This window comes from Plecotus auritus (genome assembly GCF_963455305.1).
Source record: "Plecotus auritus genome assembly, chromosome: 5".
NCBI lineage: Eukaryota > Metazoa > Chordata > Mammalia > Chiroptera > Vespertilionidae > Plecotus > Plecotus auritus.
The window spans coordinates 61,078,532-61,150,620 of NC_137776.1; the positions used below are offsets into that span (position 1 = coordinate 61,078,532).

Sequence of the window (72,089 nt, forward strand, 5' to 3'; positions counted from 1 at the left end):
TAAGTATTTTCTGCATTAGCTTTGGTTAGTGTTCCTTTTCTTGTTGCAAGACATTTTGGCTTGTAGGAATTGTTGAGTAACCTATGCAAAAGTTGTTGCAAAAACACTATGGTGGCAACACATAGAAGTAAAAATTACAAGTCTCGGTTTATGCTTTAAATTAAAGGACTCCTCAATTTTTCACTTCCCATCTTTGTTCAAATCTGTCAGCTTTGATTAATGCTTAGGGGAAGAAAGAATTGGTAATATTCAAAGAGAAGCAATCTCTCTATAGCCACTTCTCCCTCGCATATTTATTCCAGAAAATGGAAAAGAATGTGTCCAACATGAAGTCAAGGAAATAGACCACAGCAAAGCATGTGGGGATGGCTATCCTTAAGCTACACTTCAGTTAACAGAAGGGATGCAACTTCTATTTCCTGTCTGTAGAGCACCCCAGAGTGAAAACAAAGAGGTTTGATTCCACAACCAAAGGATTTTAACTGAGCTCCACTGAGCTGACTGCCTACTTAAAAAAAGAAAAGAAAAATCATAGTAACATGGCATAATGAAAGAGACTCTTTCTTTCCTCCTCCTCCTCCTCCTCCTCCTCCTCCTCCTCCTCCTCCTCCTCCTCCTCCTCCTCCTCCTCCTCCTCCTCCTCTTCTTCTTCTTCCTCTTCTTCTTCTTCTTCTTCATTTTGAGCCACATAGGATAAAAATTGGGTTTTTAGCTCTTACAGTGGGATGACATTAGACAATCCCTCTCAGCCATCCTCTGTCTGCATAATGAGGAGAATGAGACCTACCTCTCTGAGTTGTGCACAACAGTGAGCTGTGCCTAGCACATAGTGGGTAGTCAAAGATAATGTGTTTTCATTTTTCCCCCCATTTACTCCTTGTCATTTCCTTGTTTTTATCCAAGGTATTGGGGCCTTCATCTGAGGCATAATTTATTTCCTGTGTTTGCATGTGGAAGTTAAATTAAAGGTGTTAAAACAAATAAAGTTGGTACTATTTGGTGCATCTCAACCCCAGTGTCTTGCATGAGAGCCTTCTTAAGATCACTGTAAGCTATTCATGAAATCAAGGTTGCCTGGGGAAATGGAATTCCTATACTCTAACTATATTTTTGCCCCTTTATAATCCCTAAAGCCATACTAGAAACAAGGTGTTTTAAAAGCTCAGAGAATATTTCCAAATTAGTGTGGAGAAGTCAACAATGCATTGTGATCATGATACATGATGGTTTTTGGCCCAGTGAGTGACAGCTAATTGAATGTCAGCAAGCAGAATTGAGGAAATTTGATGCTGGTGATAAAACATCATTGTACCAACAACAGCTGTGCCATCCTTTGGGGGGAGTAGGGTAGAAGCTTTGGGTAGCTGTTGAAAAAGAGAAAGAAATTGTGCAAACTGAAAAGCTCAGAAGCACCCAGATGAAGTTTGGTAAGTTAGTTTTTGGTCAAATAAGTCATGCAAAATATTATAAAAGCTACACTTGTGTTTAAGGTAATAGACATTTTTCTAAGAAGGGCAATAACTCAAGTCAATCAAGGAAAAACTGTGAAGTCCCCAATAACACAGTCCCTATAGAAAAATTCAGGGCTAATAAGGGTCCTACTGTGTCCCTTCCAAGGGTTTTTCATTAGAAGTATCAGAAAACCTTGTAGCACTTTTACCTTTATTACAGCCTTCTGAAAACACAATTTATAGGGCAATGCTTTAAAAAAAATGTTGGTAATAGATTTCACAATTAGCACTGGCAAGATCAGGCCTAGAAGATTCCTAACTAGTGATCAGTTATTTGTATCTTAGAGGAATTGAAAAAAATACATGCTAAACGTTGGTTTTAAAATTCTACCTAAGAACAAATATGTGATGTATGAAAACAATCTTTGGTTGTATTGACAATATAGATTCAAATATAGCTTCATATGATAAGTATGTCAAAGAAAGTTGGGAAGAGCATACACTGAACAGATTCAAAAGTTTTTTGAGAAAAACATTCAAATTTCTTCTGCTGTTATACCCGAAGTAGAGAGTGTGCAAACCATAATTACTCTTTTTCTGAGCAGAGTTGACATTTTTGATGGAATCTGTTTTTGAATAAAAATACAGTCTTTAGACCGGGGGAAAATAACTGTTCAAAATTTTTCAGTTACATGAAAAATCACATGAAGCACCTAGCATATTCAGTTTGGTCAGCCATTTAATTAGACATTTGGCAACCACCGTGTATTTTATTCCCCCACTTGGCTCTGTATTGAAAGCATTAGCTCATTTTCTAATCATTCTCTGATCTCATCTGCAATGTCAATATTTGAAAAAAGCATCCCAAATATGATGCAAATATGCAAAACTGTTTCCTCTTCTGCTCTTGTGGAATTAATTGGGAATTAAAAGTAAATTTTAAATATGTTTTTATTATTTTTGTGTGGAATTAATTGGGAATTAAAAGTAAATTTTAAATATGTTTTTATTAATTTTTTAGAGAGAGAGAAAGGGAAAGGGATAGAAAGACAGAAATATTGGTGAGAGAAAAACATCTCGATTGGCTGACTCCTGTAAGCCTGCTGTTGGGGATCAAGCCTGAAACCTGAGCAGGAATTGAACCAGGGTCCTCTTGGTTCATGCTCAACCACTGAACCACACTGGCCAGGCTAAAAATAAATTTTAAATAGGAAGTCATAACTAAAGACGCCCAGGTTTAGCCCTGGCCTGTGTGTCTCAGTTGGTTGGACCATTGTCCCATGCACCAAAAGGAGGTTCGATTCCTGGTCGGTTGCCTGAAGCAGGCAACTGATCAATGACGCTCTCTCTCCTCTCTTTCTCTCTTAAAAAAAAATTCCCTCACCTGAACAAAGTTTTTGTTTGTTTGTTTGTTTTTAAGTATTAACAAGCATATAACATGGTTATGGTTATCTTCCAGAGATCCACCCCCAGCAATATGGTTTCTCATTTCTTTTATAGAAATGCTGTGGAACAGGATGTGTAGGCCAGTGGCCTGGGGCAATAGAATGAGCCCTATCGCTGGAGATGCAAGTTCTAATCCTGATTCTCTCCTCTGAGATTTTCAGATGGGTCATGTGTCTTCTAGGTGTCAATTTTCTTACCAAAATGAACGCGGATTTCTAAGATCTTCTCTGATATGCCTAAGTATTGACATACCTAAGATTAGGGCTCAATATAAATCAAAGAAATATTACTTTTCCCCAGTGTTATCCTTAGGTCCACATCTAAGGCTTTATTATTTCTCCCCCCCCCCCCCCACCCCAATATAGGTGCCAGATCCCCTTTCTTTTTGGCCAAATCTAGGGCAATTTTTTCTTACCTCTCTTTCTAAAGATTGCTTTCCTCATTCTCTTCCCCTTTCATTGTTTCCTTCATTTTATTTCTACTTTAAAATATTTAGAGCCCATTTTAGCATACTTTATCCCCATGAATGCTGCTAAATCTAAGGCAGTATTTTATATAAAAGAACCTTAAGATTTTTCAAGGCTCTATTTCTGCTTTATTAGTTTCAACTCCTCATATATGTTCAGTGATTAAATGAATTTTGGGTTACTATAGTGTATTGTGATCAAGGTCTTTTACGTTGCCTTTTTGGTTTTTTAATATTCATGAGTCTAGGAAGTTACTAGCATAACCATTTTTTTAAGTGTAGTTTTAAAAGTACAAAATGAACTGAAACAATGTCCACATCTAGAATTGAACAAGCGTTTGACATCCTCAATTAAAAATGTTCCACTGACTCAGAATAGTAAAAAAGCATCATATAGTAATCTAGATCAAAATCCTGCCACCAAGGAATATCCTATATAATAAAAGCCTAATATGCAAATCGACTGAATGGCGGAAGGACTGGTGGAATGACCGGTCGCTATGACATGCACTGACCACCAGGGGGCAGACACTCAATGCAGTAGCTGCCCCCAGCCTGCAGACCCCAGGCCAGCCAGGGCGGGTGCCAGTGGGGACCCCCTGATTGCCCCACTGGTCACCGCACAGATTGGCCCTGATGGCTGGCCAGGCCTAGGGACCCTACCCATGAAATTTGGGCCTCTAGTTATATCAATACCATTCCAAATTGTAAGGTAAACATGAATGTAATCTGAAGGGATTTTGCCAAGGTGATAGCTGTGTGTTTATGAGTACTTCTAAGCCATAAAAACTCAAGTAAATTTTTTGATGAAAAAAATAGTAAATAAAGGACCAGGTTCTCACTACTTGTGGGCCAAAGAGCTGGTAATTATCCAACACATTCATAATGAATATCATCATACTTCCCCAAGTACTCTGTCTTTATTTCCGGGTGCCCGATAGGTTGTATGGGAAAATTTACAGGCTGAGTTTTAGCACAGAGCAGAAAGCAGGCAATTCAAAAGGACTTCTAGTGTTGAGGAAGGACTCCAATCCAATGTTGGACTGTTTCCCTGAGTTAACTTTTGGTATCTCAAATATTGTGATTTTAGAAAATCTTCTATTCAAGTGCTATTCATTTTAAAACTTTAAACGACCATGGAGAAATATAATCACCAAGTTCACTGTCATTTTCACAGTGTATAATGGGCTCACTAGATAAAAACATCAGTTCCTCTTCAGTCTTCAAAATAGTTTTCGAATTTCCACTTTTGATATGGCTTCTTTGGGTCACAAGCAGCAACTTTCAGGGTTTTCTGAGAAAAAATTCCTTCCAAGCATAACAACTGATGATAGTTTCCAAAAACAATGTGATTCACCTGGAGAGAAAGGCGATCTGAGAATGAGCCACAGTTAAGAAATGGAAACCAATTTAAAAAAAAAAAAAAAGATAGCTACTTACATTTTTTATTCTTTAGGGATTATCCTGAACTAAATTAATAATATAAACACAGGCTTTGGACAGTATTAAGTTTGTCTCTCTCTCTCAAACTAAGTTCTCATACTTCAAAGATGAATTTTCTGATCATATGGCTGATTACTATATTATTTAAAGAAAATAGTACCACGCCCTAACCGGTTTGGCTCAGTGGATAGAGTGTTGGCCTGCGGCAGATGGGTCCCAGGTTTGATTCCGGTCAAGGGCATGTACCTTGGTTGCGGGCACATTCCCAGTGGGAGGTGTGTAGGAGGCAGCTGATCGATGTTTCTCTCTCATCAGATGTTTCCAACTCTCTATCCCTCTCCCTTCCTCTCTGTAAAAAATCAATAAAATATATTAAAAAAAGAAAATAGTACCAGATGGCATTTCTATATTTGATGGATGATGGCTCCTCACTGATGGTAGAAAAGAAAAACACACACACACACACACAAACAACCCCACATACCATCACAGATAGTGAGTCAATTTCTTAATTAAGTCTATGCCTTAGAATGCAAATTTAGAATACAAAGTGCTAGGTAAATAATGTATTCTATTTATGAGCTCTCTACCATAATCTCTGAGTACATAATGCCTGATGTCCAGAAAATTTGGATGTAATTAGGAAAAAAGTCAAAGGCACTTCAGGGTTCTATTATTGCTTAATATGTATTAATATCCTAGAAATGGTTCATGGCTTACTTAGAACTTGCAACTATCAAGGACTATGACAAAGATGATCATATATATATATATATATATATATATATATATATATATATAGTTTTATAATACTTTAAAAAATTATTAAACACGGCTGACAATAATTTATTTTACAGATGTTCCTGCAAAACTATGTTAGAAAAAATAGACCTCTGGTAAAATCATTCTAAATGCTTTTATCTACTGAATCATTTGTAATGTAATTGAGATTTAACTTAGATGATCAAGTATGTCATTGGGTTAGACCTCTCCACTGAAACTATCATCAGCATCACCCAGGAGACAGTTAGACATGCTGACTCTCAGCATCGCCATAGACCTATGGAATCAGAATCTGCGTTGTAACAAACTCCCTTGTAGAACTTTGGCAATATGATGCTTGAGTATGCTCAAGGTTTTGTAAAGGAGTTGAACTTGAGCAACATTATTATTGACTACCTACAATGTTCTGCTGCGGATTGTAAAGAGGTAACTAAAAAACTTGTCCCCAGACCTGGCTGGTGTCCTCAGTGGTTAGAGCATTGGCCTGTACACTGAAGGATCTCAGGTTCGATTATGGTCAAGGGCTCCTACCTGGGTTTCAGGTGTGCTTCCCAAACCTAGTCAGGGCTTGTGTGGGAGGCAACCAGTCAATGTTTCTCTCTCTCCTCCTCTCCCATTCTTCCTTCCACTCTCTCTGAAGAAGCAATGGAAAAAGTATCCTCAGGTGGGGATTAACAACAACAACAACCCCCCCGCCACACACACACACACACACCAAAACCGTGTCCCCATCCTAAAGACACATGGGATACAGGGGTATTCCATTCCCCAAGTCCTAGAAGCCACTTATGAAAATATTTACCTTTAGGTGACCTCATTCCAGAGCATTTGGGGAAGGCTGACCTAGAGACCATCTTTTAAATGCTGATTTATAAACATATAACTTTAATAATTTATTGGTATCCAGGGTCAAGCTTACCATTACCCCTCCTCCTTCCATGAAGCTCCCAATTCCTAATGCTTTCTGAAAAGGGAGACATGCTCCTGCCATTCATAGTCTTATTTTCCATTTCTCCCTTTTCTTTTTAACTTTCATATCTTGGAGGACTTAGAAGGGTTAGTATGAAAACTACCAAAATACTGAAAAAAGAAAAAAGACCATTTTCAAGATACTCATTTCTATGACATCTAGCAGCATGAAAAGGGGAACTCGAGGCAGAAAGCAGCTATATATTGTGTTAAAGTCACAAACAAGGTGGGGTAAGGATTTTGTTCTCCTCATATTCTCTATTTTCTTTTTCTTTTTCTCTTCTCTCTCTCTCTCCCTATATCTACTTCTCTCCCTATCTCTACTTCTCTCCTGGGTCTAATCTAATTTATTTGATACATATTTATGGATTTTCCCAACACCATAAAACATAAAATTAGCAGTTTATGCACTAGTAATTTCTAATTTTTCAGAAACATTCAATAATAACCATTATTACTAAAGAGAAAAAACATGCCCCGAGGGAACAGAAATGTAACCGAGAAAATCTAAAGTGGGGAAGGCTGGAGAATGTGCGGCTCAGGCCCTGGTTTTGACACTGGGCAGAAAGAAAATTATCCTGAAAAGAATACTCACTGGCTGTGACATCAAAAGAAATGGAGGCACTCCAAGTAAAAAAGTGGGCTTACTTTGGGGCTATTCCTGAGCAAAATGACGGTCTCCATATACTCAGTGCATTTAGCGGATTTGGTGGCTACCTCCTGGTGAGCTAGTGGGAAATTTGAGAAGGCAGTCCTGACATTATTTCTGCCACTCCAAGATCCTACATCAATGCTTATGACTTTGTACCCTGTTGAAACAGAATTGGGAAAAGCTGAGAGGGCTTTGAGGGACCAGGGTATTGCAGGGATGTTCTGGTAAATATGAACGACCAGACCTCTGGAAAAACACCCCTGATTTGTAGCATGGATATAAATACACCTACCGTGGCTGGTTTGAATTTACCAAAGCAGGATCCCTGAAGGTGCAGTTGGCAAGAGTTGAACACGACCAGCTCCTGCAAGCTGGTGGGAGTTGGCTCCAGCACCCCAGCAGAGCCCAGGTCTCTGGAAACCAGAGGGCATGAGCAAATGCCCTTTGTGTGGAACTGGATGCAGAGTAAAATGCAGGGCTTGGAGGGAGCACACTGCTTCTTACTTTCCCCATACACTCTCCTTGTGAGCTTTTCTGGTAACCGATGCAATCTAATTCTAGCCTATAAGCCCAACTTTTGGCATTGTTAACTGACTAAACAACAACTTTAGAAACAGATGATGATAGCAATACAACCAACAAAACCTGGTGACTTCTATTTAAAATAATTGATAATTTACAAAAATATGCCTATCTCTCTGTAATAACTTTTTCACTGCCTCTGTTGTCACAAACACATTGAAATCTTCAGATTGATTAGCTGCCAGTGAGGGTATTCTGTCACATTTAGTGGGAAGTTGGATTTGTGGTAGAGAAGAGATACACATATTTCACTTACCAGTTCTGAGTGAAAGGCTGATGTTGATTTGTGTAGCCATTTCAGCCCTTTGTTTCTGTTATCACAAGGGTGCAGCCTCAAGGCTCCCTGATCAGGGATGGGAGCCAAGCACCATTCTTCATGTTTAATAAGTCTTAACCAGGTATAATTAAACTGTTGAAGCTGTGGATGAAATGAGTAAGAGAAAGGTCACCTCAGGTGGAAAACACAAGTAAGGGCTTTGTCAAACGTTTTTGCCAGCAAAGGTTAAGAATATAGGCACTCTCGTCAGATGTTTTGTATTTGAATCCTGGTACTGCCACTTTCAACACTGATAGTAGGAGCATAATATTAATCCTGTCTAATCTAATTTTTCTCCATTTTAAGTTGGGTAGCAACTTCAACATGTCTGTCTCAGAGGCTTGGGTAATGACTGTCAAGTGTTTAGCACACTTACGTAAGCCCTCAAAAAGTGTTAGTTGCAACAATACACCGTAGTCCAGTTAGTACATACCTGCAAATAAATGTCATTCCAGGAGTTTGGAATCCCAGACAACCTGGTGCTTGAAGTATTGGAACATCCAAACCACCATAGCCTTGAGCCAATGGGGCTCCAGGAGATCCAAGTCAGGGTCCTAAATTACCTTGTGGAAATTATTATGCTAGACAATTGGACCCCTAGAGGAAATGTTAAAAATCTTTCTTTGCTGATAATGTGAAGAACTGCTCTTGGACAATTCCAGTTTTGGGGAGTCACCAAGGTCTACAATAAATACCAATTCAGGTGATAGAACCATGTTTTCAATTTTTATATATTTTCTCCAGTTATTTACAACCTAGTACTATCTGCCTGGTTAATAAACTGTAAGGCTCTGAGTCTGTGGAAAATTTGTAAACGTATTAGGAAAAAAAAGGCTGCTGGTAAAATCTATCTAAATGCTTTTATCTAATGAATTATTGGTAATGTGATTGAGATTTCACTTAGATGATCAAGTATGGCATTGGGGTAGACCTCTCTGCTGAAAGGTCTTCTCCCTGGCATATGCCACTCTCTGGACCAGCATTAGGGACACCTACATCTAGTTGGAAATGCTGAGAATCAGTTCTGCCACGAACCTATTGAATCAGAATTCACATTTAACAAACTCCCCAGGTGATTTGTGTGCATATTAAAATTTGAGAATGTGGAATAAAAGGTGGCTCTATGGAAAGTAACCTCACTGGGGGATCTGATCACAAATTCCCAACAGGGCAGGTCATGGTGGGTGGTCATGCCCCAGGCATGTACATTCTTAGGCAAAAGGCTTACTTTGCCTTAAGCAAGCCCTGTCCATTGTTTCTATGCATCTAGGTCAGTGGTCGGCAAACTGCAGCTTCCAAGCCACATGTGCCACGGTTTGCCACTCTGTTGACTAATGAGTTTGCCGACCACTGACCTAGACTTCGATTCCAATAATTACAGGCTGTTGTTCTTTCTTGTGATTAAGTCCCTATCCCAGTGGTCGGCAAACTCATTAGTCAACAGAGTGGCAAACCGCGGCTCGCGAGCTGCATGTGGCTTGTGAGCTGCAGTTTGCCGACCACTGATCTAGGTTAACACATCTTTGAAACGTCCCCTTTTAAAGAACCCTCCTTCTAAAGTGTGACCACCCTTTCAGACCTGTTTCAAAAATGTTCGAGAGCACATAATCTGAACTACACACCTGTAATCCAATCCCTGCCTTGCTTTCTCCCACCTTCATGTACTTCCTAACATACCTTCCTTAATCTCAAATGCACACACATACACACACACAAAAAACAACAACAACAAAAAAAAACACAAACAAACAAACAAACAAACAAAAAACAACCCTGCAAAACTGTTATTCTCTAGAGCATTTGGGATCTTAATCCCTGGTATATGCCATCAGTTTGCCTCAAATAAACTCATTAAATTTTTCTATAGGTTTGGATGTTTCTTATGTTGACAAGAAGCATAGACATAATACAAAGAAGCTATGTAGCTATGAAGAGAAGCTAGATAATACCTTGCAAAGGGACATCTCAACTGACTGAGAAGTTAACTAAAGAGACTTTTTAGGTAAGGTGAAAGATAGGGCTTGATGGGTCAATCCTACAACCCTAGGGTTTTATTCCTTTTAAGCTTTTTTTTTTTTTAAATAAATGCTGTAGTCACTGGCTTGATGTTGTCTCATTATTTCTGGCAAAAATAAGTTCATTTCCACCAAGTTTCTTTACTTTTTATTACTCAAACAAGCCACAGGAAGCAGAAGCTGAAAAGGAGTAACAAGTCAAAGAGGGAGATGGGCATTTGTGGAGGTAGGGGTTGCACAAGTCATACCTTTCCCTCCTAGTCTCCCCTCAAGAGACTCAATGGTTATTGAGACCAGAACTTGGGATTTCAGATAAAATACTGATGAGACTTGAAGGGTTGCACTATTTAATATTTTATTTTCATATAATTTGGACTAATATTGTTTTGTTTTACTATTTGTGAATTGTTTCCTCTTAGAATTGTTAATACATACAAATTATTTCTTTCCATTGATTTTTGACACTTTTCTCTTTCAACTGTCTCCTCTTTTTCCTAATTAACAGTCCCCTTAGCCTCAGGTTACAATCCACAGCTGAATTATAGCCACAGAGATGACAAAATGCCTTTTCTTCTAGTAGCAGCTTTGAATGAAGAGGTAGAGATGGGATGTGCTTCAAAATAAAAACAATATCTTAGTCGAATCAAAGTAGTATATTTTGTCAAGCCTATGTTATCACAAAAAAATAATTTCTCTACCTAAGAGTGGCCTACAATTTTAGGGGACTGAGTTGTACTCATGAATTGATGTCCCTGTGAGTCCAGAAACTGTCCCCACAGAATAAGAATGGATAGGGAGCATGTGTTGGAGAGCGAGGTGCCATCACCTCCAGCTCCCCTCCAGCATTGCAGAGTCCCTGCTCGGTTCTCCCCAGGCCACTCTCTCCCCTAACCACTGTGCTCTGAGCCTGTGGGAGTGTTGCTGCAGGGTTTTCCATTATGGATCATGGATTATGTGATTTACATTATTTCCCTCAAATACAGAAGAATGGGGGCAAGGGATAGAATCAGAGAATCAAATTGCTACCTGAGATTAATTATTTAAAAATATGTCCTGTCTTTTTCTTTATTACTCTATCTTTATATGTCACGTGCTATTTTCCACTTTTTTTTGGTCTGTTATAGCAGTGAACATTTGTGGAGCATTAAGTACTAGGTGTTGTTCTACATCCCTCATAGTTTCATCTAATTTGATTCTCACACTAGCTTTAGGGTAGGCACTATCATCACTGCCATTTACCTAAGGGTTAAGAAACATACAAAATTCACACACTTTGCAAGTGAAGGAGCCAGATCTGCATTTCTCTGGGTTGACTTCATTACCCACATCTTTACATTTAGTGGTGGACCTTCTTATCACCAACCTTATGATTATATAGAAATTAACTATTGTTTCTGTAAGCAAAAACCAATTTCTCAAGTGAGTGATGAATGTGCTATACCCCGCACTTATCAGCTAGACCAGTACTGTGAACTGTACCTACTATAAGAGAGCAAACCCCAGCCCAGCATACCTTGCTGCTCCCGTCACAGTCTTCCAGAATGGCTGTGGTATTTTCAATGGCAATGCATTTACCCAAGGCCACGTTAATAAGCTAGGAAGCAAAATATAAAATATGTATGAAGAAACAAATATTTTAAAGTAGATCAAGACATTCAGAAAACACAGAATATAAAACTACAGGAAGGTTAAAAGACAGTTAAGTTAATAGCACAGCAGTACTTAGCACTATAAGATTTCAGTGGTTGCTATCTCTAAAAGACATAATGTAATCTTGCTAAAGTACAGCTTCAATCTGTCAATTGAGGCCTGTGATTTAGCCACAGAGCCAACAAACAGAAGCTTTAAATTAACCCTTGCCTGGAATGCTGAATAGGGAATGAGCAAAAGGTGGCAAGAAAAAGTAGTTATTTTCTTGGCTCAAGTTTGTCTGATGCATATATTAAAAGTCATTGCACACACTTGCAATTTAATCAAACCGACAACTACGGGCTCTGTTGCCTGGCTGACCCCTCCAAGCTACTTGACTGCTCAGGCACTGAATCATAGATAGATAAATTGAGTCCTTCAAGAACAGCAGATTTCCAGCTGATTCCCTGTCAGAATCTTCCTAATGACTCAGGCAAGCTACAATTCATTACAGGAAAGTCACGAAAATGAATACAGAGCCAAGCTTAAAGGCACTTTCTGGCAGGCCCCCAGCTTTTTAATGGATTTGCAGGGTCAAATATGGAGGCAGCTTTCTATAAGTCACCATTTAACGCAGAAAAATGTTGATTCCCTTGCCCCCTTGACATCCTGGGCAGGGCTAATGAGGCAGTGGGTTAATAGTGCAATTTAGACTTCTCAGGTTTCTAGAAGAGCTGTGTAGAACCAAGTTTCCACTCTGGAGAGCCTGTGGAGCAAGGAGGCGGTGAAGTCTTAGTTTCCAGGGACACTATCAGTGCCCTTTCCTGTTCCACATGCCTAACACAGAGCTCTAACTCTGGGGTGATGACGCAGGCTATGTAGCTCACAAAACTACCAGCGTTCAGAACATGGTGCTCAGTGAGTTGGTCTTCACTTTTCCACACATAACTTAGCTGGCAAGAAAATGCAGAAAAACAACAACTAAACTAAACTAAAAGCAAGTGGGAAAACTGCAAATCTACACTAATAAAAGAGAAATATGTAAATTGACTGTCACTTCACAATGCCCACAAGCCAATCAGGAGTGAGTATGCAAATTAACCTGACAAAGATGGTGGTGGCCCCGCCCCCCAGTCGCTCTGGGCCTCTGGGCCTCTGGGCAGCACACATGCAGGTGTGGTGCAGCCAGGCGGGGCGGGATGCCTGCTACGAGGAAGAGGGCAGGGGGAGGAGCGGTGCTCCACCTGGCGCGAAGATGGAAGGTGGCGGCCAGAGCAAAGGCCTGGGTCCCGGGTGCCAGAGGAAAACCAGTGCCGGCAGCCAGGGGAAGGAAGGCCTATTGCACAAATCTTTGTGCAATGGGCCTCTAGTACTATAAGAAAGGGACCAAAATTCTACGGACGGGAGAAAAACTCAGGCATGGATAAGCCAGAGAGGTGGGATTGCAGTCCTCCACATAATAATGCAAAACTTGAGTAAGACCTTCAGTGGAATGGTGTCTTGGAAAAAACAATCTACCCTTTAGCAGAGGGATGCCATAGGGAGGCTAGATTCTGAGAGATCTAAAACCTTACAGTGACCTTCATTTGGATTTGAGATGTGAATTTACACTTGTATTGAATATAAATCCTGACAGACCTTTGAGGCACTGAAACAACATAAAAATAGTAGCTAGTTGGTTACTTTGGGGATGGCTGGAATGCAAAAGAAATTCTAGAAGGACAGGAACTCTGTCAGAAATCCTCAAAGAAAGCACTGTTCACAATTTAAAATGGCAAATATGGGAGAAAACCACCCACCATTAGTAACTGGGAGCAGTCAGAACTCACAGAAGGAATCAACCATCGTAAACTTCAGAGAAGAGAGTTAATAGAGATGAATGAAGGTAGAATAATCCTGGAGATTAAAGAAAGGAAATGGTGCCTCAACTGTTCTCTGGATTTTTAACAGAGTTAAATATAAACTCCTCTACTTGCGGATTTAGAAAATATTTTATCATCAAAGGGGTGTGGGAATCTCTGGCTTCAATCTCTTGAACAGGTGGTCTTACCCCAGAACCTTTCAGAACTTTCAGTAGGGTACCATAATGTTCAGCTTGCTGCTCTAAGAGGGAATGTAGTGTGTTGTTTGCCAAATGTATTTGACCATAGATCCCTAGTTTTTGGCAGCACAGCTAATAACATGGCCCAGAACAATGTTTGGGAGCCCCAGGTTCAACAGATTTCTTTGTATTTATTTTGTACAATTCCTTCTTCCAAGAACTGAAAGGCATTAAAAGGAAAAAGAGCAATCTTTTCTATCCTTGCCTCCCTCCCCTACCCCCCTACCCCTGTCCACTTAATCTGAAGATCTGTTTCCCTTCTCTCTTTACCATTGATTACTAGAGAAATTTACTGGAGAAACTGCTTTTCTTCATAACAAAATATTCGATGAAGTGCTAAGGAACTGTGATTCTTGATCTCATTGTGAATGGTTTTCAAAATTGAGTCATTTTATTTTATTCCTAGAGGCCCGGTGCATGAAATTCATGCACAGGGGGTGGTGGCGGTGGTGTGTCCCTAAGCCCAGCCTGCACCCTCTCCAATCTGGGACCCTTTGAGGAATGTCCGACTGCCCTATCACAATCCAGGACTGCTGGCTCCCAACAGCTTGCCTGCCTGACTGCCTGATTGCCCCTAACAACTTCTGCCTGCCAGACAGACCACCCCCTAACCACTCCCCTGCCAGCCTGATCGACTACTAACTGCTCCCCTGCTGGTCTGATTGTCCCTAACTGCCCTCCCCTGCAGGCCTGGTTGCCCCTAACTATCTTCCCCGCAGACCTGGTCTCCCCATCCTCCCCTACAGGCCTGGTCACCCCTAACTGTCCTCCCCTGCTGGAACGGTTGCCCCCAACTGCCCTCCCCTGCTGGCTCGGTCACCCCTAACTGCCCTCCCCTGCAGGCTTTGTCCCTCACAACTGCCCTCCCCTGCAGGCCTTGTCCCTCCCAACTGCCCTCCCCTGCAGGCCTGGTCACCCCTAACTGACCTCCCCTGCTGGCCTGGTTGCCCCCAACTGCCCTGCCCTGTAGGCCTGGTCACCCCCAACTGCCCTCCCCTGCAGTCCTGGGTTCCCTTACAACTGCCCTCCCCTGCCGGCCATCTTGTGGCAGCCATCTTGTGTCCACATGGTGCAGCCATCTTTGACCACATGGGGGTGGCCATCTCGTGTGTTGGAGTGACGGTCAATTTGCATATTACTCTTTTATTAGATAGGATTATTTTATCCTCACCTGAGAATATTTTTTTCCATTGATTTTTAGAGAGTGGAAGGGAGGGAGGAGGGGGAGAGAGAGAGAGCGAGAGAGAAACATCAACATGACAGAGACACATCGATTGGTTGCCTCCCATACATGCCCCTATGGGGGCAGGGGAACCTCAACAGAGGTACATGCCCTTGATGGGGAGGGAATCAAACCCAAGACCTTTTGGTCTGTGAGCTGACTCTCTAACCACTGAGCAACAGGCCAGGGCTTCATTTTGTTTTTAAAGAATTGTACCAATGATTTTACTGTAAACCATTTAGATATTTTTAAAAAATCAGGTAGTATATCAATTTTAAACTTTTCATTTTGAATTATTTTATTGCCAAATTTAGGGAATGGGAGTTACTCCCGTTTATCACAGAATTGTTAAACGTTAGGCTATAGGCCTGTTTCTACGAATTTTATCCAATATAAATACACATTATTTGTGAAGTTATCTTATTTCTTCCAAATATTTTTGGTTCACTAAGAAATGACTTGTTCTCACTAAAAACACAAACAGAACACCCCCCCCACCACAAACAAACAAAGAAAAAAAAACTTCACTGGATTTGAATTCCTAAGTGTATAGGTTGTTCCATCTCATTTTCATGGAACTTTTCAAGATTGTCTATCCAAAATAACGTTCTAGTTCATCTCACTCTGCATTGCCTGAAGAAAGGTCCTAATTTTTTTCTTTTTAATAATAATAATGCTCCCTACTGGTTGCTTCAGAAGAAAGCAAATGACATCTTTATTAAAATTTTTCTAAGGAGGAGAAACCAAGATGGTGGCATAGGTAAGCACCTAAACTGCTGCCTCGCACAACAATTTCAAAACTACAACTAAAAGATAGAACGGACACCATCCAGAACCACAGGAAAGCTGGCTGAGTGAAAATTCTACAACTAGAAGGAAGGAGAAAAGCTCACAGAGAATTGGAGGTACGGCAAAGGGTCTTTGTGCGAGCAGAGAGGAAGGGCAGCTGAGAGCCTGTCTGACTTTCTCTGGCGGAAGGGGGAAGGAAGCCCCCAACTGCACTGAACCCCAGTTCTGACTGCACTGAACCCCAGTCCTGGGCGAAACCCTGTGGACCCAAGCTCATACAGGGGGAGTCTGGACTGTCAGGTAGAGAGAAAGACACCCGGAGACTCGGAGACCCGGGGGAGACACAGGGGAGCCCCGGCGGGCAGGCATCTGGAGGCGCACGCCAGTGTGCACAAAAGCTGCAGAGGTTGCCACAGGCTTTCCCTAGCAGAAGGGAGTCGGAAACTCCTGACTGCACTGAACCCCAGTTCCAGGTGAGCCCCTGGGGACCCACACTCTTACGGGGGGAATCTAGACTCTCGGGCGGAGACTCGGGAGCCGGGGAAGGCAGAGGTCTAGAGGCGCGTGCATGCCAGTGCACACAAAGGCTTTCCCTAGTGGAAAGGAGTCAGAAGCTCCTGACTGCACTGAGCCCCAGTTCTGACTGCACTGAACCCCAGTTCCAGGCGAGCCCCTGGGGACCCATGCTCTTGTGGGGGGAATCTGGACTCTCGGGCGGAGACTTGGGAGCCGGGGAAGGCAGAGGTCTGGAGGTGCGCGCGCTCAAGGGCAAGGCTGACTGGAAGCCAAGGCTGTCTGCTCCGCCCTCAGACTCCACCCCATCCAAGCTGAGCACAGAGGCTATTGCAATTTGGCAAGTCTAATCCTATAAGGCTGTCTCCAGCACCAAACTTCTCCCAGTGTAGACACAGCTGATCCTTATAGCCAACTGGCCTGGAGGTCAATTCCTCCCAGTGATACCAACAACAATCAAGACTTAACTACAACAAGGCTGTACACACAGTCCACAAAGGGGTGCACCAAGAGTGTCCACCTCAGGTTAACTGGGGAGGCCGACCCACTGGGCCATATAGGAAACCTAGCACACAAATCTACCCTACCAACTCAGGGAAGCAGTGAAAATGCGGCGTCAAAGACACAGATCACAAACGAAAGAAATGGAGGAAAACAAATGACTGGATATAGAATTCAAAACCACGGTTATAAGGCTTTTCAAGAATATCCTAGAAAAGGCCAATAAATATAACGAGACCCTCAAAGATATGAAAAAGGACCAACTAGAAATTAAACATACACTGACTGAAATAAAAAATATTATACAGAGACCCAACAACAGACTAGAGGAACACAGGAATCAAGTCAAAGAATTGAAATACAAAGAAGCAAAAAACACTCAACCGAAAAAGCAAAAAGCAAAAAAAATCCAAAAAGTTGAAGATAGTGTAAGAAGCCTCTGGGCGTACCAACATCAGAATTATGGGGGTTCCAGAAGAAGAGAGAGAGCAAGATACTGAAAACCTATTTGAAGAAATCATGACCGAAAACTTCCCCCACCTGGTGAAAGAAATAGACTTACAAGTCCAGGAAGCGCACAGAACCCCAAACAAAAGGAATCCAAAGAGGACCACACCAAGACACATCATAATTAAAATGCCAAGAGCAAAAGACAAAGAATATTAAAAGCAGCAAGAGAAAAACAGTTAATTACCTACAAGGGAGCACCCATACGACTGTCAGCTAATTTCTCAACAGAAACTATGTAGGGCAGACGGGAGTGGCAAGAAATTTTCAAAGTGATGAATAGCAAGAACCTACAACCAAGATTACTCTACCCAGCAAAGCTATCATTCAGAATTGAAGGTCAGATAAAGAGCTTCACAGATAAGAAAAAGCTAAAGGAGTTCATCACCACCAAACCAGTATTATATGAAATGCTGAAAGGTATTCTTAAAGAAGAGGAAGAAGAAAAAAGTAAAGATAAAAATTATGAACAACAAATACATATCTATCAACAAGTGAACCTAAAAATCAAGTGAATTAAAAACCTGAGAAACAGAATAATCTGGTGAATATAATAGAATCAGGGGCATAGAAAGGGAGCGGACTGATAATTCTCAGGGGGAAAGGGATATGGGGGGGCGGGTTTCAGGAAGAGACTGGACAAAAATCATACACCTATGGATGAGGACAGTGAGGGGGAGGTAAAGGCAGAAGGTGGGGTGGAAACCGGGTGGAGGGGAGCTATGGGGGGAAAAAGGAGAAACAATTGTAATAATCTGAATAAAGATTTATTTAAAAAAATGGAAAAAAATTTGTCTAAGGAAGGCAACACATAGTGAGAAAAATAATTTGTTAAAATTCTTAAAAAGGGGACTCCTCCCCGTCCCTACATGGGAGTCAGTTCTGTGGGACTCTTTCCCTCTCCCCATGTGGGAGTCTGTACTTGTTCTTCAATAATTCTCCACCTTTGCTATACCAAAAAAAAATCATTAAAAATATATATTTTTGCATTTTGATATATAATAACTCAGGCATCAAAGGCTGTTTCATTAGGAGAACTCTTCAAAAATTTTATGGGAATGCAAACAAGTTAGCTGCACAGAGGAGGCAAAAGACAGTTTTTTAGTTCCCTCTGGTGGTTAAAGCTCAGTAATGCTCTTGCTGAGATTTTGTGTGGTTAGGACAGGAAAAAATTACTATGGTGAAAATTTCTTTTCTTTTCCTGCTCAAAAGATAGAATTTAAAAATATAAATTTATTTTACAGACATATCATTTGAATAGTATTCTTCCTACTGAGTTGCCTATGATAAAACACCAGATTGCACTACCTGAAACAGCACGATTCTATTTTGACCTATAAGGATGGCAATTTCATAATACATTATGGTACATAGAAACAGATCATGTGTACCCATTTGTCAGTTGAATTTCATAACAACAGAACAAAATTTCAGACCACTTTCCTCTCTTTCACAGTCTTCCAGGATATCCTTATACCACCAGGGAGAATAGTTTTACTAAGTCCTTGTAATCAGGAGATTTGCTTCCCAAAGAATGGCTGGTTTGCACAATCCCCTTTCAAATGCAAACTGAAAAAAGTTGGCTTAAAAAAGCAGGCTTATTGATGTTCAAGTCTGAGAACCTCTGGCATGAAGAAAAAGAAAACTCAAAGAAAATAAAACAACACTGACAGTAAACCTTAAATGAGAAATAGAACAATAAAAGAAATTAAAAATATGCATAACTAGGGAAGAGCTCCAGGTCAACGCTTGACTAACCATCTCCAAACCCATCCTATGGTAAATGTCCTCACGTCTGGCCATCCTCTTCAAGTCCAGCCTCACTCCTAGAATAGGATGAAATGGCTTTTGTCTAATTTCTCCTCTTCCTTGATTTTTCCTTCACTTTGTACTCTATCCCACTTATTTAGCTTGGCTACTTTCCTTTTGGTACATTACCTTGTGCCTTGGAATTTTCTCTGCTGTTGTCTGACAATTTGTTATTTTTAACATGTTTTTGAAATCTATAAAATTCTAACTAAATCATGCCATCCCATTGTTTAACCCTACTCAATAACTTACCATTACATTCAGAAGTAACAGAGGAAAGAAGGAAGGAAGGATCTTTACTCTGCCTACAAGGACCTACATGATCTGACTCCTTCCTCCCTCTTCAACTTCACCTGGTGCCATTCTTCCCTCCTTCACACCCTGACAACATTCATCTCCTTTCCAGTTCTTGAACACCTCGGATGGTCATCAGTCTCAGAGTTTACACACAAGAGTATCCTGTGCTTGGGGCTCTCTTTAGCATTTGGCTGACTCTTGGTCTTTCAGACCTAGCCTTCAACATCTCCTCAGTTGACCACTCTAACTTAGAAGGATTCTTCACTGTTGGCATGTCCCCCAAATGAGAGCTATTATATTTATTCACTCTTTACTTGCTTATTTTTATAATCTTTTTTCTCTTCTCAACTCCAAGCTCCACAAAGAAGAGGTCAAGTCTACTTAATTTATCACCTGATAATTCAGTTTTAAAATATTGCCTGGTTTATTGATACGTAATAGATATTTGCTGAATTAGTCGGTGAACACGGCTGCCTGGAAGTCTTCTTCAAGTTTACCTTTTATTTCATCCTCAACCTTGCTTTGTCTCATCTGCACTCAAACTTGGTATTTATTTATAATGTAATAATTAATTCATTCTTTCCCCCATATTTTCAAAAGTATATTGGCATTTTATTTTTATGGAGTCAGATTTTAAATTGCTGCTTGAACTTACCACACCACCAGCTCTCACAATGGGAGCCTTCAAGTCAGGAAATACATTCTCCAAGTACCATTTGAAACTTTTGCATTTTAGTTTCTTTCGAAGTTCCCGTTGTTGGGTGAGGTTTCCGACATCTAGCCCTTGGTCTATGAGGTGATCCCCGTGGCCATAGAACAGCTCCTTGTACTCGTCAAGCCAGACCTCGGCTACCCGCACCAAATTCCGCTCCACCGTCTTCATTCGGTCTTTGGGGAAAGAATATGGGTTGTCATTTCTGAAAATGTGGCCCACTCTGGAACAGGGAATGATCTCAATTTCACCACCACACATCCACACCTGAAACAGTTTAATGATAAGCATCAATTATCAAATCCTTGTCCACAAATTATGGGCAATTAACGATGGCAAGAAACCACCTGACTATTCATTCCCCTTCCCCACCCTGTTTGAAGTAGTACTCTCAACTTCTAAAATCTTCAATAGAAAATTAAACTCAACAGGTTTATTTAGTTTTGTATATTGCTATGGACCATTTTAGAATTAGTAAAATATATATTTCCCCTTCCTTCCTTTGCAATGTAAATTTCTATTTCCCAAAGAAATCCTCACAGAATCTCATTATGTAAAATGAGTTCCTGCTTTAGTTGAATCAGGAAAAGGACTATATATTTTCTTAAAAAAAAACACACACACACAAACACACAACTCGAAAACCATTCTCCTTGATCAGGAGCTCAAATAATACCACTTTTACTACATATCACCCCACTGCATAGGAGAGCCATTGCTTTTTGGATGCTCTCCTCTATGGCTGCTGCCACAGCTTCAGATATTAATCCATGACTTTATAAATACCCAGAGTCCTCTGATACGTCCCAAGTTGCTGCACTATGGCCTGTCCGCAGCCTGCCCTATGGTCACTTCCTGTCATGTGTGTTCTCCACAATGACCCATAACTAAATGATTTCATTACTTCCAATATATTAGAAAAATGTTCCAAGAGAGTTATTTTATATTAAGTATGAATCCTACAGTGTTTACACGAGATGACAGACAATTATTTCCCCCATATTAGGGAGCTCTAATAAATTTCATGGGTGCTATTGATTCTTCCAAATTCAATCTTGGATATGAAAACATTAATCCAGAAGCCCTAAAATTTCTGTGAAATTCCCCCTCCTCCCCACACTCCACCCTGAGGCAGTCACATATCTGATTGTATTAGTACAATGAAATCATTTAAAACTATAAGCTCTTCATTGTAAATAGAATTTGAGAAACACTAGTAATACCTTGAATGACAGCTCCATATTTTCTCCACCCCAAACATCAAGCCCAGGGTCATATGTTCCAAGTTCAAAAAAGTAATTTTTATCAATAGAGAACAATCCACCTGCCATGACAGGGCACCTACAATGAGAAAAGGTTGTTTTTTTTACACTTGCATATCATGGGAGCTCAGTTGTTATCATAGCTTGTGATGGATTTGGAGGCTTTTCAGAATAGCTGCCAAGTGTGGGGAAGTCTTGGAATAGAGTCACAAACAGCACTGAAGTGGCAACTTCCCTGGTTCATAGTGACAGAGTAAAGGTGGGAGCTGGAACTAGGATGACCTGTATCCCAAATGTTCTTTCCAGACTATACATTCTCTTCCTAATATTATGTTGAGTTTAATCTGAACTTGACTACTCCATTGATCCTCAACATGAGAGTCTAATAAAGGCAAAGAGGTTCTTTAGGTGCAGGATCAGAGCAAGAGTGTTAGGTTCAGGCAGATCTGGGTTTCAATCTCAATTTCTCCTTTTACTATCTATGTATCCCTGGGAAAATTACTTCACTATTTTTTATGAATATATTTTTATTGATTTCAGAGAGAAAGGGAGAGGGAATCACCAATCAGCTGCCTCCTGCATGCCCCCTACTGAGGATTGAGCTGGTAACCCGGGCATGTGCCCTTGACCGGAATTGAACTTGGGACCCTTCAGTCTGCAGGCCAATGCTCTGTCCACTGAGCCAAACCAGCTAGGGCTACTTCACTCTTTTAAGTCTCAATTTTCTCATCTCTATAATGGGAATACTGCCCCCTCCCTCCTAGGGTTATAGAGTGGGTTAAAAGCAGAGCGCTTGATAAATAACAGTACTCCTACTTCACTGGCTAGGAGCATCAATCCTGAAGCAGCATACCCGGCAAGGGATGAGTATGCTTTATTGAGGGTTACGTTCAGGGAAAGCATGTTGCAACACATAGTCTGGGCTTGGGCTCTCTCTTGGAACTTGCTGGCTTGAGTCTACATAAGAACTCTCTCCGACAGGGAAAGCTCAGGGCTCCCACTGCACAGCCTGGGGCTGGCTGCCTGCTTGTCCTGCAAGGCTGGACTCTGGGGCAAGTGTTAGGAAGCCTCCACTTTGACTTCTGGTATAAATTGTGTTCTTCAAACCAGCTTCTCCAGCAATAAAGCTCCAATTTTAATTCATACCCATCTTCTGCATCTATTTATTAATTCATTCATAGATATTGGGGGCTCTCCCATGAAGGGTAAGACTAGATTCGAAAACAAAACCCTAACAGTAGCTATTATTATTATAATGATACTTCTATTACTATTATTTACTCTCTTAATTTTCACTCATATTGACTTCAATATTATGTGTGTTTATATATTCAACTAGCTTAATGTTTCTTGAGTTGTAAATCCCAGAGAAGAGAAATTGTGTTAGTGAATTCCTCTGCATTCAGGGCTGACTAGGGTGCAGTGGACCATTTGAAAAATGAGCTTTGGTAGTGGGAAACTATTTTTTCAGGAAAATTTTGTTTACTTTTGGACTATTGGCTATAACTATAATTCTTGATATCCTATTGAATGACAGGATATACTTGCTTTGTGAAATTGCTTCCTATGCCTTTATAAAATGACTCATGAGCCCTGGCTAGTGTGTCTCAGTTGGTTGAGCATCATCTCATGAGCTAGGAGGTCACGGTTCAATTCCCAGTCAGGGCACATGCCCTGGCTGTGGGCTTGATCCCCAGTAGGGGGCATGCAGGAGGCAGCTGATCAATGATTCTCTCTCATTAATGTGTGTGTCTCTCCCTCTCCTTTCCTCCCTCTCTCTAAAAACAAACAAAAATGAATAAAAAACATACTAGGGTTTAAAAAACACATGACTGTTTCCTAAAATTAAATTTCACACACTTACCTTATTACATCAGTTTCTTTAATTTTGTTTTTTGCAACAACGTCTGGAGGAATTGTTCTCCAACCAAAGTTCATGGGCCACACAAAGATGCCTCTTTGAAAGTTGTCCACTGTCATGTAACTAGTTCAGGGAAAAACCAAAAGTGCTACCTGAGATCATACATATGTATACTTAACTGACCCAACGCCATGTCTTGTTTAATGAATAAAACCAGTGCTTATGCAGATGACTTTAGATCATTACAAACTTTTAAAGGACATTACTAGAAAATTTATAAGTACAATTTGCATTAGTGACCAATTGGCTGAATTGCTTATTTTTAACTTATACTTAAACAAAAAATAATATTCTGGCCATTTTTGAGGGGGAAAAACCAACTTACAAGCATATATATATATATTTACCACAAAAATAAGAACTAATCTTAAGGAAAATACGTATTTTTGGTTCAGTTGAATACAAAGAGAAAAGAACTGGATAATTGTGTTAAGGGTTAAGAATTTGTGATGATCAAATAGATTCGCCTGTTCTGATCCCAAGATATCTGTCATGTATTTCCATTTATTTAAATGGATAAACTGTGTATTTCTTAGATTTGCAAAAATGCACCCATGACCAGTGTGATTAGTACTTTCTGTTGCTGCTGGTTAAAGACTCACTTAGAAGCATCTTGTGGAATATGACAATATTACCTCATATCTTTATCATTGATGACTTCAATTACTGGACAGGCTACTTTTTTTCTACTTAAATAAACTCTTTCCAGAAGAGGTTCCAACCAACCAATGTTACATTCCACGTGAGAATCTAAGAATGTCAACACATCACCTAAAGAGCCAGAAAAAAAAATCCATTTGAAAATGTGATATAAGGTCTTAGATATTGTTCCAGAAGTGTGGTTGTAAAGGCAGAAGTTTTCTTTTCTCATTGAATTCCTTTTCCCTATCATTTTGTTTTACAATGAAATAAAAGAAATTTTGTTTCTAGCAGTTGCATGTTGCAAGTGCCGTTTATATCTGCAAAAAAATTGATAAGCCACATAGAATGGGTAGCCAAGATTCTGAAGGGAATACTTAGCATTAGAGGTGGTTGCTTGTGTCCTTCTAAGGCAGTAGTTCTCAACCTTTCTAATGCTGTGACCCTTTAATACAGTTCCTCATGTTGTGGTGACCCCCAACCATAAAATTATTTTCGTTGCTACTTCATAACTGTAATTTTGCTACTGTTATGAATCATAATGTAAATATCTGTGTTTTCCAATGGTCTTAGGCGACCCTGCTAGCAGTTCTCAACCTGTGGGTCACGACCCACAGGTTGAGAACCGCTGCCGTAGCGCCTAAGACCATCGGAAAACACATTTACATTATAATTCATTATGTGAAAATCTCAGCAGTGTCTACATTGTTCCAAACAGTGTGCGTGTGTGTGTGTGTGTGTGTGTGTGTGTGAGAGAGAGAGAGAGAGAGAGAGAGAGAGAGAGAGAGAGAGAGAGAGATTAATAATACTCAGAGGAATCTGGCTTGGCCAAAATCTTATGTGGAATCTTTCAGGCTCTACCATAGGCAATTATAAAGGCTTTACCCCGCAGGCTTCATGAAGGAAGCCACCCTCCCCTCGAAGATTTGGTGCACAACTGGTGCACTGGAGGGAGGTGCAGTCCAGGATGCAGGCCTTCCCTCCCTCTCATCTGGACACGCTTTTATGGATATCTGTGTTCCTAGCCCAGGTTTTTCCATTTGGAGGCCTCTCTCTAAGGCCAATATCTCTGCCTCATCTTATGGGAGGTGGGTGGATCTTGAAAACATTCTTGTACACTCTGACTAAGTACTTTTCTTATATAAAAATATATATTTTTAGTGATTTCAGAGAGGATGGGAGAGGGAGAGAGAGATAGAAACATCAATGATGAGAGAGAATCATTGATAGGCTGCCTCCTGCATGCCCCACATTGGGCATGTGTCTTGACCAGGAATGGAACCATAACCTCCTGGCTCATAGGTTGAACCTCAAACACTGAAGCGTGCTGGCCTGGCACAGTAGTCAGTACTTTTCCACTCCTAGCCCTTCTCCTTCTCTCTCAACCTTTTTTTCTGGATTCCTTTCACAGCAAGATTCATATCTGCTCTCGTTCACCAGCCCAGCCCCATTCCATGGGGAAAAAATCAGCATTGGGGGAGCCAGGACTTTCTTCTTGTTTAGCTTCTTTACTTACACTATGGCAGTAAGTGATGAAAGCAGTGACTGTACTTTCATTTGGGCTCATTGTGTTAATTGATCACTCTGACACCTGGCTGCTCTCCTCTGCTCTTGACAAACCTTTAATAACATCATTTATCTCCTATTAAGTGCTTGCTCTATGCTAGACATTGTTGTAAGCATTATACATGGTTGTATTATTTAATCCTTACAATAAACCTGAAGTATAGATCTAAATTTATTCCCATTTAAGAGATAAGAAAACTGAGGAACAAAGAACCTTAGCAGATCCCACTCCACTTCTGTCCATTCAGACCCAGAGTTTAAATAGCAGTTTCTGCTAGACCCTATTCCTATCCCCACAGTAGGCTTAAAGGGTCAAAAGGGATTGATCATCTTCTTCAGGCCCCAGTGGCAGCAGAATGGGTCCCCAAACTTGTCTTCAATTCCTACTTAATACCTAAATGCTTAATAAGTGGTGAGTATTGTTTATATTTTTTTCCATAAACAATGAGTGTTTAAGTTACAGCTCAGAATAATTAACTCAATCCGGACAGCCACCTGGCAGGGTTTTTTGTTTATTTGTTTGTTTTCTAGGAGTAAGTTCCAGTAATGCTGGAGTGTTTGTATATGGGTTTCATTGTAACTTATTATTTATTTTTTTGGCCACCCCAGAGCCACTCAATGTGCCAAAGATTTTTGGCTCCTTTTTGAGCACGACTCCCACTTATATTTAGCCAACCAGCTTGAGAGATCACTGCCAGCACACAGTAGTGCTGGAATGTTGTGTTTAGGGTTCCTTGAGGAATGTGGACCTGGCTCACCACTTAATTTTGCATAATGATTTATAAGTGATGCTCAGAAAACCACCTGTTTTCACTTCAGCAGAAACTAGTGGTAGAAATTTACAGGGCTGTTGCTCTTTAGGAGACCTCAGAGTTGGCCAGGAGTTAGATGCCACTTCTTAAAGTTAGCCAACTGATTCTTTGGAATGCAAAGAGCAATGTCAAGTATTTTGTTAAAGGCCATGAAGGAAATGAAAGTCTGATCTCTACTCTGACTCTCTACTGAATCTGCCTGACAACAGGCTCCTCTTGGCAGGGCAAGAAGTCACTGGGCCAGCTGGTTGGTTTATTACCTTGTACCTCAACTACCACATCCCTTCTTACTTCTGTTGCTTTCATATGGGAGCCTTTCCCTAGAGATTCATTGACCATGGCCTTCCCTTCACATTTTGAAATCCTACGTGGCCTCTCTACCTCCTCATTCCTAGTAAACAACTGATTGGAGATTATCTTTTTGCCTGAATCAGATTCAGATGAAGAACCAATCGAGCCCTGGAGCCTGAATGTGTAGTGGACATGGCTAGAGATCAGAGTCACTGCGGTGCCCTTATTATTTTGTAGAAGACTCAGAATTTCAGAAATGATACTGGGTTGTGATGTAAAAATTTATCTTATAATATAATAGCTTAAAGGTTACTAAAATAAAACTGAGCTAATGTACTCAAGGGTGCTAATGAATGACTGAGAAACAGATTTATATTTTTATATTTGGATTTATTAAATTCAAAGAAGTTAGTTCACAGTTGTAATTACAAGTGCTTGAATGGGCCAATTAGGCAACTGCTTTGATCAAGTTCATAACACACCATTTGAAGACAGCTTCCCATGTTGTCTAACAATTTAGACTATTATGAAGAACCTTACCAGCATGTTTTGTACTCTAGGCAGGCAGAGGAATTTTTTTTTTACAAGCAGAACGTTTGTGGTTCTGTATTCATCAGCTTTCTTAGGCATCTACATGGATGTCTAATTTTCATCTCCAACTTACATGAACAAAATCAGAACTCATTTGCAATCCCATATCTATTCCTCTGGCGATGATCCTTCTGCCCACTGAGTTGTTCAAATTCTTTCCAATCCTAGGTTACTTTTTTGACTCCTCTCGTTACTACTTTCTTCACATCTTATCTGATGTCAAGTCTTGTAAACTCCATGTCCACAATACATTCTAAGTCTGACCGCTTCCTCCATCTGTCTTGGTACCTACCTGGTGCCTAGACAACTACAATAGCCACCTAATTGGTCTCCCTACTTTCTCTCTCATCTCCCTAATATTAATTCTCTACAAAGTGACCACAGTGAGCTTTTAAAATATAAATCAGACAGTTTTACTCTCCTCATTAATGTCTTTATTGGCATTACATTATGCCAAGAATATAACCTGCACTCCTTAAATGATGCATAAACTTTTAAATGCCTACCGTTGCCTTTCTTCCTAAATGAATCTCCTACCTCTCTTTCCATAGTTAGTATTCATCAGTCATAATAAACTTCTTTCTTCAACCTGAATATACAGAGTTTGTTTCTGCATCAGTATATTTATACTTTTTGTTCCATTTTCCTGGAAATGTTCTTCAACTAGATCTCAGCTCAAAAGTTACCTACTTGGACTATTTCTTGACCAGTCTATTCTTGTATCATTTGTGGACAATTATTTTCCATAGAAAATCAAACATGGAAGTTCATTTAATTTTTCCAAATGCACTTCATTATTGAGAATCTTAGTTGTCACTGCAATGCCAATTTTGGTGTGATGTATTTGTTGTCAATTGAAAACTTATATTACCGAGAGAGAAGACATTTTTTAGCAAACCAATGGGATAAGAAGTCTTCCAAATCTGAGCTATAGTTACAGGAATTGAAACTCAAGTGAACACATAATTCGCCATCCGGATATGCTTGAATGCAATCAGGTGGAGATTTGCAATGCCACGACTTACAGGGGCAGAATGGTGGCTACATATTTACAGACAGCAAAGTGGAGTAGATAAGAGTGAAGATTCTGGAGCGAAGGTTTCTGTGTTCCAGTCCTGGCTCTACCACTTATTAGCTAGGAAACATGGACAAATCACAACCTCACTGTGTCTATGTATCCTAATGTGTAAAATGAAAATGATTGTACCTACCTCATAGAATTATTCGAGGATTAATTCAGTTACTGTAGAAAGTTTTTAGAATGATACCTGGTACAAAATGTCAGATATTTTTATGAGGTCCTTCCATAGAAGATGTGAAAATGAACCAAAATGCTTGATGTTCATTTTAGAATACCCATGGACAGAAAAGATTCACTTCCTCCCATTCATCACCAACACCCATACACTAAAAAGCGGTGAGGACAAGAAGTCATATTGCTCTTTAGGAAGACAGAAAGGGCTATCAGAAGAGCAAGCATATGTCAGAGGAGAGACAATTTTAAAATTATGAAAATCTGAAATATTTATGGGGTCAGGCTTGAAGGGGCTCCTGGTGTTCAAATTTGGGACAAGTGAGCACACCCCTCCCCCAAATAATGCTGATAATATACACATTTAATTTTTTAAAGTTATGAATCCATAGTGATAGGTGCATGAGAGGGGAGGAAAAAAGGAGAGAGGGAAGGAGGGAGAGATTACTATTTTACAAGTCAATGGCAGCTAATAAAAGAAGAAATGATAGAATTAGAAAAAGAAATTTGCAGCTCTCAGTGTAATAACTGAATCCAGCAATGATCATCATTGAATTCTAAACCATGAGGAAAACGGGATATTTGATTGGATCAAAGAATCACCCCACAAGTAACTTTTCATTACCAACTAGCTGCTAATATCTTAACCAAGTGCTCAAAAATGAGTATTACCAACAGCGGGGCAACCTGACATCATGTACCTCTTGATTTGAAGCAATAAATACACAATTCCTTCACTTATGCAATTGAGTTCTCTATAGTATTCATGTCAAAAACATTTATCCTATAGGTAACAGGAAGAAAGAGGAAATTTCAGACTGTGGTCAATTATACAATACAAATGGCCTATACTCTTAAAAAACACACACACCACAAGTCAATGGTTGTGACGCTGTCTATTCTACACTGAGGGACTAAGGAGAGCGAACAACCAAACGCAGTGCGTGAAACTTAATTAGTTCTCAAATTTGAAAAAAAACAAACAGCTATATAAAATATTTTGGGAGCAATGAGAAAATTTGAAAAGGTGATATATTAGGTGATATTTAGGTTTGCAAGTTGTGCCTATGTATGGGAACGTCTCTGTTCTTCAGAGATGCCTGCTGAGGTATTATATACAGTGTCATAATGTCTGTAAATTCTTTTTCAAAAGTTCAGAAAAAAAGGTGTGTATGTATAGACGTGTCTGTGTATATGTGTGATGAAGCACATATTGCAAAAAATCACAGATATGTGGATTCACTGTACTATTATTTCACATTTGATGTATATTAAAAAATTAAAATAAAACAAAAACGTGACCAAAACAGAAAATCAGCAGTTTCTTACCTGTTGCAATCTGTGCCCCTGCCAGTCTGGCTCTTATTAAGCCATGTCTCTCTTTGAGGTGAAGAATCCGAACTTTTGGAAACTGAGACATGTATTTATCCAAATTAGCTTTTAGGTAATCTATATCAGAGTGTGAGGGTAGAAAAGACATCACTTACTAGATCTGGATAATACTAGAAGTAGTGCCTCCTCAATGTTAAACTCCAAAAACTATATTTATGAATTAAAAATTATTTTTCAATTACAGTTGACATACAATATTATATTAGTTTCAGGTGTGAAACATAATGATTAGACATTTATATAGCTTATGAAATGATCACCCCAATAAGTCTAGTACCCACCTGACACCATACATAGTTATAATATTATTGACTATATTCCCTTTACTGTACCTTACATCCCTATGACTAATTTTATAAGCGGTAATTTGTACTTCTTAATCCCTTCATATTTTTCACCAATCCCCACAATTCCCCTCCCACCTGGTAATCATCAATTTGCTTGCTGTATCTATGAGTTTATTTCTGTATTGTTTGCTCATTTATTTTATTTTTATTTTTTAGATTTCACATATAAGTGAAATCATATGGTGTTTGTCTTTCTCTGTCTGACTTATTCCACTTAGCATAATACCCTGTAGGTCCATCCATGCTGTTGCAAATGAAATTTTATTCCTTTGGCAATTATTTTATTTTCTGATGTCATTTTCTTGGATGAATTTTTATCTGGGTTCAATACTCAACTCTTTTCTTTTTCCAACTGTTTTCTTAAATCTCAAATCCTTCTTTTCTGTGTTGCCAAATTACACACAGGAAGGATCACCTTTTCTGAGTATTTGTAAGTACAGGGGCAAATTTACCTAGAAATAAATTAAAGTTGTACCATCCCGCTCCCCCACCCCACCCCCTTAACAAAATCCCCTTCTAAGGCCCAGGGAAGAGGCTAAGCATTGTATGCAAACTGAAAATTTTGCAAAAGCAAGATATTGCAACTGTAATTGCTTAAGAACACTGTCACTTCCTGCTGTGACATCCCCCTCCATCACACCTACCATGTCTTGTTGGATGGCAACTAAAGGAACATGTGTGTGTGTGTGTGTGTGTGTGTGTGTGTGTGTGTGTGTGTGTGTGGTTTTATGAAGTATTTTGATGTGCCTTGTGGTCACTTCTATGTGCAATTAACATTCCCAGGGAGGACTGGCTTTAGGAATACTTCTGCTGCTCACTTTCCTACTCACTTTGTGTTGTTTTTCTTAAAGAGACTCCATAGAAGCTTCAGGTCCCACAAAATCTGGATACGCCATTCCTAAAGAGACTGTTATCTGTTTAGTAACTGCATGCTATTTCTGTGTACGCTTTCTTAAAGTTTTCAACTAGTTTTCCTTAGGCATCTCATTGCTTCATGAGCTCCGTGTGATTCCAGTGGGAAACTCTGAGGCTGAGAAAATTGGCTGTCATTGTGGTCATGAACAAGGCTAACCTGCTTTATTAAGGTTTGCTATCTCTTTGCTATTTTCTAAGCTTTATGGAAGTTGGCTGCATTTTGGGAATTTATAACATGGCAGTCATGGGACCTCTGATAGTCATGGGACCACTTACACACGCAAATTATTTGACAATCCAAAGACAGAGAGTCTTCTCTGTAATAAACAAAACAAACGTAAAGCCCTACAGTGGTGGATTCTGCTTCTGAACTCTGTTAGAACCTTATCTCTCTGGTCCCATTGGCAATTCATCTTATTAACACTTAACTGAAAATATAATATGTTTTGCTCTTGAGGAAGAAGCCATAGGCCTTCCATTTCCTTGTTTTCCATAGAGTCTAACTCAAACTCTATTTATAAGAAAGACACCCCATTAATTGTGAGGTGTTTGCTTATTAGATCCCATAAAAATGTGTTTGTGCAATTGAGAGAACATCTTCTGGTTTCTAGATTTCATAGTGCCCATCTCCAAGGGGCTAGAGTTAGAAAGTCACTCCTCATGGCAGAGAAGTTACAGCTGAAAGAAAGTTTGGGAAGGCTAACTGGACAGGGCCCCGGATGGTTGTTAGGAATGATGATTTGGCATTTGTAAAATGTATATGCTTTATCAGATTACCCAGTAATTTTGGCATACATCCAAACTGCAATTGTTTTATATCAAACTTTGATTTTTCAGGATCAGTTTTCTTACCTTTGGTGCTAAAGTCATCCACCAGCAGAATCTCCTTGATGAGATGTGGAGGAGAGCGATTGAGGACACTATGAACAGACCTCAGGAGAGTGGACCACACCTCATCCACAAAGCACATGATGACACTGGTGGTTGGGAGGTTATTGTGAACAAGCTGCTTTGCACACCTGGGCCAGAATACAAGCTGAACATAAGTGATGTGCTAACAAGATCCACAGGATGAATTTAATAGTTATAAAGTACGATTGTGTGTGTATATATACATTATCTATCTATCCATCCATCCGTATATATCAGAGGATTCTGTTGTGTGCTTTTTCTTAGGGAGGTGCATAAACATAATAAAAGCACAAAGGAAGAATAGCCACTACAGGAGTTGGTGTAAAAGGACTAACAATGCGAGACATGAGAACTTCCTGTGGAGGCATCAGGCTGTAGTGGAAAAGACATGGGCTTTGCAGATGGTTAGATACTATTTTGAATCCAACCACCAATATTTCTAAGATCTTTATTCATTTATACCTTACTTAATCTCTCTGTGCCTCAGTTCCTCATCTGTGAGATGAAGTATTGGTTCTTATTAAACTGAGTTGTACAGCCTAGTGAGAATGTTCATAAAATGCCTAGCACAGTTCTTGGCAAAGAAATTCACCAAATGGGAGTATTTTATTATCCTAATTAGATTATTTACCATGAGAGAACATTCAGAATTATATAATGCTACCAGGAAGTTTATGATTGTCCTTCCAACTGGCCTTCTGCCAAGTGCCAAATAAAATATATTTTTCCACTCTGTGAGTAAATGTATTAACACCAAATTTTACACACACACACACACATACACACACACACGCACACTGAGTGGCCAGATTATTATGATCTCTGAACGCATAATAATCTGGCCACTCAGTGTATTTGTATCTCAAATGGGTACCAAAAGTATTCTAGACTTTTGCTGGAGATAAACCACCTATTTGCCCTGAGCTTTCTATCAGCCAGTGCAAAGGGGAAAACTGACCAGGTGCATGATTTATAGTATCTTTGATATAAAATAAATGAGGTACTCAAGAGAAGTACACTGAGTGGCCAGATTATTATGCATTCAGAGATCATAATAATCTGGATACTCAGTGTATATAGTGTCCCCAAAAAGTGTATACACACTTTAATAGCTGATAACTCAATTTTGAAAAGGAAATGTATTTTAATAAACACTGCTTTATAATTATTTTAAGTATATATATATATATATATATATACATTTTTGGGATATATATATATATATATATATATATATATATATCTTATATATATAAACATTAAACTCTTCAGTTTTTCTATCTATTTAGGGGTTTCTTGCTGAGACTCTCCCTGCTAAAGATTAGCCACAATTGAAATCATTTTGCTGGCATAAAAATGAGAGGAAGGCTAAGTGGGAGTTGGTATTCAGGTAGGTCGTAATTGGTTTTGGTTTTCTTCCATGCCTTGCACTACATACTGACTCACTGCTGGCATTTTTCCATCTCCTGCGTGGGTTACTATTCAGGGATGGTGCCCAGTGGAACCTCACAAACAGTATTTACCATCCTTTAACACAACCGTTAGCAATGCAATACTTAAATTATGATGCTCATAAGTAAGTACTATAGGCAGTCTACATTATTTCAATTTAAACTTCAAACCAACAGCATATCTTTCTCTTTTTATAGGTGAATAATTGAAATCATGGGGAGACTAGTCCATGAATATATTGTTAGTAAAGGGCAGAGTTGGTACTCAAGTTCTGGTCCAAGTCTGGCTCCAGAAATAAACATTCAGGAAGTCTTAACAACACTAGAACAAAAGCAGCTGGCAGTAGATGGGCATTTTGTGCGGAACAGGCCCTTCTGCCAGATAACATAGTTACACTTTGTTTAGGTCATAAAAAAGAAGTAGATACACATCACATTCGCACAGCACTGTACAATCGGTCCATAGTTAAATTCAATTTTTATAACAACTACTTGAGATACATATTATTATATTCTTCTTCAAATGGAGCAAACTGAAGCTCGAGAAGTTAAATCATTTACCCAACATTATTCACCTACAAAGCATGTACAGTTGACCCTTGAACAACACAGGTTTTGGGAGCACCAGTCCCAGTGCAGTGGAAAGTCCATATATAACTTTGACTCTACAGTCTGCCCTTCACATCCATGGATTCAACCAACCATGGCCCAAAAACAGTATTTCCTCTCTGTGGTGAGGAATCTGTGGAGGGGAATTGGCAGTTGGGAATCCAAAAATCCTGTTTTCCATCCTGGGTTGGCTGAATCTGAAGATGTGAAATCCAAGGATATGAGGGTTGATTGTATTTACCAAAAAAGAAAAACAAGCAAACAAACAAAAATTGATGTGTAAGTGGGCCCATGCAGTTCAAACCTATCTTGTTCAAGGGTCAACTGTATACTTTTTTTGAAGAGAGAGATGGCACATCTGTTATTTCTTTGGATGGTTGAGTGCCCTCTCTACCTGTCAACAAAAGGTTGGTTTACTTTGAATTAACAGAATTATTAAAGTAAGGGAATAATCTTCTTTATTTTTTAAACTACAAAAAATAATAAACTACATTTGAATCTTCTTTGAAATTACACATTGAAGATCATGAAAGTGTTAAATTGGTAGCAACAAATTATAAATCCTACTATTAAAATTTAGAGTTCTAGCCCAGCTGGCATGGCTCAGTGGTTGAGAGTCAACCTATGAACAAGGAGGTCACGGTTCAATTCCCAATCAGGGCATATGCTGGGGTTGTGGGCTCGATCCCCAGTGTGGGGCATGCAGGAGGCAGCCCATCCGATAATTCTCTTTCATCAGTGATGTTTCTATCTCTCCCTTCCTCTTGAAAATCAATAAAAATTTTTTTAAAAAGTTAGAATTCTAATATTATTATTTATAATTCAATTATAGAAAAGAAAAATATTAGAAAAAGGGAGAAAAATATGATGGATTTCTAAGCATTATGTATAAGATTATAGCATTTGATTGCATCATTACTAATAATTCCAGTAATTGAAGTATAACTTTGATACTAGACAAACTTTAAACTTTGAAATATTTTTCACAAAGCAATGTGACAGTCCAATGATCAGAATCTCTGGTGATGACCATTGAAGATGAGAGGTAATAGGACTAAAGTTCCCCAAGGAGGAAATGGGTCAGGCTAGAGTACAATGAATTTAGAGTAAAAGGTTGATGTGAAGGAGTTGAGATTATTTTGTAGACTATTTTGGGAGGAAACCTAGAAAGAAAAGAGATAGGGTAACTAGGTGGGTGTAGGGCAAATTTGTCATCTTTGTTCCCTTTCCCTTTCGTGAGTAAGAAGAAACAGATCATATTTATGGGCTTCAGGGAAGGTATAAACTGAGTTGATAGTTGAAAGAATCAGTGATTTATGTGATTTTTGGTGGAGCGAGGTCTCTCTGCTTGTATTAATCAGACTTACAGTGGCGGTTGACTCAATTGTCAAGTCTTGCCTCCTTTAGTCACTCTCCTTTTCCATCCCATGAGACACTATACACTCCTGGTTTTCAGCCATCACTCATTGGCTTTGCCCCTTCAGTTTCCTTCTTAGCTTTTCCCTCTTTTCACTCTCTAAACAGAAGATTCTCAGAGGTGGGTCCTGGTTTTTGTGTCTTCTGTGTACAATGCTACTGTATGATCTCATCCATTTCCACAGCTTTAAATATTAACTTCCAAGTTTATATTCTGGCCAGATTGGTCTCTGAATTCCAGACTCATATATCCAACCAACTACTTAACTTCACCTCTGAATGTCTCACAGGCATCCTACACTAAGTTTTTTAAATAGAAATCTTCATTTCACCCTACCTCACCTAACTAGTTCCGCGGCATTTTCCCTCTTAATTAGTGACATCACCACCCACCTTTATCTACAAATATGGATGTTAATTCTAGATTTACTCTCTTTCTGTCTGCCAATAAAACCAATCTCTCATTAACTTCTGCCTGTTGTATTGCCAAAATATATCTCAGCTCTACCTATAACCTCCTCTGTCACGCCTTCTTCTTGAGTTTCCATCACTTTTCTTCAGGATCATTGCTGAAGTCTCCTAACTGGACTCTCTAATTCCACTCTTCACCACATCCACACTACTCTCCTGTTTAAAATCTTTCAATGATTTCTATGGGATAAAATAGAAAAAGAATCCAAAAATTTTACCATAGCTTACAGGACCCCATATAGTATGACCTCTGGCCATCTCTCCAACTGCTTGTGAGTTATTCCACTAGCACATCACACACTTCCCATGGCCACATTGACCTTATTTTAGTTCCTTAATGATGTGAAACTCCAAGTTGACCCTCCCTATGCCTTCATGGCTGGCTTCTGTTCATTTAGGTCTTAGCTGAACTACTTCCTCCACAGAGAAGCCTTCTCTAACTACTCAATCGAAACTAGCTACCCTCCTTCTATTCACTCTTCAGTCATTAGTATTCCTGCAGGAGAATTAATTTACTTAATTTACTCCCTTATCTTCTGCATCTAGAATTTCCTGAGGGCAGGACAAGTATTCCTTGCTTACTACAGTGCCACAAGCTTCTAGCATTGTTGCACATAATAATTATTTGATAATTATGGATTGAATGAATGGTTGAAGGAATGGAGTTGAAATGGAACTGAAATCACAAGTTTAAATGATGGAAATAGATATTTCCTTTGAGATAGGAAAAAATGATGATAATGTATAATAATAATTTTATGTATCTGTGATGAGAAGTTAAAAGAATTTGGAGTTCATACAGGAGGAAAGGTTAGTTGCTCATGTAATAGGGTAGAAACTTGAGGAGAATAGAGAATATCTGGGATAGACAATGAACAATAAGAGACAGTACTGGCTAACTACACTCATAAACACACACACACACACACACACACACACACACACAAACACACCTGAGGGGCCTTGAGCACTTTCCTGAATTTGGATATCCCAAAATTTTAGTCAAAATACAAGTGTTGTTTGCTTTACCAGTGTCTGGTAGCCTAGGTGTAGGAGGAGATAAAGCAGATTGTTAGATTAATCCAAGTTTGGGGGTCACCAGAGCAAATGAGGTGGAAAGAAAAGTGGCAGAATATTTTGAGGGTACTGATGTGGAATGGTAAAATGCTTCATCTCGGGCTTTAGTTTGGGAAAGAGGAAGTAAAGCTAAGAGAAATAGAAAATTGAAAGGGAGGGTAGAAAAGACATTAGTGACTTCCTATGACTTCTTAACATTATAAAGTAAATGAATGGGAAATACATACTTCACACTTAAATATTCTTTACAACATTTGGTGCTGAAAAGATAAATCAGTTCTAAAAAGGAAGGGTCAGCTACACAAAATCTGCATGTGCCATTTGAACAAGCAAGGCTGGCTGTGAAGTCTGGAGAGCTGCCCTGTGGCTGAAATTTGGTTAACTGTAGAAACATCTGGTTACATTGGGAAGAGTTAACCAAGGACACTAATGCAGATGAAACTTCTTATATTAGAAATCAGTAGATTTTTGGCCTCTTTTAGAAGGAAGTTCTAAGAAGTATTATAATGCTAGCCAGTCTGAAATTGGAGGCAGAAAAGTGCTCAGAGATTTGGGGACGGCACTTCCACTCACCACCCATCTGATCCTCCATTAACCAAAGCCTGTCATGGTGCCTTGATTTTACCAGGGGAACCATGTGGATAGATTATGAAAGATTCCACTAGATGTTAATATCCCAGGAAATAAGGAGTGCCTCTGCTAATTACTGATAAGCATATTTTAGATGTATTTAAGGGATCACATTGAAGAAAACCTTGTGGAGGACTGTATTGTATAGATCATACTGGTGTCTGGAAAAAGGGGAAGCATTAAAGTGTGGGGAAGTGGGCACAGAAGGAGATGTGAGAGGTTTCAAACACAGAGTTTCAGAGTGTGCCTTGGTTCAGGCAGCTAAGATGTCAGGCCACTCTAACATTTATAGGTACTTGGTTTCCTGCATTACTATCAAGTTAAACATGTTTTCAGGTGTCTAGAAAAATCAGCATGTTGTTTTGTTCAAAGGCACTGTGGGCCAGACCAGAACATTTTCAGTGTTATCTTCTCTCACACCATTTTTACATACCATCAGCTGCCTAGTTTTCACAGGTGGTAAAATCTATTTCAAGTTATCTTAAACTGACCCAACTGAAGTAAATTTTCTTTCTTCCAATTTTCCTATTGGAAACCTTGTGTTCTGCTATACTGGGTGAGGAATCACAGTGAAAGTCAAGTCTAATTTAAATGCAAGCCATTTCTGGGTTGGTAATCATTTTTTGGAGAATAAGAAATCATACTTTTATTCTATATGTCCATTCATTACAAAAATTAGGTATTTAGAGTCTGCAGTTCCCTTGTTATCCTTAAAAATTAGACCAATCTATTTTGTTTGGGGGAAGTCTAGATTGATTACTGCAGGCAATCCAACAACTAAAAATAAATGGGGCCTCTAATGTGGGGGATTCGTGTCCTGCACAAAGTTGATATGCTATTGCAGTGGGACAGAAAGACTCTGGACTTGAGAAAGATGATGAAGGACTGAGTTTTGAGTCCTTCCAGACACCTACTGTCTGCATGACCAAGGGCATATCCTATGACTTTCCAGAACCTCCGTTTTCTCACTGTTAGGATGAAGATTTCAATGCCTTCATCACAGAATGTCTGTGAAGATCTGATGAGATAATGGATATGAATACTTTGTAAGCTCCATGGTAAAAAAAAAAAAAAAAAAAAAAAAAAAAAAGCCCATGTGAGGACCTATGATTATCCACAATGTAAACACACCCATTTTGACTGGGGGCATTGCCCTTTCCCCAGGCAGTCCTTTAATCCAAGTCTATCAGGGGCTCATCATTTATCAAGAGACTCAGAAAGTGATATGTTTCACTTTCTTGGCTTGTGTGTGCTGATCCTCAGCCACTCACTTGATTTGAATGTAGCCCATCAAATAAAGGAGGTTTCAGATGAGAAGATTGAGGGAATGATAACATTCTCTCACGTCTATGAATTTTTCATTTTATTCCAAGACAGTCAGAGTGTAGGTCAAATATCAGTCCTCTCAGGTTTGAACAGAAGGTCGAGGAGAATATTTTCTCAGCTTCTATTTGCAATTCAACTACTGCCTTGCTGTGAGCCTTGGGGGCTCACTGCCCAAGCTCTGGTATCTTCAGGATGATCAGGAGAATGGAGCCTCTAGCTGAGGAGCTCTGTCATGAATTTTATTATTTTCTCTAAGACCTTAGAATTATTGGGACTTCTTTTGCACTCACTGATAAGAGAGTATTATTATTTAACAATTTTACTTTTATGGTTTGTTATTTCTAGGGTAGACTACTCTTGATATTTAGTCAGAATTGTCTGACTACTAATTTAGAAGATTTCAGTCACACTCACTCCAAAGGCCTTGGCCGGCTGAAGCCATGGTTCCTGGGATAACTGAATATCAAAGCTACTGGACTGGGGCTTAGATGCATAAACCACCAGCATCGACATTAATCACTTTAACAATAGGCTATTTTGAGCAGGCAGCTGTCAGAGTGAAGCTGGGAGAGAGGGAGGAAAGCAGGAGGTGGTGTGATGTGGTGGAAATAGTTCTGGGTGGAGGTTAGGGCATCTTAGGGGCCGTTCTCTCTCCCACAGTGTATGACCTTGGATGAGTCCCTTCCTTCCTCAGACTTCTTTGGAACAGAAGGGATTAGACTGCTTTTGAAACTTCATCTAGTATTAACATTTGGTGATTCTGTATTCATCGTTAGCCTCATTCACCCATAAGGGTTTCGATTCCCTCTGGCTCATGAGATTTCTGAGAAATATAAATTAAATTGTTCTTTCTATGGCTTTAAATTTTTCAATGTTTCCCTCTGGCTCTCAGAAGAACCTTAACATGGCCCTGAGTATGTGAACTCTGCTTACTTGTATAGTTTCGCCCTATGTCAGATTTCCCTCACTTTCTCAATAGATCCCTCTTTTTACTTTTACCCCCTTCTCTAACTTCCTACCCTTCAGGTCAGAGCTCAAATACTTCTGCACTCTCTTGGGCCACATTTGACTGTTCCTTTGCTTACTCCTTTAGTATGTACCCTCTGCTTCTGTCTAACACTGTGCTCCAGGCCTTTGAAGTAGGACCATGAGGTTAGAGTGCACAGCAGGAGCCCAGAATATTTGTTCACTGCTGAGATGTGGATGTTGGGCCGTTTTCAAGAATCACCTTTGCTTAGTGCTATATAGAAAATGGCTTCCTATTAAATTTCTCTCTGTTGAGGTACCTAACAGGCAAAAAAAAAAAAATATTTTCTCTCACACACCTCTGACTTATGTATAAGGAAAACAGAAATGTTCATTTCTGTCAAAGTCATCTATATATATAAAAGCCTACGCGACCATTATGACCAGTCTACCACTCGACCAGTCACTATGATGCGCACTGACCACCAGGGAGCAGACACTCAATGCAGGAGCTACCTCTGGTGGTCAATGCGCTCTCATAGCCAACCTCCCAGAGTCCAGCTGGCTCTGATGGGCCCGATCGTCCCGATCGGAACTGGGCAAGATGGCCCCGATCACTGGCCATGCCGAGGGTCCCCACCTGTGCACTGATTCATGTACCAAGCCTCTAGTCTATAATAAAAGCGTAATATGCTAATTAGACTGGACGTCCTTCAGGGAAGCTGGTGCCGGCAGCCAGGGGAAGGAAGGCCTACTCTTGCATGAATTTCATGCATTGGGCCTCCAGTATGATTATAAAGAAACAAAGGAAAGGAACCTGTAACCAATGGGGGAAAATCACTAGAAATAGAAGTCAGAAAATGTTCTTTTCGATCCCAAATCTGCCATTGGCTTGCAGGTATATTGTTTGGAGTTTAGAGTCTCACTTTTCTCCTCTGCAAGTCATATGAGAGGTAGTATGTCAGCTGTGAGGATTGATTAGAATCGCACACACTCATACACACTGCTGCCTGGAACATAAATAAGCTTTTTGGTGAGGCTCAGCAAGGGAGAGATTCCCCTTATTCAGAGAGTCTTGGCAAACCCAGGCGGGGCAGAGGTGATGCTGGTCACCATGAGGGAGGAGTGGCTGGGGTCTGGGAGGGAGTCCGCTGGTGTAGGAGAATTATTACTGAGTGAGGAAGCATCAGAAGACCAGCAGTTGTGTCCCAGCCCTGCTATTTGTTAGCTGTGGGCCCTTGGGCAAATTACCTTTCCCTGGGTGTTTTCCCTCATCTGAAAATGAGGAGAGGTAGCACTTTATCCATCTTGCAGACTATTGTCAGGATCAAAGGAGATGATGTGAAGGATGAAAGGTCCCAGCTGCCTGGCATGGTGTGCCCAGCTCATGAGAGTCAGTGATCAAATAGCGCATGGAATGAAATGAACTGCCACCATCTGAGTTATCTGCCCCAACATGACACCCCAGTTTCCTCTTTATGTCTCAGTTTCTCTATAGGTAAAGCTGGGATAATGAATGAAACCACCTGCCTTGAGGAGTGGTTTTAAGGAGCAAATGAGAGGCAAGTCGTAAAGACCCTTATAAATACTAAGTTTCTCCATATTGCTCCTTCTCACACCTGTCCATAAACCAACATTTTAGAAGCTGGGCCAGTTTAGAAGATGATGTAGTTTGGAATAATATAGACTTCTATTTATTTATTTTTTCACTGAATTTATTGAGGTGACATTGGTTAATAAAATTACATGGGTTTCAGGTGTACAATTCTCTAATACATCATCTGTATATTGTATTGTGTGTCCACCACCCAAAGTCAAGTCTCTTTCTGTCACCATTGATCCCTCCTTTACCCTCTTCTACCTCCCCTCCCCGCCCCTTTCCCTCTGGCAATCACCATACCGTTGTCTGTGTCTATGTTTTTTTTTTGTTTGTTTTGAGTTGTTTTTATAGAGGGGACTCTACAAAGATCCTTTCATTTTGAAAGCAAACAACATAACAGAACTTGTAAACACTGCTATGTTCCCCGAAGTTTCTGACCCTTGAGCAAACAATGTTTCCTTTTCGAGAGGCTCTTGCTCTGAATGGCTCAGCCAAGAACAGCGGATGGGAAGTTATTTTCTGGCACCAGAGTAGCCACGGCAATATTATGGCAAGAAGTTGATAAAATTAGGCCAGTGGTTAAATTGGGATTAAACTGGGCCCTTAATTGGATGTGTAAAAACGAAGTACAAACAGGTTTGAATTCCTACATTTACTAATTACTCATTCCCAGAAATATTTCCAGGTCTAGGTTTAGGAGAAAAAGTCACTGATTTGATTTAACATTGCTCAGTTTTACATGAATTAGACACTGTTTAACTGTTTTCTTCTCTGAATTAGCAGTAGAAAACGTATTTTACATTCCCCTAGTTATGGGGAAAGTGTGGTAGATAAAAGTATCAAAATACTCTAATCATCTTTTAGCCACATTTAACCTTGGTTATATGTTCTAGCCTGCTGATTTTGAACTAATTTGCTTTTTAGTTCCAGTTTTCCTACACGGCTTTTCAGTGAAATAGTGCACACTGTTGTACCACACACAAGCACACACACACACACCATTGCATAATGTTGACCTATATAAGGGTGAAAGCCGGAAAAACCCTTCACATCCATCTTGTAAGATTCCTCCCCCTGCCAACCCCCATTTGGTTTTTCAGGGAGTCTCTCACAGCTTTTCCAGTCAATTTCAGATTATGTTCTCGAATCACTACTAGTCACAAATGCAGTCTCAGGCTGATCCATTAAACTATTCATCCCATATAAAAATAAGAGAATTTGAACATCATTTAACTTCAAAGTTTCTCTTTTTTCCAAGCCTGATAGATTTTAGGAGCCTGAAGTTTGGAAGGATATGTGGTCAGATTATTTTTTCTCTCCTAGCTCCTCCTCCTCCTCCTCCACCTTCAGTAATTCGTTAGTTAAGGTTTTTGACCCCACAAGGATGGAAAGGGAGGGGAGGGGATAGAAAGTAAGGTTCCAGAAAGGTTTTTTTTCCCCTCAGTAATTTAGACTGGTTTGTGGCAAATGCATGGTGCTATCTTTTGCTTTTCGTATGTGCCAGAAGAAAACTCCCTTTAGCTGTGTAGGAAGGAATCAAATTATTGGTTGACAGCCTCAGCTGTGGGCTAAGAGAATGAAGACCGCTTTGCATCATGCTGTGGAGGGGCTTGCCAGAGCTCTACAGGAAAAGCCGCACCGAGTCCGGGCATGACGACAGCAGGCGTGGAGGAGCGTGCTGTCATTCTTAGTGCACTTTAAAAACGAAATGCTGGCAGCAAGAACCTTGTGGTGTTATTTTTCTCTAAATACAGACTCAGGAAGTGCACCTTTTAAAAGAGTTCATTTTTGGAGTGCCACCTTAATTCTAGCTGCAGGCCCGAAGACAGACTTCTTTGAGGAGAAGTGCCTTGCATTTTCAGTGGACAGGACTATGTGTAACAACACTTGTGTGGCGTATGGGTTACAACTGATTGAAACAAACTCTAATAATTAACAGCAAAAACTATAAGGTTTACCTTTGTCTAAAGAAATGATTCATTCTGGAACTTCAAAATGACTGTCAAACAAGCATTTTATTTTAAACATACTTTATAGGCAAAAGTGAAATTGCATTTGACTTACCGACATAAAACATTCTTGTAAGATAAGTAAGAAGATTTTCCTCCTTTGATAGTCAAAACATTAAAACAAAAAAAAAAACAAAACAATCTATACTAATAAAAGAGTAATATGCTAATTAGATCAGGAGACCTTCTGATAGTCCTTCCAGATAAAGCCATGGTTGTGGGGCCAAGTTGATCAGTCCGGCAGGGGGTGCAGTTGGGGGCAAGCAGGCCAGCAGAGGGGGCAGTTGGGGGCGAGCAGGCTAGCAGGGAGGGCAGGTAGGGGCAAGTAGGCCTGCAAGGGGGCAGTTGGAGGTGAGCAGGGTGGTGGCGGGGGGGGGGGGGGGGCAGTTGGAGGCAATCAGTCTGGCATTGTTGGGCAGTTAGAGGTGATCAGGTCGGAAGGGGGGGGCAGTTGGGTTTGATCAGGCCAGCAGGCAGAGTGGTTAGGGGTGATCAGGCAGGCAGGCAGGTGAGTGGTTAGGAGCCAGCAGTCCCGCAGGGATCAGGCCTAAACTGGCAGTTGGACATCCCCTGAGGGGTCCCAGATTGGAGAGGGTGCAGGCAGGGCTGAGGGACACCCTCCCCCCCCTGCACAAATTTCATGCACGGAGTCACTAGTCCAGTGGTTAGCAAACTGCGGCTCTCGAGCCACATGCAGCTCTTTGGCCCCTTGAGTGTGGCTCTTCCACAAAATACCACGGCCTGGGCGAGTCTATTTTGAAGAAGTGGTGTTAGAAGAAGTTTAAGTTTAAAAAATTTGGCTCACAAAAGAAATTTCAATCATTGTACTGTTGATATTTGGCTCTGTTGACTAATGAGTTTGCTGACCACTGCACTAGTTTATATATATAAAACCCTAATATGCAAATAGACCAAACATTGAACAACTGAACAACTGGTAGCTATGATGTGTGCTGACCACCAGGAGGCACGCGTGGAACATGGTGGGCGTCGGCTGTGGTGGTATGGTGGAACAGGTGAGCAGGGGCACCAGACCAAGGTGGGATACCAGTCATTGTTATCGGGGCAAGCCTCTGGTAGTTACTGAAAATTCTTTGCTCCTGCACACTATGGTCCCGCCCTGTGCTCGCACCGGCTGCCAGCTCCTGGCACTGGCCCTGATCACTCGGCGCCATCAGCGGGTACGAGTGGCAGCTGCCGGCCAGGATTGCTCCACATCCCCCTGCTCCTGAGGGGCGAGCGGGGCTGGCAGCTGCCACTCGCACCCACTGTTGTCGATGGATCTGCTCGCACCAGCTGCTGGTGCCGGCCCCAATGGCTCCGCTCAGTCAGAGGGTGCGAGTGAGGCCGGCACCGTCAGCGCATGGGAGCGGCGGCAGTGGCAGGAGGGGACTGCCGGCAGACAGGGGACCGGGGGCTGCTGCGGGAGGGGCCAGGCGGGGGCACGGAGGATGGGCCGAGATCCGCCCCTGTGCCCACCACAGCCTCGAGGCCCACAGTTCCTTTCAAGTTGCACTGAGCCCCTAGTAACAAAAATATGCACTAAAGTATAAACATGAACTAATGAATATATTGTATTGTTAGAACAGGATATATTTACCTTAAACCTGATACTAACATATTCCCAATATTCAAAATGAAAAATTATAAAGTAATTATTAACTTAGGAAAACTCATTGCAAGCTTCATTGGAATAGTTACCTTTGATTACTTTTATAAAAAGTATTACCTTTAAAAAATCATTTTAGCCTGGTCAGTGTGGCTCAGTGGTGGAATGTTGACCCATGCACCAAGAGGTCACTGGGTTCGAGTCCCCATTAGGGCACATGCCCAGGTTGCAGGATAAATTGCCAGTAGAGGGCATGCAGGAGGCAGCCACTCGATGTTGATATTTCTTTCTCCTTGATGTTTCTATTTCTCTCTTCCTTTCCCTTCCTCTAACTCTAAAATCAACAAAAACATATTTTTAAAAACAGTTATAGAGCAAGATACCTTTTAAAGCCATATTGTGTAAACTTATATCTTTTGAGTGCACAACTCTGTGCTCAGTGCTAAGAGTGCAAAATAAAGTACAAGAGTTTTTCTCAGATGCTTAAAATTTCACGGAGAAGGCAAACTAGATTCTCAAGGCTCTTGTTAGTGCAGAGTATGCAACAAGGAGTGTTTCAGTGACCACAAGAGCATTAAGGGAGGGTCATTGGAATGTAGAGGTTACATCACTTCGTGCACCAGGTGCAGGTAAGTTCCAGTCGGATTTTGAGCAGTATCCAATTAAAATGTATGGGGGGAAATGGTGAGGACCGTGCAAGGGGAGGCTGGTGGGAGGCTGTGGGAAGGGACTAGCTGAAAAAAACACTAGTGGATGGTAATGAGTATAATAATATGTAGGAAAGGGTAATGAGACTAACTTTTCTCATGCTGAGGGCCTATATTGGAGAGAATGTCACATCCAGAAAACTATAGCTACACTGCAAGGGGCAGAAACATGGGTGTCACTGAGAAGGACAGTGAGAAAAATGCTGAAAACAGAAGTTCCTGTGCTTTGGGAAAAGGCCATGATCGCATCTTAACATCTTAGAGTGATGATTTCTATGGACTCAGGAGGAAAGGAGGAGGATCAGATTTGGAAAAGAGAGTCTGATTTTAGAACTAGAACAGATGAGGTTGTCCTGCTTGCCTCATCTCCTCAATGCCAACCTCTTCCTAGTATATCTACTAAATCATCCTTAAGAAGATAATAACTAGTGACTAGTTATTATTATCTTTATTGACAGGAATATAATTTAAATAAACCTACTAGCAAATCTATGGTTTTTATCCCTTTTTTTTATTCAATATATATTCAATTGGTAGTTATGGTGTACCAGTAATAGTGTTAATCAATCTGTAATGGGAGATTTGGGGGAAATATAAAAGACAGCAAGGGAGAGATTCCACAGAATTTTTAAGATGTAAAGGTTTCAGTGGGATGCTACTCTGGCTAATTTTAAGGCTAGCTTCTCTCTCTCTCTCCCTCTCTATCTCGTCACACACACACACTTTCTCTTATATTCTATAACAATTTTTCTCTTATGCTTACTTTTACATTTTATCTTAAAAAAATCTTAATGTATATTTTTAAAGCCACCTCATATACTTTATGAACAAGGCTGAAAATAAATAAAATCTAAGAAGACTTCACTCCAATGCCTGCCAATATTTTCCATTTGTGTTTTCTTCCAACCTTTATCCATATGAATACATATTTTTACACATATTTGTAGTTGGCGTGTTTGAGTAAAAGAAAAAATAAAAAGATTTGTTCCCTTTCAAGGAAGCATGACACGAAAGGGCTGTAAATACTTTAGGGGGTCCCAGGCATAGGATCCCTGGTGACTCAACTGTCATCTCCATCCTGTTGGTGGGGTGGCATCAGGTAGGCAACTTGCAGAGAGCAGCTGTGTTTAGCCAAGGTGGGTTGTGTGATAAGAGGGAGGGGCCTGGCCACATGCTGTCTGACTCATCCTCTCAAGCACACGTGTCAGTTTCTCCTGCAGTCTGGACAGCCTCCTTCCAAAGACAGAACATGATTGTAAAAGTAACTTTCCTGGGCTGTTAACTCCATGGACCAAATTTCAGGAACTAGTAAGTGCTGGGAGTCAGCAAGTCGTCAATAAATCACATGCATAATAGCATCATTATTACTTGCTTTTGGCCCTGGTACAATTGCCCTTTGGAACTGCAGCCTCTGCTTCTGTGCATGTCTGATTCTTCCCCAGGATCCATAGCAATCTGCCGGCTATTGAAGGGATGCTGAACTGGAGCTACTTTCACTATTCCTTCACTCCCTCGCACTTACGTTCAAAGCTGGCATATGTGTATATAAATCATATAAAATACATGTGATATGTAATGTAATATACAAAACTTCAAATTAGAGCTGCTCCACCATAAGTTTTAAGATCCTTTACGAGGCCGGGGCGGGGGCGGGGGAGGGGCATATAATCAGCAAGAGATGGCAGATAACATACAGCATAATTTTGAGCATGGATTTTTATCATTACTCTACAATTACTGGCTCTGTTATCACTGACAATTTAACTTCATGGGTCCTTGGTTTCTTTGTCTTTGTTTTGGGTGCATTTGTGTCCTCCTCAGGGTCTGTGAGTTTCACTAGAATGAGGAATATGAATGGCACAGTAGTTGGTCTATGCAGGCAACTAGTGCATGTCTGATAGTCATCTGACAAAGTCTAAGAGAGTGGAAAATGGCCTCCATGTGGCTGGCATCACAGTGAAGAGGCTCCACTTTCTAATCTGAACACAGGCTCAGTGATCTCTGCCTTCCTCCTGGTAGTACTGACTACCTAGATCACAAAAAGAGAGTTTTCTACTGAGGCCAAACAAAGCCCTTGTTTACATACCAAGTGTGCTACACTGGAATCTTGACATTCCCTGACTCCAAATTCCAGGCAAAGATTCTTTGTCTCAGGGACCTGCATATCAAGGCATACATGGAGCTTTGATATTAATGGGTACAAAGAACCCTAACTTATGAGAGAGTTAAAAAGAGGTGGGGACCCAACTGTACTTGAATCAGAGCATATGATTGTGGCTCGATCTGCCTTCTGGTGATGTAGGCATAGGCATTTAATTCCTTGAAACAAGGGTTCGCGAAGGCTCTTGGGGCAGCTTTAGAGCTATGCTACTTTGGGAAAGTGATATAACTTCTGAGCCCCTCATCTGTTCATTTGAACCCATAATATCTGCAGTTTCTTTTCTAGGGCTCTTAGGAAGTTCATGTGATGTGCAGGCAGGCTCTTTGTAAATGGTGCAACTCTAGAAATACAAGCAGTTATTATTATGCTCTTGTACAGGGTTTTGCTAGTTATTGGCTGACTGACTTTTTTCAACAATCCTGTTCCTGTATAACTGAACTCCTGAGCTGTCTACAATCCCTACCTCCGACAGATATTACATTTTAGGGATAAAAGTTACTTCTCACTTGCTATTTTTGCAATCATTTGTCATGATTAAGCAGAATTTTGCTGGTTAAGATATGATTTTAGAGAGGCCTTATCTGTGTTCCATTCCCAAATATATTCTCGCCTAACCTGCTAACAATGTAAAGTTTTGAAATTGGGAATGCACTTCATTGTCACTCTTCTAATGGAATGACATTTTAAGCTCGATCATTCATACATATCTTATTAAGAATTGAGTTCATCTAATCATTTCTATGTTTTCAATAGAGGAAAGGAAATGAAACATAAGCTAATAGGGGTGAGGGCCAAAGTCTCAGAGAAATAAGAGTAAGCAGAGAACACAGCGGTATCCTAGTACTAATATTGGAACTTTTCCTTTTGTGGGTGGCAGACTATTTGGACTATGTCTAATGATTTATATTGCTTTAGTTCTCTAGGTGACCAAGAATCATACAGAATTATCTAGAAATAGCTATGTTCTACATCAGAGCCAACACACTTGGTGTGGAGGAAAGAGAAGAGAAATGGATCTTACCCAACAGGTCTTGTGTCTTCAATGGCTCTGTTCACTGGGATCAAATCGCTGAGGTAGACATTGAAGTTTCCTTCTTTCCATCTTCTTTCTGCCTCCTTCTCCTTTCCCTGGGGCACAACCACAGGACGTCCAAACTGCCCTGGGGCTTTGGGGTCCCTTGGAGAAAGTGTCATATCGATGCTTAATACTTGGTGCATTTCGCTGTCTTTAAGTGAAAGGGCTTTTGTATGCCTTTGATTGAGTTCTTCATGCTGGACCTTGGCATTTAAGCTGATTCTTGCTGGCTTTAGTCCTCCAGCTAAGATGTGATTAGTTTGAGACACTCTTGCTCTCTGTAGAGCAAGTGAAGAGAAAGATGCCTCACTTCTGTTCTTGGAAATGTGTTTTCTTTGTCTTTCACCCAATACGAAAGGAAATACAGTTTTGATTTTAGGATTAGGGACCTGTTTGGTGTTTATCTTTAGCTCCTCTTCCTTGGTTATAACCACAACATGGCTTTCAGAAAAATTGAATTTCTTCCCACCAGCCACTTTGGCTCCATCATCCTTTGGCAAGTCTCCCAACTGTGTCTCATTAATAGATTGCTTCTTTAAGTGATTTAAATTGGCAGAGAACTTGGGAAAGGGAAGGTTCTTATTGGCTTTGTGTTTATATGCAGTTAGATATTTTCTCTGAGCCTCAGTTTTATTTAAGGTTAAGGCTTCCCTAGATTTTGGCACTGGTGGACTGGCAGGGAGTGTCCTCTCATTTGCTACGGCCTGTGATATCTGCTTTGATCTGTCACTATTAAACCTGATGGTCACATCCAGGTTCCTTTCAGCGGCTTGTTTTGGTGTGTCACTGCTGTGACTATGTCTCTTCTGGGCCTCCTGGTTTATACCAAAAGGTCTTGTGTGTAGAGATAGTTGGGGCAATGGAGTTCCTCCGTCTGCTTTGAATGAGATTTTCTGAGCCCCCTGAGCTGTTGTTTGCTTTGGGGTCACAGGGCGAGAATAGGCTTCAGGTTTGATGGCATGTTCCTCTGTCATCGACTTGGTAAAAGTCACAGGAAAGGTCTGCAGATGTACAGGATGCCACAAAGGTGCAATCTTGACACTTCCTGGAGCTTTCTGTATTTGTCTTTCCTTCTGGATTTGGTCCAAATCATCTTCAACCTTGAGCACACCCTCCTCCGTCTTTCTCAAGTTCTCTTTGCCCCATATGCCCTTCCCATGGCCCCTGAGTGGGGGCTTTAACTCTTTCATGCTGCTGTAAAGAATCTTCATTTGGTCTGGCTGAACTCTGAACCTTATCCTCTCCCTTCTGACTACATCTTCCTTCAGAACCCTAGTGTTGATCTCACTGAATGAGAGGCGGAGAGCTGCCATGTCAAAGAGCAGCCAGATGATAGAAGCTACAAATATAAATGCCAGGACTCGCCCACTTCCGCGGAAAAACTTTCGGATCTTGTTCATGGTACAAAGGCTTCCCTTGCAGCCTGCCCTCCCTTTGAGCCTGCTTACCTTGAGTGCAGAGGGAGCTGAAGCAGCAGCAGCAGCAGCAGCAGCAGCAGAACTGCCAGAAGGCGCCCCCCTCCCCTGAACACAGCAGGAAACAGCAGTCCAAGGGGAAAGCTCAGCTCCTACCGCTTGTCAGTCTCTGCCTGCGTGGCATTTCACAGCAGCGCATCTGTGCCTGCTGGGCTGGCCCCTGGCTAAACCCTGCGGAACACTGTCCTTGGGTCACTCTGGGAGCAGTCGATGCCAGCTTCCAGATAGTTCAACATATCACTCGTCTTGTCTCCCAGAACCCATGTCCACCTTCCTACAAGCCCAAGGAAAGGTGGGGGCCGGGCTGGGGCTGCTGCTTCTCTCCTCCCAGTTTTCAGCCAGCACGCTGTAACTCAACACCACTTCTCATAAGGAAAACATTTCAAGCCATTACCCAGAAAACTTCATTCAGCTCTCACCTTCCGTGTTATGTGAGAGTGTGTATGTTTTCCGGGCAATAAAGGGAAAGAAAGCTATCTCACTTGGAGGGCATGTGTTCCCAGTTTGCAACCCCACCTCCCCCATTCCTGCTCGTTAACCCTGTTGTACCCAGGTCTCCCAATGAGCTGCCTGAGCAATTAATCTCTGACCTTAATGTTTCAGCTTTAAGAGGTAGCAGTTTAAAGAGGGGCCTTGCATAATCTCACATCCAGAGGTGGATGTGTAAGTAAGCCTTCCCTGGAGGGTTATCAAAATGTTTGTAAGTCAACTGTTTATTTTAAACAAGTCCATCTATTTTTGTTATTTTATTTAATAACGTCATATTGCTGTAAAAGTTTCTAAAATCGTACTCTGTTTCGATGCTTATCAGTGCTGATTGCACTGAACTTGGACCAGACTTTGAGTGGCACTGGTTGCTGAGCGGTTCCCACACAGGCTTGGCCTTAAAATCACTCTGAGGAAGCCCCTCTAATTTCTGATTAATTGGTGGGGAGAGAGGGGGAGATGACAGTTGAGAAACTTTCCAAGTCTTTCTAATGTAAAGCCAAAGATGAGAATCACCAGTCTACAATAAAATGCCTCATGTTTTCTGTTTGTTTGTTTTGTTTGTGTGTGTTGTTTTTTTGGGGGGTGGGGTTTGAACACAGAATTTTTGTGAAATTCCTTTTCACACAGAGTAAAACTTAACAACTGAATCATTACCTGCATTTTAACATCACCTGTGATCAACACTGTCCATACAATTTGAGAAGCATGTTGGCATGATATGTAGACGGCCATGCCATTTATCACTCTCGTGTCGGAGGAGTATAGTGTCCCTGCTTTGAGATCATCTCAGGCTCCCAAAACCGTGGGAAAGGAAGAAGGAAAGATTCTGAATTCTTTACACTTACACATTGCCTTGGCAGCACTTGGCCTTTAAGTTTATACTTTGGCTCAAGGGAGGGAACCCCGATAAACGCAGCTATGGTAGGCTTCTTGGATCCATAACTGTCTTTTTTTTATTCGGTGACTGCTCACTGATTTGGAATACCCACGTGGACTGCAACCTTGGTAGATCCGCCATTTCCTCCATGCGCCTTGCCTCGCCTCCTCCATCCTTCCAATGTCTGTTGGGTGTTTTCCATGGCTCAGGTGCTGTGTTTGGTGTCAAGGATATTGAATAAAAGGACATAGTTCATGCCTTCGAGGTCTCACAGTCACGTAGGTGAACACAAGCAGGTAGGCACATATAGAATCTTCAACAAGCAATAATGAGAGAATAATATCCCAGATTCTCTGGGGATGCAGTTTGGTTTTAAAACGCACTGATGACTTTTGAAGAAGCTATCCATAGGCCTTATGGATGAGTAAGAACATAATGATCCCTGCTCAGACTGTGGTCTAAGAAAATAAATATTAGTTGGGTGGTGAAAGGTAGATACATTAGCCAAAGCATAGAAGTGAAGAGAGGGGAAGCTTCCCTTAGGGCAGTGGTTCTCAACCTTTCTAATGCCACGACCCTTTAATACAGTTCCTCATGTTGTGGTGACCCCAAACCGTGACCCACAGGTTGAGAACTGCTAGCAGGGTCGCCTAAGACCATCGGAAAACACAGATATTTACATTACGATTCATAACAGTAGCAAAATAGCAGTTATGAAGTAGCAACGAAAATAATTTTATTGTTGGGGGTCACCACAACATGAGGAACTGTGTTAAAGGGTCATAGGGGAAGCACACATTTCTGAGAACCAGCATGATTGGAAACACAGGCTTTGGTGTTAGCTTCTGTGCATGTGTGCATGTGTGTGTGCCTGTGCGTGTGCGTGTGTGTGTGTGTGTGTGTGTGTGTGTGTGTGTCCAAGATGTCCCAAGCACTTTGTCCAGCTCTTTTTATTGAGAACCGAGCAAAGTGTTTGGGATATCTTTGGCACACACACACACACACACACACACACACACACACACACTGAGGAAGACACAATTATAACAATACTTTGTAATCAAGGAAACAAAAGCTTAGAGAGGTGACACAACCTGTAGAGAGTGGAGGAGCTGGATTTCGAATAAATGACTGCATGATGCTACAGTTCATGTACTTAAATACCACACAGTACTGCTTCTCTAGCTGTATGACTGCAAGTTAGTTAATTTTATGTGTTTACTCAGCAATGAAAAAGAAAGGAATTTCTGCTTTTCAGGTTAATGTGAAAATTTCAGAATATAATTTAAAGGTCTTGTTACATAGAATGTACTCCACTAATGATAGTCACTGCCATTAATACTGTTGCTGATAGGAGTATGGGATACAAGTGGGATACAATATACCAGGTTGTATCAAAAATCAAATGAAGACTGATAACTAACATGATTTGGGCAATGGGGCACCAAGTATATCTGTGTGTTTTTGTTATTGTTGTTGTTGCTCCTATTTCCTTTTATTATGGATTTAATTAATGAATAATTATTTACTGAGAGATAATTACATGCCCCCAAATGAAATAGGTGACATCGTTTCTGCCCCTTATGACCTTAAAACTCCACTGACTAGAACACCCTCAACCCAAACATGGCACAACTATTAAGGATCTATGTTCTAAAATAAAATGAGAAATGTTTTTGTTTTTTGTTTTTCAGTATCAGGGATAAGGGGTTTGCAATAAAGAGAATAAAGATAATCTATACATGCATCACTGAATTTGAATTTAGATTTAAATTTTGGGATTCCAGTTTGAAGACAATATGGGATGAGGAAATTTGAATGGGAAAACTTAGTAAATATTACATATCATTTTGCTTTCTTATTTTAATATAGTCATTTTTTTCCTTCAAAAATTTTTTTGAGAAAAAGACACATTGTATCCAACAGAATAACACTATCTTGTGAGCAAAACCCACCCACACACAAAGAGAATGTTAAAATCATAATTTAAAGGCTGGAGTTATTGCAAAATCCATGGGTAGCATACACATAACAAGTGAGAATCTTATTCCATTTTAACCAGTTCTTCCTGTGAAGATGCATGGATATAATGGTGGCAGCCATTTAAGCATTGGTGTATGTCTCCTTTTTATAAGTTTTAGAAGCTGCTTAAGATAAAGCCTCAGTCCCTAAGGCCCAGAGAATGAGGCTGCTGTGGTCTTCCCTTAGACATTTGTTCTTGAAAACGGTTCCTTATATTAGTGGTGGTAAATCATAATCAGTTAAGTCTGACTTAAAAGAAAGATAATATACTGTGCTTAGACTTCAGTTTTCATTTGATTATGGAAAAGTGGAGACAATCCAACATTCGTGCTTTATAGGTCCCTGACCAGTATTAATTTTTTAATATTTTATTTTGATTAGGAAGAAATTTAATAAAGTTAAAAGTAAAAATTTAATTGAGTATCTTCTTTGGTTAAAGAACTGTGCTAGGTTTCTGAAGAAAGAAAATGAGAAGGTCTGCCCTAATCTGTTTGGCTCAGTGGATAGAGCATTGCAGACTGAAAGATCCCAGGTTCAATTCCAGTCAAGGGCATGTACCTTGATTGCGGGCCCATCCCCAGTAGGAGGTGTGCAGGAGGCAGCTGATCGATGTTTCTCTCTCAATGATGTTTCTACCTCTCTATCCCTCTCCCTTCCTCTCTGTAAAAAATCAATAAAATATATTTTTTTTAAAAAGAAAGAAAATGAGAAGGTCCCTGAAAGACAAGTTGTCAGTGAGCCCAAAACTTGTAACTCAAATACTAAATTAACATAGGTTTGATTAATTATAAATTTGGAGATAAAAAGAGAAAATAACTCATGGAGACTCTGATAAGGGTGTCACTAACTGATACAGAAAAATTGTTTGAGCGAAAAGAGAAGTTTAGGTTTAAACGTGTTGGATTTGAGATATATGTGGATTATATAATCATATATACAGTGCATCCCCTCAAAATGTATACACACTTTAACAGCTGATACCTCGATTTTGAAAATGAAATGTATCTTTGCAAATAATAAATGATATATGCTTATTTAAATTCAAGCTATACAGCAAAATTTGGAGTAAAATTTGAAAGCTCATCTTCATATCCATCCTATTGAATGTAAAATAAACATATATGCATTTATTATTTGCAAAAATAATTTTAAAGAATAGACAAACATACACCCAAAAGTGCCTACTCTGGATCACCGAGTTTCTAGTGATTTTTAATTTTGTTTAACTGTGTTTCATAATTCTATAATGTCTACCAATACAGTATTGTTTAAAGTTTTGTGTGTATTTATACAATTTATACACATGTAAACTACAGTGTAAAGAAACTGGTAAGTCTCACATTGGAGAAACAAAGTGGCTGGTGGACACGGAAGAGACTTTTTCTAAATCCCCTTTGTGCCTTTTCCTATTTGCGTGTATCAGCTATTTAGAAAAGTAAGTAAAATTATATACAAATTGCACCCCCATATTTATACTTTAAAAAAAGAGATCAAGTTTGATTTCAATTTACTGACATGGCAAGAGCTCATGACATATTGGTAAATGAAAAAAAATTAATAAAATGGTAGTTGATTTAATTTAATTTAATTTTATAAAATGTGGGTATATATGATCAGAAAAAATGGTTGCATCACTGGATCAATGATTTCCAGGGGCAGAGGGTGGGGATAGAGTTCAGTGCAAAGGGGCATGAGGAAACCCATTTGGGGTGATGGAAGTATTCTGTGTCCTGATTTGGGTGAGGTGTACAGCTTTATGCTTTAGAAAGTTGATTATTATTAAATGTAAATTATACCTCAGTGAATCCACCCACCTCTACCACCACCATCAAAAAAAGGTCTATATGGCTATATACCAAAACAAAAACAGCTTATTGTGGTGGATTAGATTATTCAAAAAGGCTCTCTCTCACTCCCCACTTCCATTGAGTCTATTTCTCTGTTCCAAGGTTGTTAGGCCGAGCCATATGACTTCCTTAAGACTCATGGTAGGCCATGTGTTTCCTTGACCTTTGACCTTGGGTTTAGCCATGTTCTTGCAAGCTTGTGCCCATTCTTTTGCATCTCTGTCAATGCAGTAAGAAAAGCTTCCCCCAGGTGACTGCTGGCTCTTCATCCAGGACTTCAGAATGAATAGACATGGAGCAGATCAGAGCCTTGCCCACAACGGGCAAACCCAGCCAGTCCTGCAGTTTGAACGAAAGCTGCCAGCCGCACCCAACCAGCCCCCAGATACATGAGAAATAAATGTTTATTGGTGAATGCTAAGGAAAAGAAAAGAAAAGAAAATGTATCTTAATGAACACTACCTTTATAATTATTTAAATTGTGTGTATCCGTTTTTTGGGACACCCTATCTATTGAACAAATATGTATTGACTACCAATCATGTACTAGGTTCTGGGAGAACAAAGAAGCTAAAGCTCATAGTTTAGTGTAATTGGTTTCCTTTTTTTATTGTGCATCAGCAATCTCATGGGGAATGATTATTAAAATATAGATTCACACAATGTACTTGGTAAAAGTTGGCATCAGTTGTTATGAAGAGAAAGAAATGCTCTAACTCAGAAGAGTGGTAGGATGGTCAGAGAGCTTTGAGAGTCCTGCTGACCTTTGAACCAATGCTTCTAATCTTGGGGGAAACACACTGAGTCTCAACAGAACAGAGTGGGGATCTGGACAGTGCCCCAGCATTCATGAGGCAGAGTGTCAAAAGATGATGGGGAAGCAGATATGGACTGATGATTTCTGATCAGCTTGGTGGGAAGTAGGATGCCATGGAAAACTTCTTAAAGCAAGTGAAATGGTTGAATCTTGAAGCATTAAATGAACTTCTACAGATTAGAGTAGGAAGTAGATAGTAGGGTTTTCTTTTGTCCGTGTGTGTATGTGTGTGTGTGTGTGTGTGTGTGTAAAGGAATATTCTAAAATGACCACAGGCATGTCAGGGACTTTATCCTTTGAAAATCTATTACTAATCATATAAACATCCTTCATCTGTTTCTTTTGGCAGAAACTGGATTAATCTTCAGCTGTTCCCTGACATCACCCACTTAAAAGTTTCAATGATTCATTTGCAAAGCTTGGGTTTAAAAAAACAAAGGCCTGAGTGAGTTTATTTAGGGCATGGCCAGAACAAAATTATCAGGTGAAGCGAAATGAGTGCCCAACCCTCTGCCTCCCTCTCCCCACTTCCCCAAGGAGCTCCACCTGCCTAACTAGAGCCACCTCTGTGCTACTCCAGGTGCTGCACCAATCCTGCCCTCAGAACATGTCCTGATTCCTTCCTCTCTCATCGGCGTTACCCTGAAACCTGCCTGTTCTTGCTCTGCTCTCCATTTCAGCACAGAGAACAGAAGGAAGAGGAGAGGAGTAGAAAAAGAAGTGTTGTGGGAGGGGCAGCCAGCGGGAGCTCTGGTGGGGGGGCATTTGAGGGCACTTTCATGAGCTGTGAAGAAGTGGGATGAAATGAAAGCCTTTCAAAAAGAGCTCCTATCTCTCCCACCACCTCCAACTCCAACTCTGCCCCCAGGAGAAAGATCAAAATAACTTTCTGTGGGATGAAACGATGACAATGACTTTGGATCCAATTATGTTATCGTAACCTAGAAATAACCCTTCCATTTGAGGCTCGCTAACGTACTGAACTGTGAAACTCAAATTACAATGTGAGAAATGAAAGAGACTTGAACTCAGGGCCCTTTGGACATTTTCTTCAATATCAAAGAATGATTTTTATTTCTGATCTCTGAAAATAAGGAAACAGACAAGTGATAAGCTAACTGAGAAATGGTGGAAGCAATACCTATTTGGAAATGAGACTAAAAGAGGAAAATAAAAATGGGTTCGGATTGATGTCAGCCTTGCAGTTACCACAGGATCTGAATTTGTTTACTTTATCACATATTTTCAGAGTTACTGACTGATGTGAAGTGTTTAAGTGTTTCCCTTACCCTTGGGAGCCAAGGATTAGGTAACTCTCCAAGGCTGGGCACACAGCAGACAGGAGCATGCAAGTGTCCACTCATGGTTGAGCTAAGAAATGCAAATACAGCTTTCCAGTCCCCCAACTTCTTTCCAGAGGAATGAAATAATCCTGGGAATAGTGCTACTTCATGAATTGGGGCTGGATTTTAGCCATGCATGCAAAGAGGGAGCACTTGAGAGAGAAGAAAAGATGAGCAATATGTATATTTCACATGTGCACACATATGTGTCTATATATTTATATGTGGACACACAAGCTCCATGTGTGGTTTATGTTTGTGTGTACATATTGATATGTATCCTCATATGTATGTATAGAGTTCACAGAGCACACACAAGCAAATACACACCAGATGTGCTGATTTTTAGCTCCGTAAGAAAAAGTGAGAGGAATGAAATGGCTTTTGAGGACATTGGCCATATTACCAGGTATATTGTGTTTTGGAGGGGGCATATCATATGTTTTGTGCATGTTTATTTTGGGTAAGAGGAGACTCAGGGGAACGTAAAAACTGCTTCAAATTTTTGGATATCATGTGAAAAAGGGTTTAACTCATTCCATATTGTTCCAGAGGGTAGAAATGAGGCTGAGGCATAGTAGATTTCTGTTCTAAATGAGAACAACTTTCTAACAATTAGTATTATACGAAAGAGACATGTATTCCTTCTAAAAGTAGATAATGATCTGCCTGCTCTTGGAAATGACATGTGGCAGAGGCTGCAGGGCCATCTGTCATGAAAATTGCAGGGGGCATCTTTCCATTCGGTGGGGTTTACACCAGGCGTTTGTTGCACCATCTTAATTCTGAAATTCAAGTGTTCTCTCACACACATAAACACATTTTAAGGGAAGTCAAGTCAGATAATAGTTTTGGCTTTCTGACTGTTTTATTTTATTCAGTGACTTATGAGAACCTAACTCACATCTTAATAGATTTTAGAAATAGCCTTTTTTCTGTCTTCTATTTGATTTCTGTTCTCCCAACTTCTTTCTCTCACCTTTAATTTTTCTGTTTTCTTGTTTTTTTTTCCTTGTCTTTTTTTCGTTCTGCCTGTGCCTGATAGACATAAGGGATGAAGTGAAAACAATGTTTGTTGGAAAGTAAAATGAGGAAGAAAAAATGTTTAACTCAGTTAACTTTTATTTTCACTTCAAATCCTGGCTGTGTATAAGTATGTACATGTATCCTTGAGTGTGCATGTGTGTGTGTGTGTGTGTGTGTGTGTGTGTATGTGTAGACCCTCAGCAAGTTGTGGTTTTGCCTAGAAAATAAAGCTCATAGTATTTTTCACTAAGTCAGTTCATTTCCCAAGTGGACGTTTGTAAGAGTTAGGGGTTGGGAACTGCTTTTGGTTTTCACAATGCCTGGGGCTACTACTGCTGTTCAGCACTGTTAGGACAGTCCCATCCAACCAAGTATTATGCCACTCCAAAGGACAATAGAGCCCCATCGAGGAATATTAGATAAAGGCTTTGGAGATAGACTCTCTGGGTTTGAATCTGGTTCTGCTCTGTGATTTTGTACTTTAATCTCCCTGAACTTTAGTTTTCTCATCTGTAATATGGGGTGTAATAAGAACATCTACCTCACAGTATTGTTGGGAAGATTAAATAGATTAGCAAGGTAAGTACTTAGAGGAGCACAGACAATAAAACACACATAACAAGTTTCAGCAACAATTTTTATTTTTCTAAACTGGGTATTTGGATTCATTTTACACGTTGACTACATGAGAGCTTCTATATGCTTTAACCAGTTTCAGGGGACCATAACCCAATGAACCAATATGTAAAAAAGTGTTATCTATGGAGTTATGAAGTTGCTGTGATATTACCATGGACATATATGTATAGTAATCATTGACAAGATAAAATTAGTCTGCCTTTTCTTCCCCTCCTCTCACATATATGTACCCAACTATTTCCCTAACACACATACACACACACACACACACACACACACACACAGTTATAATTAATAAAATATATTCATTTAAAGCCCTAGGAGCCAAAACCGGTTTGGCTCAGTGGATAGAGCGTTGACCTGCGGACTGAAGGGTCCCAGGTTCGATTCCGGTCAAGGGCATGTACCTTGGTTGCGGGCACGTCCCCAGTGGGGGTGTGCAGGAGGCAGCTGATCGGTGTTTCTCTCTCATCGATGTTTCTAGCTCTCTATCCCTCTCTCTTCCTCTCTGTAAAAAATCAATAAAATATATTTAAAAAAAAAGCCCTAGGAGTTTTGCCATTATGTATTTGCTCAATAAGGAGATATAAAAATACATTTACAATATGTGGGGAATATGGAATTTTGAAAGAGTTTTTTCTGTAATTCATTATGCTTGAAAAGGTAATTCATACAACAGACATCCCTAATCCTATACTAATAATTAAGATTATTTTATCTTTTTAAAGACAGACTCAGAAGGCATTTCAAGATTTGTCACATTCCAAGGTCAATTCACAGACTCTAACAATAATTCTGTCATAGTTCTAGAAGGCATATTTGATTAAGTGGAATCTGTTAAAACATTGTTATGCCATAGAAATTGCTTAGACAAGAAATCCCTGTTGTTAGCTTGCTTACCTTTCTTTTTAAAATATATTTTATGAAAACAGAGTCAATATTCTTCATAATGGTGTGTACTTTGGTATGGTAAACAATATTTCCAATTGATTTTGTCCTATCTGTTTAAATAGTTTCCCTTTCCTCTTTTTTTCAGGCTCATTTGGAGGAAAACACAAGTATGTATGACAATATGTGGGTTGAGCCCCATGATTCCCCCATGATATGATCACTGTATTTTTCTATGAGTATACAAGGAGAGGTAAGAAACCTTTTTCTGCCTTTCTGAATACACTTGTTGATTTCCTTCTGGCTCAGGTAACCTGCATGTACTGGATGCCCCAAATTCCATGCAGAGAATTGAGGCATTTTATAGTTTATTAAAATATGCACATTCTCCCATTTTTTAGTACCATATTTAATATAAGGATGAAGTGACTTCTTACAGGTCAAGTGATTAGAAAAACACAGACAAATAAAACATATTCAGTAAGTGTCAGCTACAATTTTGATATTTCTGAAGTGGCTGGAAATGGGCTATTTGCATTCATCTTGCCTGTGGAGTATATATGAAAATTTCTGTATTCCTTATCCAGTTTTTAATTAATTGGAACATGGTAAACCAGTACTAAAAAATTCTATGGGGAGGGTAGAGGTATTTTATAATTCATTTAAATAAGAGGACTGTATGTACCACTCTGGTGCAAGATCTTATAGTGGGGGAGGCTGTGCATATGTGGGGGCAAAGAGTACAATATGTGGGAACTCTCTGTACTTTCTGCTCAATTTTGCTGTGAAAATAAAACATCTTTAAAAAATGAAGTCTATTAAGCACTCAAAATACTATCGCGATTATGGTTTGGATTGTAAAATAACAACATCAATAATAATGTTTAAGTAGTTAGGCATTTTTAAGACCAAAACTTTAAATTACTTTTCTCTCATGTATATTCTCACCCCCAACTCCACTGGGTTTTACCAAAATTCATCTTTATGGGGAATTTCATTAACTGATATGTGCTTGTCTGCCCCTGAGGAAGTCCAGCCTAGAAAAGAATTCCAACAAGCAGTCACCTTCACGACTCTCTGATTGGCTGGTCAGGGCACAGCTGGTTTGTCTGAAGTGCTCATGCTTCACTGGTTTACATAGCCACGATCTGGGTGTCATTTGCATTGTTTTCTTTTATCTTTACAATTCTTGCTTCTGTTTTTGTGCATTAAAAGTTTAATTACATTCAAAATGTGATTACTCATCCATTATTTATTTTTTAGCAAGGAAACAGAAACTTGGAATAGAACACTCCATGCACAAAAATAAGTTATCTATGGGGAGACAGGTTGGCATAGTAAAGAGCAGACAGAGTTTGAGATCACCAAATCTCAAACTCATATCTCACCTCTGCCATTCTGGGGGGACTTAGGCACCCCAGTATCCTCACTGAGCTTTAGTTTCCTTATGTGAAAGCTGTGCATTCTGAGGCTTACTTGTTGGAGTTGTGAGAATTGGAGGAGGAAGGTGAAAGGATGAAGGTAAAAGGTAAACAGAATTAGGAGGAGGGTAAAAACACCTAGCTGTGTCTGGCACATAGTGATGCTTATTAGATGTTAAGGTAGCAATTAATGGTGGTTGCTATTGTTATCTTTATGGTGGAATTTTTGATGAATAAGTTTTATTAAAGAATTGTCATTTGTTTTCAACTATGACACCATAAAGCCATGCCTGCAACAACAATAACAACAACAACAAAGACTGGAGACCAAGCTCAACAATTTGTTATATAGTAAGTAGGCAGAAGCCTACATTCCCCAGACAATATTAGCCACAGACTTTAGAGATAAGATACAATACTACTCCATGTAACTGAAATGTACACATAGCGCCTTGGCATGCATGAGATTAGCATGTGCTTGAAAGTTTCCAAGAAGTAACCCATATTGGATTATAATTTGGATTAGGGAACCAAAGAGCTAATTTATAATAATAGGAGCCAAACTAAAGTGTAATAAGAATACGTGATTAACCAGGAAATTATGAATTTATTTATCAGCTACTTATTTCACAATATTATGTGATAGGTTCTGTGTTATATGCTGGGGATTTATAAGACATAGTCTTTAAAATCAAGTTTCTTAGGCTAATAAGAAACTTGATTTTAAGTTATAAATGCTAGTTTATTTATGTTATAAATAAACTAGCATTTATAACAAAGATAAATGAAAATGTTATGGAGAAGTTTGTGCCACATTTAGTAGACTACACAGAAAGACATCTGGCTAACTTGGAAAGGTCAGGGGAAATAGCTGTAGGGATGAGTAATAAAGATTGAATAGCAGCTATCAAGAAAGACAAAGGGACTGGGTAATTCCAGTCAGAAAGAACAGTGTGTGCGAAGACACAGAGATTTAAGGAGCATGTGGGACATGTGGTAGATCAGGGAAAATGCAGTAAATAAGCTTGGAGGGGGAAGCAGGACCAGATCATGACATTGTTTACGTGGTATACTTACTATGATGCAAAAGAAGAGAGCCCGCAATCAACAGTAGCAGGAAGGAGTTTCTCAGTTGTCCCTGTCAGTCAGTGACATAAACTCTTCTGGATCCTACATCACTTGGGTTTAAAAAAAATACATTTTTATTGATTTCAGAGAGGAAGGGAGAGGGAGAGAGAGAGACGGAAACATCCATGATGAGAGAGAATCATTGATCAGCTGCCTCCTGCGCTCCCCGCCACTGGGGATTGAGCCTGCAATCCGGGCATGTGCCATGACCCGGAATCGAATGACTCTCAACCACTGAGCCATGCCTGCCGGGCCACTTGGGTTTTTATTACAGGGTGTGTTTTTTTGTTTGTTTGTTTGTTTGCAGTTTCTTTTTCCCTGTCCTGACTCTGCTCTCCCAGGGAATCACATACATCCTGGTCACGCTGATCAATGCTACAGAACATTTTTGTGCCCTATGTGGAGGACATAAGAGTACTTAGGAGTGAAGTTTTTGGTAGAAGAACAAAGTCCATGGTAATATGGTAAAAAATCTGTTGGTGAGCTTACAAGAACCAGAGCCTGCTCTATAAAATGATCCTGGTGCCTCCTCACCCACCAAACCATATTCTTATTTTGTTAGCTAGCTTGATTCTTCCAATTGTTACACTCACTTAGGAATTAAGAGACTGACTGATGTTTTAAGACGCTCTGCCTGTGATTTCTCATTTGACACTCTTCTTGTGGAATTGGATCTCACATGCTGGATTTCCTTCATCTCTCTCAGCCTTTGAAGACATCTCCCAACCAAAATTCTTCTGTATACCTAGTGACTAGTTAGATCTAATGGCTTATTATGGTTCAATAGCTTCACCTTCCCCAAGAAGAGTATGTTTAATGTCTTCAACATGATATTCCCATTGCCTCACCTTTCTTGCTTACACCCAATTTACACTCTTTGGCAATATTTCATGTAATTTAATAATCAGGTATTTTTTATAAAACTTATTTTAATTACTTCCTATATACCCCTTGCCTCCCCCAGAAGCCTAGCCTCCCCCATTATCAACATCCTCCACCAGAGTAACACATTAGTTATAATCTATAACCTACATTGACACATTATAATTGCCCAGAGTCCATAGTTTACATTATAGTTGGTTTTTGGCATTGTATATTCTATGAGTTTGGATAGACATATCAATGACATGATACTATTGTGGTATCATATAGAATTAAAATATTATATTTTCACTGCCCTAAAAAAATCTTCTGTACTCTGGCTTTTAAAGAAAGATATTTTTATTGATTTCAGAGAGGAAGGGAAAGGGAGAAATAGAAACATGAATAATGAGAATCATTAATCAGCTGCTTCCTGCAGCCTCCTGCACTCCCCCTACTGGGGATGGAGCCTGCAACCTGGGCATGTGCCCTGACTGAGAATCTAACTGTGACCTCCTGGTAGATGGTGAACAACCAATACACTGTGGCTGGGCTGTGCTCTGCCTTTTCATGTCCTCCCTCCCCCCGGCACCCTTCACCCATCCTCTTACAGCCACCGATCTTTTCACTGTCTCCGTAGTTTTTCCTTTCCCAGAATGCTATATACAGTAGTTGGAATAGTACACTATATAGCCTTTTCAGATTGGCTTCATTTACTTAGTAATATGCATATATGTTTCCTCCATGTCATTTTATGTCTTGCTAGCTCATTTTTAGCACTGAATAATAGTCCATTGTTTGGATGTACCAATGTTTATCTATTCACCTATTGAAGCACATCTCAGTTACTTCCAAGTTTTGGCACTTATAAATAAAGCTGCTATAAAAATCTGTGTGCCTGTTTTTGTGTGGATGTAAATAATTTTCAAATGCTTTCTTTTCTTTCTTTCTTTCTTTCTTTCTTTCTTTCTTTCTTTCTTTCTTTCTTTCTTTCAGCAAGCCCATTGAAGTAAATAATGATGAAAAATGAAATACCTTTACTATCAAAGGATCGTCTATTGTTGCAACTTAAGATAGGTCTCCATGGGTGTAATGACATCATAGGAGGCTGACATGGGTGATATTTGAGGAGGGGGTCTTTGGCCTTTCAAATCACTCAGTTCAAGAAAGTCATGATTTGCTCCATTGAGGAATTTTTTACTAAAATTTAATGGTTCTCACTCTTTTCAATTTCAGAGCTTGCTATAAATTTTAGTGGTCTACTTAAAAGAATTATAAGAGCCACACACTGGACAGATCAACAGTCCCTCTGTCAGTCAGACAATATTCTAATATGTCTTAAACAGCAACTATAATTACTAAACTCCTGACTTTGTCACCATTCAAACACTTTTTTCTTGTCAAATGCAACATTTATTGTCTTGTCCGTGATTTTATATATTCTCACCAGGCCAAGTTCTTTGGGGAAATGCATTGTACAGTTCTAGCAGACACCCACCACTATTTTATTCTTTGAGAATAGTGCCTTAGAGTTGTGCAATGCCGCAGCTTTGCATGGTGTGTAAGCATACAATATTTATCTAAGTTTGCCTTGACTGTTACTTCATTCTTCCTTAACCTGTGTTTTTTTATTATCTTTTCATACATCCCATTTAGCCCGATGTTCATCTGACAAACCACAATAACATTGTCCATATTAACTAGAATGCCATGGGATCTCGTTCTTGACTTAAGGCCGTGTCAGCACTGAATTCTAGAGGGTTGAGTGTGATGGGTAGAAAGTGCTGTGACTATTTGTCCTTTCTTAATTTTGTCCTGATTACATGCTTTTATTTGTAGCAAAATTTAATATAGATTGAAAGTCACCCATATTACTTTTTTAAATATTTTTATTTTTTAAAATATTACATATATTAGTACATATATCTCATTTTTCCCCATTGACCTTCCCCCAGCCTCCCCTAACCCCTGTTGCATGCCCTCATCCCACCCCCCCAGTGTCTTGTGTCCATTGGTGTGCTTATATGCATGCATACAAGTCCTTTGGTTGATCTATTCCCCTCCCTCCCCAACACTCCCCAGCCTTCCCGCTGTAATTTGATAGTCTGTTTGGTGCTTTACTGACTCTGTATCTATCTTTTTATTCATCAGGTTATAATGTTCTTTATTTTCCATAAATGAGTGAGATCATGTGGTATTTTTCTTTCATTGCCTGGCTTATTTCACTTAACATAATGCTCTCCAGGTCCAACCATGCTGCTGCAAATGGTAAGAATTCCTTCTTTTTTATAGCAGCGAAGTATTCCATTGTGTAGATGTACCATAGTTTTCTAATCCACTCATCTGCTGATGGGCATTTAGGCTGTTTCCAAATCTTAGCTATGATGAATTGTGCTGCTATGAACATATGGGTGCATATATCCTTTCTGACTGGTGTTTCTAATTTCTTGGGATATATTCCTAGAAGTGGGATTACTGGGTCAAATGGGAGCTCCAGTTTAGTTTTTTGAGGAAACTCCATACTGTTCTCCACAGTGGCTGCACCAGTCTGCATTCCCATCAGCAGTGCACAAGGGTTCCTTTTTCTCCACGTCCTCTCCAGCACTTGTCATTTGTTGATTTGTTGATGATTGCCATTCTGACAGGTGTGAGATGGTACCGCATTGTCATTTTGATTTGCATCTCTTGGATAATTAGTGACTTAGAGCATGTTTTCATATGTCTCCTGGCCTTCCTTCTGTCTTCTTTAGAAAAGATTCTATTTAGGTCCGTTGTCCATTTTTTTTATTGGATCATTTATCTTCCTTTTATTAAGTTGTATAAGTTCCCTGTAGATGTTGGAGATTAAACCTTTATCAGTGATAACATTTGCAAATATGTTCTCCCATACAGTGGGCTTTCTTGTTGTTTTGTTGATGGTTTCTTTTGCTGTGCAAAAGCTTTTTATTTTGATGTAGTCCCATTTGTTTATTTTCTCTTTAGCTTCCATTGCCCTAGGAGTGGTATCTGTGAAGAAATTGCTTCGGCATATGTCTGAGATTTCTATGCCTGTGGATTCCTCTAGTATTTTTATGGTTTCCCGTCTTATGTTTAAGTCCTGTATCCATTTTGAGTTAATTTTTGTGTATGGTATAAGTTGGTGGTGTAGTTTCATTTTTTTGCATGTATCTGTCCAATTTTCCCAACACCATTTGTTGAAGAGACTGTCTTGACTCCATTGTATGTTCATGCCTCCTTTGTCAAATATTAATTGAGCATAGTGGTTTGGGTAGATATCTGGATTCTCTATTCTATTCCATTGATCTATATGTCTGTTCTTGTGCAAGTACCAGGCTGTTTTGAGAACAGTGGCTTTGTAGTACAGCTTGAAATCTGGTATTGAGATCCCACCTACTTTGTTCTTCTTTCTCAGGATTGCTGTGGCTATTCGGGGTCTTTTTTTATTCCAGATGAATTTTTGGAGAGTTCTTTCTAGGTCTGTGAAATATGCATTGGTATTTTAATGGGGAGTGGATTGAATCTATAGATTGCTTTGGGTAGTATGGACATTTTAATGATGTTGATTCTACCAATCCATGAACATGGTATGTTCTTCTATCTGTTTACGTCTTCCTCTATCTCTTTTTTCAGTGTCCTGTAGTTTTCCACATATAGGTCTTTTACCTCCTTAGTTAAGTTTATTCCTAGGTATCTTAATGTTTTTGGTGTGATGGTAAATGGAATTGCTTTTTTAGTCTCTCTTTCTGTAAGTTCACTATTGGTGTATAGAAATGCCATATATTTCGTGGAGTTAATTTTATATCCTGCTACATTGCCAAATTCATTTATTATGTCTATTAGTTTTTTGATGGAATCTTTCATTTTTTTTATGTACAATATCATGTCATCTGTAAATAAGGACAGCTTTACTTCTTCTTTTCCAATTTGGATGCCTTTTATTTCTTCTTCTTGTCTAATTGCAATGGCTAATACTTGCAGTACTATGTCAAACAGGAGTGGTGTGAGTGGGCATCCCTGTCTTGTTCCTGTTCTTAGGGGAAATGGTTTTAGTTTTTGCCCATTGAGAATGATGTTAGCTGTGGGTTTATCATATATGGCTTTTATTATGTTGAGGTATGATCCTTCTATTCCCACCTTGTTGAGAGTTTTTATCAAGAAAGGGTGTTGAATTTTGTCAAATGCTTTTTCTGCATCAATTGATATGACTATGTGGTTTTTATCTCTCAATTTGTTTATGTGATGTATCACGTTTATTGATTTGCAGATATTGTACCATCCTTGCATTCCTGGGATAAACCCTACTTGGCCATGGTGTATGATCTTTCTGATATACTGCTGGATCCGATATGCTAGAATTTTGTTGAGGATTTTGGCCTCTATGTTCATGAGGGATATTGGCCTGTAATTCTCTTTCATTGTGTTGTCTTTATCTGGTTTTGGTATTAGGGTAATGCTGGCTTCATAGAATGAGCTTGGAAATATTCCTTCCTCTTGAATTTTTTGGAATAGTCTGAGGAGGATAGGTTTTAGTTCTTCCTTGAATGTTTGGTAAAACTCCCCTGTGAAGCCGTCTGGCCCTGGGCTATTGTTGGCTGGAAGATTTTTGATGACTGCTTCAATTTCTTCCATAGTTATTGGCCTATTGAGATGTTTAGTTTCTTCCTGATTAAGTTTTTGAAGGTTATATTTTTCTAGGAATATGTCCATTTCCTCCAGGTTGTCCAGTTTGTTGGAATAGAGTTGTTCGTAGTATTTTTTAACAAACCTTTGTATTTCTGTGGGGTCTGTTGTTATTTCTCCTCTTTCATTTCTGATTTTGTTTATTTGGGTCCTCTCTCTTTGCTTCTTGGTGAGCCTGGCTAGAGGTTCATAATCTTGTTTATCCTTTCAAAGAACCAGCTCTTGGTTTTGTTGATATTCTGTATTTTTTTTTTTTTTTTGTCTCAATGTAGTTTAGCTCCGCTCTGATCTTTATTATTTCCTTCCTTCTGCTTACACTGGGCTTTTCTTGTTGCTCTTTTTCTAACTCTTTGAGTTGTTGGGTTAGGTAATTTATTACCATTGTTTCTTGTTTTTTGCAGTAGGCTTGTAGAGCTATGAACTTCCCTCTCAAGACTGCTTTCGCTGTGTCCCATAGATTTTGGATTGTTGTGTTTTCATTGTCATTTGTTGCCATGATGTTTTTTATTTCTTCTTTGATCTCTCTGGTAACCCAGTCATTGTTTAATAGCATGCTGTTTAGTCTCCATGTGTTTGATTTTTTTGGATTGTTTTTATTGTAGTTGATTTCCAGTTTTATGCCACTGTGATCTGAGAAGATGCTTGATATGATTTCTATCTTCTTGAATTTGAAGAGACTTTGCCTATTAACCAACATATGGTCTATCTTTGAAAATGACCCACGTGCACTTGAGAAGAATGTATATTCTGTGGTTTGGGGCTGAGATGTTCTGAAGATGTCAATTCCATCTGGTCTAGTGAGTCATTTAGGATTGATGTTTCTTTGCTGATTTTTTGTTTAGAGGATTTTTCTAACGGTGATAGTAGGGTATTAAAGTTTCCTGCTATGATTGTATTGTTGTCAATTTCTCCCTTGATATCCTCCAGGAGTTTTTTTTATGTATTTGGGTGCTCCTGTATTGGGTACATATCACCCATATTGCTTTTTAAATCTGAACACAGTGACCCTATTTGTAGTCAGGCAATTTATATATGGATATTTATACAGACAACTTATCAGAATAACCACCAAAGATCATAAATTCCTCAAATTGAGAGACTTGGTCTCTCTTTGTTCCCTTTGTGTTACAAAAAATGTTGGGTTACCACTTTGATTTCCTTTCAATCTTTAGCTGAAGGAGCTTCCTAGTCGTATAGCATTATTTGTCTTGTTCTGCTATTGTCACTACTTTGAAGGGTCTCTAAATATTTAAATGAGAAACTTCTCATTTAAAATATAGCCCTTTATGCTATTTTAAAGTTGCAGAGGTATGGACTTAACTAATCAATTTGTCCACATAAAAGTGACTATTTTCTCAGGGGAAAAAGTCAGAAATATATGTGTATTAGTAGAGAAACTCAGTCTATTGTTGCTTACAGTGGGAAGCCAATAGAAAATAATTTGGACAGGCTAATTGAATAATTTTTAGGGTTCAGGCCAAGACCACAACTATAGAGCATAGAGGGTTAAAAGTATAGAGGGTTGTCTTGGTGATTCCTTATGAGAAACTATAGATGGTCAGCTATTCAACTGAGCTGTGTCAAATTTCAGACTTCATTTTTTTCAAAAAAACTTACTTCAGCTTCCTCCATCTCTTTTAAAAATGATAATTTTTAGATGAAAAGATGGTGACATAATAACTAATTGCTACTGGAAATTCAATATAGAGATCTTTATAATTGTCATAAATGTGCATGTTCTTCTTTTATTTTTAGAGAGAGCTTCTTATTTCATTTTAATAGTAAATACCTACATTATTTAATAGCCAGATATTCCAGAGGTTATCCAGAACCCAGCTTTAAGCCATTAGTCCAAATTTTCATGCACTGGGCCTCTAGTAATATAATAAAAACAATCATAAAATAGAGATCGACAAAGCCAAAAACTAATTATTTGAAAAGTCTAATAAATAGTTTAATGTTTGGTAAAAATAGCATGAAAAGAGATAAGAAGGCATAGATAACCAATGGGGAAAATGACATAATAGATCTTTCAGAAATTAAAAATATCAAGAGAGTATATTATGAACAAACTATTTAGTAATAAATTTGAATATTGATAAATTTCTAAAAATACAAAACTTACCAAAACTGATGCAAGAGAAAATATGCATGGGCCTTTGACTTTTAAAGATATTGAATTCTAAATTTAATAGATAAATAAACTCAAACCAACAAACAAAATCCAGTCTGTCACAAAGGATACTCCCAATCCACTTGTCATCTTTAATGAATTTTATCTAACAGTTTAAAAAGAAATACAACCATTTAGATCAATTCTATCAGAAAACAAAGAAGGAACACTCTGTAACTTGTTTTATGTGGCAAACCTCATAAGGATATTATGAGTAAGGAAATTTATAAGCCAAACTTACTAATGAACATAGATATAAAAACATTAAAAAATATTAACAAACCCAATACAGCAATATCCAAAAAAAGATAAATTATGATTATATTTGGTTTACTCTATGAATGTATAATTGGTTTATCATCTATACTAATAAAAGAGAAACATGCAAATTGACCATACCTCCACTATGCCCATAAGCCATGCCCACCAGCCAATCAGGAGTGAGTATGCAAATTAACCCAACCAAGATGGCTTCAGACTTGGAGTGAGCAGGAGGCTTGGGTTTCCCCGGCAATGGAGGAAGCCAAGCTTCTCGCCCAGCCTGGCTTGCCCTGGCCTCCACTCAAGGCTACAAAGTTTCAATTATAGAAGATAAATAAATCCCAGATACCAGGGCCTCTGCTAGGGTCACCAGGGGGGGCGTGGCTGACCTGCAAACCACCACAGGCCCCTCTCCAGGCCACCCCATACCCCAAGGGAACTCCCACCCTGATCCTGGACACTCTTCAGGGAAAACCAGCCGGACCCCACCTGTGCACCAGGCCTCTATCCTATCTAATAAAAGAATAATATGCAAATTGACCATCACTCTAACACACAGATGGCTGCCCCAATGTGGACACAAGATGGCTGCCACAAGATGGCCAGCAGGGGAGGGCAGTTGGGAGGGACCAGACCTGCAAAGGAGGGCAGTTGTGGGCAATTAGGCCAGCAGGGGAGGGCAGTTGGGAGGGACCACGCCTGCAAGGGAGGGCAGTTGGGGGCAATTAAGCCTGCAAGGGAGGGCAGTTAGGGGTGAACAGGCTGGCAGAGTAGGGAAATTGGGGGTGACTGGGCCTACAGGGAAGGGCATTTGGGGGGTACCCAGGCCTGCAGGGGAGAGCAGTTGGGGGGGACCAGCCCTGCAGGGAAGGGCAATTGGGGGGGGACCAGGCCTGCAGGGGAGGGCAGTTGGAGAAGACCAGGCCTGCAGG

General features: G+C 39.8%; 1 protein-coding gene across 1 annotated transcript; it reads right to left on the minus strand.

The window, feature by feature from the left end:
* Positions 1–4,579: 4,579 nt before the first annotated feature.
* On the minus strand, positions 4,580–50,610 carry GALNT5 (polypeptide N-acetylgalactosaminyltransferase 5; the record flags this gene model as incomplete). Its single annotated transcript, XM_080669338.1, has 10 exons — positions 4,580–4,720; positions 8,049–8,210; positions 11,637–11,717; positions 20,147–20,470; positions 21,427–21,544; positions 23,330–23,449; positions 24,022–24,157; positions 29,867–29,986; positions 32,044–32,210; positions 49,157–50,610. The coding sequence occupies 10 exons, from the start codon at positions 50,608–50,610 to the stop codon at positions 4,580–4,582; spliced, it is 2,823 nt and encodes a 940-aa protein (XP_080525464.1).
* Positions 50,611–72,089: the final 21,479 nt, after the last annotated feature.